Source organism: Physella acuta, unplaced genomic scaffold (assembly GCF_028476545.2).
Source record: "Physella acuta isolate Inbredline_101_S28 unplaced genomic scaffold, ASM2847654v3 ptg001277l, whole genome shotgun sequence".
Lineage (NCBI taxonomy): Eukaryota > Metazoa > Mollusca > Gastropoda > Physidae > Physella > Physella acuta.
In genome coordinates this window covers 9437-81525 of record NW_026732792.1, presented here as the reverse complement: position 1 = coordinate 81525, position 72089 = coordinate 9437, and the positions used below count along the sequence as shown (strand labels likewise).

General features: G+C 33.8%; 1 protein-coding gene across 1 annotated transcript; it reads left to right on the top strand.

Moving 5' to 3' along the window:
• The first annotated feature begins 29205 nt into the window (after positions 1 to 29205).
• On the top strand, positions 29206 to 63994 carry LOC131957899 (CBY1-interacting BAR domain-containing protein 2-like). The gene is made up of 2 exons (XM_059322731.1): positions 29206 to 29569; positions 63714 to 63994. Exons 1-2 carry the CDS (start codon positions 29206 to 29208, stop codon positions 63992 to 63994), a joined length of 645 nt encoding a protein of 214 aa, XP_059178714.1.
• The last annotated feature ends 8095 nt before the right edge of the window (positions 63995 to 72089 follow it).

Genomic DNA, 72089 nt, shown 5'->3' with positions numbered 1-72089 from the left:
GGTAGTTAGGCCTACCCCAGTTACATCCACCCCTGCTTTTTTTGTGTGTTTTCAACCACAAACAACGCCTGGCAGGTGCACTCCTCCAAAGTCAATCGCACAGTCGTAAAAAAAAAAATCTATTGTTCCACTCACTGTCCACGACGTTCCATTCGTATACGATTGACAGTTCTACCTATTTCACATATCAACTGTGTCTACACCATCTTTCTGAGACACAAAACAGTTCTAGAATTCACATCCACCCTTTTCATTTGGTGCCTTCACCAGTTCACTTCTATAGCTCTTTGAACAGTCTGTTTTCATACCAGCGCGACCATGAAAGAATTGATGGTTGCTGACAAAAAATTTCGTATTCCTTCTGTTCCTTAAACTTCTCCGCGGACCACTTATCTGATGGTCTACTGTCTCTCTGCTTCTGGAGGGACCGGGATCCTCATTGTTGCCGGTATCCTCCCCTTGCGTATCGCTGTTGTTCTGTTGATGGTGATATGGTTCCGGAATGGGTATGTGAATTTCCGTTATAACTTCCGGTTCCCTAATTGTCTTGGGTTTCTGTGTGTGTAACTGCTCTTCTTGCCTATTCCAATATTTCTTTAATTGAGCAATATTCGCCCACCGATCCGGTTTGGCGTGATCGATGGGTCTTATCTTAAAGGGGCCACCTGCTGCTTTAGGCATCTCCACGACTTGCCATATCTCCTGTCCCCAGAGATCGTGGATTTTGTTTCTGCCTAACGGGTGGCTACGCAGTAATACCCTGTCATTCAGTTTGAGTGGCGGGTCCTTCGTCTGTATCGGCGGTTCCCTTCGCCGAGATTCATGTTCTAGTCTTTCCTGTAGTACCCTGTACATTTCTCTAATTCTTCTCATATGTTCATTCACATATTCCAGTGCGGTGTATGAGCCAGTAATACTCTCCCTTTTTCCTAAGAACAAATCAAGAGGGAGTCGAGCCTCTCGTCCGAACAGCAACATGTATGGCGTAAAGCCGGTTGTGGCATGGGGTGTGCAGTTGTATAGATATACCAACTCTGGGAGAAAATCAGGCCAACGTTTTTTCTGTTCAGGTTCTAGCGTACGCAGCAAATCATGCATGCTGCGGTTGAACCGTTCACACTGTCCGTTTCCTTTCGGATTAAATGTGGTTGTTCTAGATTTGTTGATCCCGTAGTGGCTGCACAGTTGGTTAATTACTTCTGACTCGAAAGCCCTTCCTTGGTCAGAGTGTAATTGTCTTGGTATGCCATATTTGATGAACCAATGTTGTAATAAGACCTTTGCCACTGTTTTGGCAGTCTGATCTCGTGTGGGCACCGCCACAGTCCATTTGGTGAATACATCAGTCATTACCAACACATGTTCCGTCCCATCCGATGATTGCTCCAACGACGTAAAGTCCATAGCCACAATCTCTAGTGGTTTTGTCGCTAGTAGGTGTCCTGATGGCTGTCTCATTTTGACAACTGGCATTTTCGCATGCTGACACCTCACACAAGCCTCACAATGGCGTTTGACCTCCATTTCCATATTGGGCCAGTAACACCTCCGTCGTAATATTTTGTGGGTTCTGTCCTGACCCTGGTGTCCTGCCCTGTCATGTGCCAACCTTAGCACTTCTCCTCGTAATTGTCCCGGCACCACCACCTGGTGTATTGTGCCATCAATTTGGTCATGAATTCTCCGCATGAGAACACCATCCTTTATACTGAGACGGTTCCACTGACTCAGTATTTTCTTTGTTTCTCGACCAAATTGTTCTCTTTCCCTTCTTCCTGGGAATTTTTGTTCCTGGACGTGTTTCAATAGCGGTTGTAAGCCACTATCCGTTCTCTGGGCATTTCTTATCTCTTTGTGATTAAGGCAACTAAAATCACCAATGTCCATAAGTCCGGGCTCTGTGGATATGTGCTCCACCCCGGTCTGCCCGTTTTGCATCACTTGTACCCCATGAGGGATATCTGTTGACGCTCTGACCTCACATATTCCTGTCAGTGTTTCTTCCTCATCACCCGGTCTCTCGTAAGGATTCCTTGATAAGGCGTCCGCATTGACCTTGGACCGCCCCGGGCGATGTTTTCTCTCTAGGTCAACGAGTGCCAATTCTGCTGCCCATCGCTGTTCGATGGATCCCAGCCTTGCTGTAATTTGAAGTTCTTTTTCAATATCTGATAATTTTTCTTCAAGTCTTGTTTGAGACTCTTTCATTCCTTCTAGTTTGCCAACCCTGTTCTGTTGTCTAATATTTTTATTTACTTCTTCCGATAACAGACACTTTAAAGATGAACATTTCTCCTGTGCTTTTGATTTGCATGAACTTTTCCTATCCAGTTTCCTGGTTAGACTTTGAATTCCTTTATTAAGTCTACCAATTTTCTTCTTATCATCATTTTTCTCTACCAACAAATTGTTCACTTGACACTTTTCAACATTCAAGTTCATTTCACAGTTCATTTTTTCCATTAGTTGTGTTTTACCTTTCTTTTTCTCCTTACTGTGTTTCTTTGTCATTTTGTTTACCAAGTCATTACCTCGCCGCTCTGTAGCCTTGACCTGCCTTACAGAGGGCGATCGTTTCACCGGACAGTACCGTCCCATATGTCCGGGTTGTGAACAAGACAAACAAATTGGTCTACCGTCTGCCGTCCATTGGAGTGATGGCTTGGCAGGACGCGGCCGTCCAACCCGTCCCTGTTTTGTCCCGTTCTTTTCCTGATTCTCAGCTGTTGACCTGCTTTCCAACCACTTCAAGCGTTGGTCAACCTTCTCTAGGTGGGCCAACAGTTGAGCCATCATGGTCTCCATCGTGTCGGCCCCTGTGGGTGGGGATTGTCTCTGTTCAGGCACAGAGACTTTGTCCACCGAACAGTTCGATTGGTCCTCATCCTCGGACCTGCGGATCGCTGAGTTCCTGACCTGAAGGAAGGTCAACTGCTGGTCTCTGTGGACCTCCTCTTTCAACTCTCTCCTTAAGATCGGGGTTGCTAGCCCCTCGATGAAATGGTCCCTCAGTAGGCGTACATCAATGTCCGGTGATTTGCCCTTTACCAAATCAAAGGCCCTGTTCATCCTGTGTGAGTACTCCATCACACTCTCCGCCATTCTCTGCTTTAAGCCCACGAATCCCGATAGCAGTTGCACTCCCGACCGTCTCTCCCCAAAGGTCTCCATAATCAGATCCAGCACCTTATCTGGATCTGATTGGACGGTCATATCGTGGCACTTAACCTCTGCCCTAACCGTTTCACCTATACTGCCCATCAGCAGTCTTAATCTTTCCTCTGGTGACATATGTCTCGAGGCCCAGGCCGCTTTGACCTCTTCACTGAACCTGTTGGTTAAAGTTGGGTCTCCGTCCCCGTAAAATTTGTTAATATGGGACTCTCTGGGTAGGACCACTATATGGGTCTGCTTCTCGTCCAGAGTAGACATTTTCTTCCTTAAGTACTAAAAAAAAGAGTTCTTTCTTACCGTGTGTGTATGAAAAATTTTTCCTCGTTCCTCAATTTTCACAGTTCCTGAATGTCCGAATTCACACACACACTAAACACAGTTATGCACAAGGTTGACTATAGGTGCCTTAAACGGCAAGTCTAGTTGAATTCATCCTGACCGACGACGCCAAATGTGACCTAGGCTACTCGCAGAGCCAAATGTGACCCTGCTCGCAGCGCCAATTGTGACGAGCGAACATTTATCCTGCCGACAACGCCAATTGTAACGAGCCAACAGTTACCATGCTCGCAACGCCACATGTAATGAGACCTAATTGCCTGTAGTGCCACGTGTTAACGAGTTTAACCACTCATTCTAGACAACATTGACCACAGTATAGATACTCAAGATGCAGGTTCGCTATTGATCCTTTATTACATGAATCAAGAAATGCTTCATAATAACACAATAAATCAACAGGAATGCTTCTCAATAATAGTCTGAATCAACTGACCCCTAACAGTCCTTCACTAGGCTTTATATAACTGAATCCACATGTCTATAATCCTCCTTAACACAATACGGCTAACCCGTTCTATAACCGACTTGACATAGTCACACAGACTGACTGATCTAAGCGAGCGATGAAGATGGAAGAGAGCTCGCTGAAACGGGAAGAGAGAGAACGAGTCCTGCCGTGCCCTCCTATTTATGCCTTGTATCCGTACTCGTCTCTGTACTTGTATTCCTCCGTAATCGATACTTGTACTCGATCTCCGACCACCAGTTGCGTAGTTCAAACGTACAGACCGTAAAATAACATCTGCGTCCTATCCATCAAAGTTGACAGGCCGTCTGAATACCGTTTCCCAAAATAGCACGCGCCGGCTTTGAGGTTGTTATCAGCCCGACCCAATAAGCCACCTGTTATCGGTTGCATCAGACCAACACTGTGTCTCGGCTTCTCGTTCGTTATCATTTGTAACTGGTAGTTAGGCCTACCCCAGTTACATATATATATATATATATATATATATATATATATATATATATATATATATACTTCCTATCGGCAAGCGTTACAAGGGAATTATAGGTTTCTATTTTTGTAATGTTATACTTGTTTGAGAAAAATATTTTTTTAAAATAGTTATCGGTCAAAAACAATGTGCTTTACTACACGTTGAACGATATTAATGAAAATGCAAAGAAATAACTAAATAGTAAAATATCCACACACATTTAGTATAACATAGGCTACCAATACCAATCAGAAAAATTAGAAATAGATCTAGAACACTCAAATTAAGAACGAAGAAGAAGAAGAAAATACAAAAATTAATTTAAAGTAATTGGCATTTTATCTTAAATTAATGAAGCAAACGTACAATATCTAATTTACAATAATTGCTTTACTTGTGTCACTCCCCCACCTACCCCACACGCATACCTCTACGCTGGGGGGGGGGGGGGCTGTTGCGTAATGACTCAGCCGAGTTATGACTCAATGTGATGAGAGAACCAACCACCTTTATGGGTGGTGCATTTCGTTCTGATCACTACCATCTTCTGTGAAAGTTGCATTTGATGTCGACCCCCCCCCCCCCTGCAATTTAACAAGTGGCATCAATTTTTGCAAAAAAAAATATATTACTCCTCTTATTATCTAAAATGAAAAAAAAAAAACAGTTTTCATAGTAACTTATTAAATGTGGTGTCACCCCCACACCGGTCGTTTGTTGAGGTATCAGTTATTGAAAATACTCAACAAAACAATTTTAAAATTGTAAAATGTAGCAAAGTTTTCAGTTGGTGTCGTTTGTAGATAAGTTTCCAGCTGGTGTCGTTTGTAGCACAAGCTGTGTCTGAGATGGATGAGGTTGACCGTGCTCTAGACTAGAAAGCTGGTTTGTCATCAGGGTTGTTTAGACGTGTAAGCCTTCCTACTTGCCATTCTTCAATTGTCTTTCCTTTGGCACTGAGGTCAGGGTAACCCCAGCTCTGAGAGTGGCTGTTCATGTCTCCCACAACCAGGCAATCTTCATTGTCTGGCAGAGAGATGCGGTCCAGTTCCATGTCCTTATCAGGAAGATATTTAGATTACCTTCTGTGAGAATGAGCAAGGTACTAATTATCTCAGATGCCATTGAGCTAAGAAAAATGCTATCTGTTGTTGGTATGTCATCTTTTATTATGGTGAGGATACCTTTTGGTTTTCCCCTGTCTTGCTTAGAGGTGTATCCTCTAATAGAGAAGTGAAGATTGTTGTTGAGGTGTGTTTCCTAATTGTTTGAAATACGTTTAGAGCTTCCTTTTTCTTGTGAACATCCACGGCAGTTTATTTCAGGATAACAAGTGTTTTGATGTTTTTCTCACTATTTTGGCCAGTAGATTTAATCTTCTGTTCCTTGCCCCTGGCTTCACAGACAAGAATTGAGGAACCACCAGCTCGCTTGTGTGGGCTCCTTCAAGGCGGAGAGCCCGGGCCCCTACCTGCGAGGCGGAGAGCCCGGCCCACTACCTGCGAGGCGGAGAGCCCGGGCCCCTACCTACCAGGCGGGATACCACAGGCTAGAACGCCACATCTGTTAGTCCCTTTGCTTTCCTCCATCATAAAATTGAGCATTGCGTGCCAACATGCTGTGCGCCATATGAGAAGTGTGATTCAACACGGTTTTACCTGCCAAGTATAACAACACAAAGGTTACATCAACTTTTTACATTTAGATAATTGTGTTCTAGACAAGTTAGTGTAGAATTTTATGGACCAATAACGTGAGGCATCAGTCAAGTTTGATGTTTTCTCATAACCCGAAATCTGATAACATTAAATTACACATCTGCATTTTTCAGGTCTAAAAATATAATTGTCAATAGATGGAATGTATTATGTATAAGAAAACCATCCTAAAAGAATGAAAGAACATGCTAAAAAGAAGTATTACTATTGTAAATCTGTATCAGTCCTCACAAGCTTATGATGAAAACTGTAATACTAAAGCGAACATTCAATGCAAAATGACGCTGTCATGTCTGAGGTAGGGGAAAAAACTCAGCTAGTTAAAAAGCATTAAAGATTAAAGCATCTAGTTCAGAATCTAGCAATTAATTTATTAAATCAGAACCATTTTCAATTTATAAATTTAAATTCTTCAAGAAAGACAAATCAATATCTATAATCCGAAATACCGACAGATAACGTCAAGAAATTCATAAACAATTGAATTAAAAGTAAACTAGTGTTTTATTTTTAGCTAATTAAAAATATTAAAATTTGTGTATAAAATGATTTGTTTTAAAACATCGTTTAACATTCTTAATTTTTAATTGGACAATAAATTTAAATAAAAGGCTAGCTGAATTTAAAAAAAAATTATTTTTTTTATAAAAAAAAATTCAGTGTTATCAATGCTATTTTTTATATTTAGACGTTTCGTATTATATCCACGTACAAGTAAACGTCTTAAATAAATGAAAGTAGGCTTCAAGTATTAAAGAAATATTACAATTGTAAATGTGTATCAGTCCTAACAAGCCGATGATGCAAACTAATACTAAAGCGAACATGCAAGGCAAACTGACGCTGTAAATTACATGTCTGAGGCGGAAAAAAAAGTGTGTTCTCTATAATAAACGTATATGCATTTCAATAAATTATTACATTTGAATAACTAGACGAACCAACCTATTAAAATGATTACTGTTTGTAGAAAAATCACACAACAGATCAGGGGCGGGTAAAGCTTGAACAAGGTTTCAGTTTTTACCTTATCATCTCCCCCCTACACCAAACCGACACTGATGGTAGTATTTTTTACCTTTTAAAAGTGTGAACTAATACAGTACTATAAATACGGCACTTTAAATATGGCACTGTAGATAATGAATTATAATATATATATATATATATATATATATATATATATATATATATATATATATATATAATAACGTGAAATGAAAACAAAAATATTGTTCACAGAAAAGAACAGTGTACTTTGAAATTTTGTAAAATAAAGGCCGGTGTCTATGAAGTTTAAAAAGTTTAATGCATCTAGTTCAGAACATAGCAATTGATTTTTTTAATTCATCAGAATTATTTTCAATTCTTTAATTTAAAATATTCAAGAAAGATATCTAATACCTAACGCACAGTTCTGAAAATGAATGAAAGTATTTCAGTTCTGGTTTAACATTGTATCCGAGGTTAGGTCACAGTTACTCTAATTAAAACATTTATAAATCATTTAAGAAAACAATTTTGTATCCGTCAACTACTTTACTTACTGAATCAAATGTTCGCTACAAGGAATTAAGACTGAGCTGTCGATAAGACAAGGTAGTGTCTGTATTCGAACGTCTCTAAAAACAGCATCAAACTAGCAATGTTATTTTATTCACGAAAGATGAAAAAGCTTGATTTAATAACATAGCCACATATTTGACTAACAATTACAAATTAAGAAACATTTTCCCACTTTAGCCTTTATATCAATAGATACATTTGTATATATAAAATGTAGGCTTATATCTTACTCATTTAAATTTCTTGTGAATTAATTTAATTATGATCCGAACCAAGAACATTTATTTAATGAATTCGCCTACGCTACTTTCCACTTATAAATTTTAATTAACCAATAAGGATAACCTATAACTTTGATCCCAAAAAAAGGCTACATGTAAAAAGAAATTCATAAATAATTTTAAAAAGTACAAAACATTGTTTACAGTGTCAATTAAATTAAAATTATTTTCATTTCTTATAAAAATGATTGTTTTACCTTTGTTTTGTAATTTTCGATTATTATCAGGCTCAAATTTTAATTGCAAACAGCTAGCTGAATTAAAGAATTTACTTGTAGAAATGATGGGAAAGTTCTATTTAATTAGTGTGAATTTCTAGGTGATTGCAACAATACTCTCCGTGTAGCTCTGTTGCTTTAATTTATTTATAAAGAAAATATATGATAATAGTACATTTACTAGGTCCAAGGCAGTGGCATCGCCAGGTCCGGTGTAACCCCCACCCCCATCCGAAAAAAAATTGCACGTGAATTATAGGCCCTTATTTTTGTAATGGTATACTTGTTTGAGAAATATTTTTTATAAAATAGTTCTTGGTCAAAACGCAATGTGCTTTCCTACACGTTCGTTGAGCGATATTAGTGAAAAAGCAAAGAAATAACTAAATAGTATTATATCCACACACATTTAGTATAACATAGGCTACCAATACCAATTAGAAAAAATAATAATAAATCTAGAACTTAGAATAAAGAACGAAGAAGAAGAAGAAAATACAAATGTTAATTTGAGATAATTGGCATTTTATCTTAAATTAATGAAGCAAACTTACACCATCTAATTTACAATTATTTCTTACTGGTGTCACCCTCCAACCCCCCCCCCCCCCCCCCACACACACACACACACCTCTACGCTGGGAGGCTGTTACATGATGACATGTTCGATAAGAAATTTAGCATTGATATTTTAGTTAGCCGCCACGCTCCATCATCAAAGGATTTATTGATTTGCAATTTTTTTCAATGTAGTCTCAGGCCTAACCACTTTGGTGGGTGGTGTATTTCGTTCTGATCACTACATTCTTCTGTGAAAGTTGCATTTGGTGTCACCCCCTACCCCCCTACCCCCTCCAATTTTACAAGTGGCATCAGTTTTTGCAAAAAAAATATATTAATCCTCTTATTATTTCAAGTATAAAAATATTTTTTATAGTAACTTATTAAATGTGGTGTCACCCAAAACCGGTCGTTTGTTCAATAATTTTTTTTTGTTTTGGTAAACAGTGACCTGAATAAACATCTTGGGTGGCAACATCCCATATTCGACTGGAAACTTCTGTGCCTAGCCTTCAAATGATTTGTTTGTTATTGGCATATGGTCATCAACACGTGTGAGCATGTTTCACATATCAAGTGGAAACATAAGTTGTCTCCGACGTAGACGTTGTGGTCTGCCAATATAGTAGTCCTCGGAACATTCTGCAATCGGCATTGCTTCTTGGGGGAAATTTTCCGACAATTTATTAAAAATCCCAATACAGGTAGCATTCTGAGCTTGAGAGCAAATTTGTTATCAGGTTGGGAACGTTTTTGAAGACCAGAGCTGTATTTTTCTGTGTTTATTTTGGTTAAGATCAAAGGCGTTGGGGGTGGGGGGGGGGGGGGGGGGGGGGCTGGAGGTACATATGTCCCCGGGCGCCGACCCTAGGGGGCGCCAAATTGGGTTGGAAAAATTTTAAAAGCTCATTTTAGCTGCAGTTTTGCATTATAAATATAAAAATATATTGGGGGGCGAGTGGGGGGGGGGGGGTTGTTCTCATCATCGTTTTTATTTGCTTATATAAGCCTCAGTCGGGGGGGGGGTATTATCCAGGGGTTTATGTCGCGGGGTGTTTTTGTCCAAGGGGTTTATGTCCAGGGGGTTTTTGACCGGGAGCCTCAGACGTGTAAGCCTTCCTGCTTGCCATTCTTCAATTTTCTTTCCTTTGAGGTCAGGGTAACCCCAGCTCTGAGAGTGGCTGTTCATGTCTCCCACAACCAGGCAATCTTCATTGTCTGGCAGAGAGATGCGGTCCAGTTCCATGTCCTTATCACCGTTAGTCCGAAGATTACCTTCTGTGAGAATGAGCTAGGCAGGGGCGTAGCGAAGGGGGGGGGGGGGTGCGGACCGCACCGGGTGACACCATTTAAGGGGGTGACACCAAGGCAAAAAATAGAAAAATATATAGAGAAAAACTCGAGGGGGGTGCAAATCGAAAGTTTGAGGGGGGGGGGGTGCAAATCGAAAATTTGAAAGTTTGTCCCTGGGAAGGGTCTCTATGCCTATGGGGGGGGGGGTGACACCATTAAGTGCCGCACCGGGTGACACCCGACCTCGCTACGCAACTGGAGCTAGGTACTAATTTTTTAAATTTAAATGTGTATATGAAATTTTCTTTGCTATTTATGCTTTTTAAAATTCTTAATTTTTAATTAGAAACTAAATTTAATTGAAAACAACTATCTAAATCAAATAACATACACGTAGACCAGTAAAGGTTCAACACTTACCTATCATTAACCTTTAGATCTAGTGATTCTTAGAGGAGAACATTTTTTTTTCTTTCTTTAATAAACGCAATTTTAACATAACATTAAATTACACATTTGAATTTTCAGGTCTAAAAAATAATTGTAAATAGATGCAATGTATTATGTAGAAGAAAACTATCCTAAAATAATGAAGGAACATGTCAGAAAGAAGTATTACTATTGTAAATCTGTATCAGTCCTCGCAAGCCGATGATGAAAATTGTAATACTAAAGCTAACATGACAAAGCAAACTGACACTGTAAATTACATGTCTGAGAGGTGGGGGGGGGGGGGGATTAAGATAAAAAAAACAACATAAAACATAACAAACGCCTACGCATTTTAAAAAAGTGTAATATTTGGATAACTAGACGACCCAACGTATTAAAATGATTACTGTTTGTTGAAAACCACACAGCAGATCTGGGGCGGGTAAAGCTTGAGCAAGGTTTCGGTTTTTACCTTGTCATTTCCACCCCCCCCCCCCCCTCCCTCGCCCCCATCACAAAAAGGTGTTACCTAACATAGTACTATAAAAACCGTATTCTAAATAAGGCACTATGTATACGGTGTGATAAATACAGTAATATAGAAATATATAAAATAACGTGAAATGAAAAACAAAACATTGTTTAGAGAAAAGCACAGTGTACTTTGAAATTTTGTAAAATAAAGGCCTGTGGCTAGGACGATTTAAAAGTAAAATTCATAAATAATTAAATAATTAAATAAAACGCAAACTAGTGTTTATTATTTTATTATCTAAATATATTAGAATTCGTGTATACATTTTTTTAGAGTTAAAACCTTTTTTTATTTTTTTTTACTTCATTTTTAAATGAGGCAGCCAGCTGAATTGAAAAATTGATTTTTATAAATATATACGAGAAATTTATTTTATCAATGTTTGATCGCTGCTTAAATTTTTGTCTTCATCACTTTTTTCTTTTTAGTAAGCGCTTATGCATTTTAATAAACTATAAAATTTGGATAACTAGACGAACCAATGTATTAAAATGATTACTGTTTGTAGAAAACCACACAACAGATCAGGGGAGGGTAAAGCTTGAGCAAGGTTTCGGTTTTTACCTTGTCATCCCCCCCCCCCCCCCCCCCCCGCCTATCACCAAACCGACACTTGTAGTGGCATGTTTTTACCTTTTAAAAGTGATACCTAATACAATACTATAAATTCGGTACTTTACATATTGCACTATATATAATATAATGGTGATAAATACAGTTATATATACAGTTATATATATATATATATATATATATATATATATATATATATATATATATATATATACATATATACATATATACATATATATATATATATATATATATATATATATATATATATAATAACGTGAAATGAAATAAAAAATATTGTATAGAGAAAAGAATAGTGTACTTTGAGATTTTGTAAAATAAAGGCCGGTGTCTATGACGTTTAAAAAGTTTAATGCATCTAGTTCAGAACCTAGCAATTGATTTATTACTTCATCAGAATTATTTTAATTCTTTAATTAAAAATATTCAAGAAAGACAACTCATAACTACAATCCAAAATATCGTTAAGTAAGCTAATACATTCATAAATAATTAAATAAAAAGCAAACTAGTGTTTGTTTGTTTTTTGTTTTGTTAAAAAATATTAAAATTTATTTATACAGCGATGACAGTGTTAAATTTTTAATTTAAACTTTTATTTGGACAATAAAAAAAAAATTATCGTATATACGAAGTAAAAAGAAAGTCTTGTAATCGTGCCAAAAAAAATCGAAATTTTCACAGATATCGACGTTTACACCTACCTGAGTCGGAGAAACAATTTTGCAAATTTGTCCGTACGTCTGTGTGTGTGTGTCTGTAAACACGATAACTTGAGTACCGTTACAGCTAGGTTGATGAAATTTATATTTAATATTTACTTTTTGTAGAAAAGCACACCACAAATCAGGGGAGGGTAAAGCTTGAGCAAGGTTTCGGTTTTTGCCTTGTCATCCCCCCCCCCTATCATCAAACAGACACTGGTATTGGCATGTTTTACCTTTAAAAATGTTTCCTAATACAGTACTATAAATACAGTAATTTAAATATGGCGCTATATATAATATAATGAAGTGTCGTAAATAAAGTATTATAGATACTTTAGCCCTTATATTCATAAATATATTTGTATATGGAAAATGCAGGCTTTCATATTGCTCATTTAAACTTCATGTGAATAAGTTAAATTAAATCCGAACCAAGAACGTTTTTTTTTAAAAATTAATTCGTTACGCTTATTTCCACTTATCAATTTAAATTAACCAAGAAGAATAACCTACAAGTTTGCTTCCAAAAATGGCTAAATGTACAAAGAAATTCATAAATAATTTTAAAAGATACAAAACATTATTTACATTGTAAATTAAAACAAAATTATTTTTTATTCTTATAAAATTGATTGGTTAACCTTTGATTTGTAATTTTAGATTATTATTAGGCTCAAATTTTAATTGAGAACAGCTAGCTGAATTAAATAATTGAATTATAGAGATGATGAGAAAGTTCATTGTGCTTTGTTATGTCGGTTTGATACTCTTCGTGTAGCTTTGTTGTTTTAATTTACTTACTTAAAAAGAACATAATTAAAAAGAAAATAATTGAAAATAGTACGTACTCTATATCCTAGGCCAGGGGTCGGCAACCTGCGGCTCGCGAGCCGCATGCGGCTCTTTTGATATCAAGATGCGGCTTTCCAGCTCCTTGAACAAATACTAATAATCTTAATAAAAATATAAAATATTTAAAATAAAAAAAATGTTAGTGGCTCTTTAAAACCAGGGAAATTTCGAACATTGTAACTTTTGGCTCTTCCGCTTCAAAAGGTTGCCGACCCCTGTCCTAGGCTTTAGAGTCGCCAGGTCGGGTGTACCCCACCTCCGAAATAAAAAAAAAAAAAAAAAAAAAAAAAAATATATATATATATATATATATATATATATATATATATATATATATATATATATATATATATATATATATATATATATATATATATATATATATATATATATATATATATATTGTAACGGACGCCTTCTGTCAGACGCAGAATCGGCGAACGTCCCCAGGTTCGTTTAAAGTAGTCAGACAGAAACCTTTCTGGACAGTATGAGCACAACTACATCTACGTGGGCTTGTATCAAAAGTCTAGGGGTATTGACACGTAGGATAGATGAAACTCAACTTAGGTTAAACTGACACTGACAACTACTATTTTAATTTATGCACAAGAATGTACAACAGTCAATAAGTCAACACCAAAGTAAACTTCATTAAGAGCAATAAATAAACCATAAAAATATCACTCACAGATAACTCAATGATACTGTAATATCTCTAACAATTAGATATTAAAGTCACAGGTAAAGCCGTGGTGTAATACCACACCTAAATACAATATCATAAACCTGGAATGACCATACCACTAGGTGAAATAACACACCTAAGCAACATCTCATAATCATTTGAATAATCACACAACTTGGTGTAATATCACACTTAAACAATATCATAAGTCCTGGAAAGACCATATACTTGGTGAAATAACACACCTAAGCAATAACTCATTAACACTGGAAAAATCACACAACTTTGTGAAATATCACACCTAAACAATGTACCTTAAACACTGGAGTGATAAACAACTCATATGGTGAGGAACTAATATATATCACCACGAACTGAACAATTCAAGTAAAAACCACACACACACACACCGCACTGTTGCCTCCCGGAGTCTAGGTCAAAGTCCTCCTCTAGGAGTCCTGTCTCGACCTTTTATCAGAGATCAAACCCAAGGGAGGCTACTATAATGTAGCATCGCCATTGGTTGAGGATCGGTTAAGGATCCTCAATACTAAACAACCATTGGCCGAGGTTCTGACAAGGATTAAAATCCAAGTCACATGCCGTGACTGAGTTCAGTTGACCGCTGCGTACCAATGAACTGATAATTCTCCCAAGGTCAATAATAAAACTCAGGAGACTAAATAATAAAAAGAAATAAAGAGACCTAAGCAGGTCACAATATATATATATGGGTCTACGACAAATTCCCGAAAGACACTTGCCCGAATGCCGTTTGCTCGATGGCCGATTTCCCGAATGGACACTTGCCCGAATGCAACAAATGCCCGAATGGACACTTGCCCGAATGCAACAAATGCCCGAATGGACACTTGCCCGAATGCGACAAATGCCCGAATGGACACTTGCCCGAATGCGACAAATGCCCGAATGCCACTTGCCCGAAGTCCGTTTGCCCGAAAAATGTTAACATTATATATAACCAAATAATCATTTGTAATCAATTTAAATTTGAAATTTTAGTAAACAATACATATCTAAACAAAAAGAGAAGAAAAAAATAATGTTATATATTACCACGCAGACATTCTTATTTTAATGTGTATTTGCTATATGAAAAGTGTAAAACAATATTTTATTTCCCTATCTATGAAACAACACGAAACAAAAATACCATTTTCGTATATCTCAGGAATTTAAAATGAATTTTGCTTTCTTTTTTCAGTAACCGCTTCAACATTAATGTCTAAACCAAGTGCATTAAATGGAGATAAAGCATAATTGACTACCTTTAGATTTTAAACTCGCAACCTAGGCCGCGCCTCATTCTATTGTGAAACGATCACCACACCAGTGAAACAAAACCAAATAAATCAAACAAACGCGCCTCTGTTCAATGCTGCGAGACGCCGCGCCGACAACACCGTGTCATATGCGCCATGTAACCACCGCAACTCGTTGGCTAAACAAGGTGTTCAAAACGTTTATCAAAAGAATATAAAGAGGTTTTAAAACTATTTAAGATAAATAAAAACATAATAGGGGAGAAAACAAAGACAATCTATAATACTTTAGGAGAGCGACAACTACAGCCCCTACAAAATAGAATTAAATGGGCAAAAGATTTTAATACAGTAGACATTAGCTACACATTCTAAAGCTTACACAACAGAAACAACACACACAAAGAAAAAGAAATCGAATACAGGCTCATCTACAACACTACACCCATCTCCAGAAACACCAAAGCAAACACGAATACTAAAATAACTTGTCAAATATGTAAACAACATATACAAGAAACAGAAAAACATATCTATCTAGAAAACAAAACACTACTAAAAGCAAGACAAACCTTAGGAACAATATTAGAAGCCTCCAACACAGACACTTTAAACAAAGCAATTGCCCTAAACTATATAAAGAAATCCAAAAACAAAACAGACAATGACAACAAAATTACTGCTACAGCTATTTTTAGGCAGACAGTATGGACTACGAGAAACAAATGTAAATTTGAATCAAAGACGTACAGCGACATGGACATAGATGCCATATTCAGAGCAGTAGTTACCAAAAGACTGGGTAACATAGTTATGATCTAAGTCTCTGCCCCCTTTTACACTAATCTTATTCCTTCAATGTTTAGGTTTGAGTCGGGGAGACTGGATAAAGAAATGTCTAAAACCTTTCAATGAATGTGTTTATAGTTTTTTAAAATTTTATTTTAACTCTGTTTTTTTTTCTCGCCTCTTGTCTGTATGCATATTTGGTGTTTTCTCTGAAACAGCGAAACCCACATTAGATATACATGTTTTTTAATTTTTTTTCTCCACTTGTAGTGGAAGTAATCAAGTTTATAGTAAGGTATTTAAGTTGGTTGCTGTTGTTTACCTTTATTTCCATCTTACCCCCAACTAACAACACTATTGTTAACCTTAATCAATATTTTTGCAGCAATTACGGTCTTGTATCATTGACAATAAACTGCAATGTTTCTTCTTTCCATACTAAACTTATTTTCTATGTTTAACATATTTTTTATATTTTCATTAACTATCTCATTTATTTCATGTGATATCATATAAAACGTTATTAAGCATAGTCGCGGGTTTTTTGTAAATGGAAATAACCAAATAAAAACTACAGCTGTTAGGGAAACTAAGTTATATACCTTTTTCTTCTTCAATTGCACTAAAATACCAAAATTACTTTAATTCAATACCTATCCAATTTATAATACTGCGGATTATGATCTTTTATTACAATTTCTAGGGTCTTCTTTTCTCTTCTAAATTTTACTTTGGGTTTTTGTCATTAATTCTATAATAATTAACTATTATTCCTTTCATCTAGATGAATACATAAATAAAACAAGTAGGGGAGGTAACCAAATTATTACTACAGCCGTTGGGGAGATAGAGTTATATACCTTTTAATTTACCTTGATATCACATATCTACTACTAAAACTGTAAAATATGTTCAATTTAATTAATTTCATGACTCGTACTTTAAATACAAGCTGACTTAACTTTTATTTTGTTTTGAATTTATACATTTTGAAATTTGAATTCTGTTAACAACCAAAATAAATAAAACAATAAACAAAAAAAATAATAAAATAAAAAGAAGACTGTTTGCAGATGATAGGCACAAATGGAAAGTGTGAATGCTTATAATTACCTAATGTATATAATATATTGTGTTTTATGTAATGTCATGTATATACTTTATATAAATAACAGTATCTTCTACCACTTCAGGAAACCTATGCCAACTTCTGAAGCCAAATTTTGTCGTTATGAAATATATTATAACCTACTACTTTTATTATTAAATTCAAATATCATTCAATATATAACTTTTTTGCCTTTCAGAACCAGCAAGATTCCATGTTCCTGGAAATTAACTCCCCCCCCCCCCTTCAAAAGTCGAATGATGAAAGTAGAAAAATCAGCCAGTGCCACCTCACATTGGCTGGGCAAGCTGAAAATACAAATCTACAAATCTGAGGCTAAAAAAAAAAAGAAAAAAAATTGTATCATTTTAATTCTCTATGATTGCAAATTTATTTCAGCTCTACTTAAAAACCCTATTCCCCCCCCCTCCCCACCTCTCAGCCCACCACGTCGATTGAAAAAAAATCCCTTGAATCGTTTAATTACACATTTTCATGTTTTTTAGTTTGTTTTTTTTATATTTAGACGTTTTGAATTTGATCTATGTATAAGTAAACCATCTTAAATGAATAAAAGTAGGTTAAAAGTAAGAAAGAAATATTACTATTGTAAATCTGTATCAGTCCTCACAAGCCGGTGATGAAAACTGTAATACTAAAGCGAACATGCAAGGAAAACTGACGCTGTAAATTACATGTCTGAGGCGGAAAAAAGATAAAACAAAAAACAAAACAAAAGCAAATAAATTTACTTTCTCGTATACGAAGCATAGAGGAAGTATCGTAATCGTGCGAAAAAAACATCGATATTTTCACAGATATAGAAGTTTAACACATCCCTGAGTCGGAAAAACATAGTTTTGCAAGTTTGTCCGTACGTGTGTGTGTCAGGGGCGGAACTACCATATCGCCAGACCCCGCAATGCGGGGGGGGCCCAGGCCGTTTAGCGGCCCAAAATCCGACCAAAAAGCAATGACTTTGTATCCCAAAATTACGTTTTCGTGCACCTTAATTATGGTTTTGTAAAAAAAAACTACTACTGTAGTGATGTTCTACAGTAGCTAACACACGCTGTTGCGTAAAAGAAAAAAAAAAATCTACATAAGCTTTAGTGTGCAAGATAAACATTCAAACCACTTCAATGACTTATTTCCCTTTTTTAAATAGTCAAATAGAAGTGCCCATAAACCCCTTTTAATAGTTTTGTACTACACACATTAAAAAGCAATTACTTCTCTTAACTATAATTTTTTATAAAATACATACTAAAGAATGGCTTAGTATAAAAAGGAATTTTAAAAAAATAATTTAAATTAAAAAAAAAAACCATAAAAATAAACATAACACGAGAAACCATTACACTTACAAAGCTTTCATGTTTCATATACTTTTGACCGGCTTGCACATGGGAAGCTATACGGCCGACATCAAAAGTATTTGCAAAACAGACTAATGCACTTAAACACATGACATGTTGTTGTAATTTGTTAGAATTGAAAATAAAAGTATTATGTATTTTTTTACCTTTAAAAATGTTTCCTAATACAGTACTATAAATATAGTAATTAGAATATGGCGCTATATATAATATAATAAAGTGTCGTAAATAAAGTATTATAGATACTTTAGCCCTTATATTCATAGATACGTTTGTATATGGAAAATGTAGGCTTTTATCTTGCTCATTTAAATTTCATGTGAATTAATTAAATTAAATCCGAACCAAGAACTTTTTTTAATTAATTCGCTTACACTAATTTCCACTTATAAATTTAAAATAACCAAGAAGGATAACCTACAAGTGTGCTCCCAAAAATGTCTAAATGTACAAAGAAATTCATAAATAATTTTGAAAAATACAAAACATTGTTGACAGTGCAAATCAAAACTAAATATTTTTTAAAATCTTATAAAAAGGATCGATTAGCCTTTGTTTTGTAATTTTAAATTATTATCAGGCTCAAGTTTTAATTGCAAACAGCTAGCTGAGTTAAAGAATTGACTTGTTGATATGATAAGAAAGATCAGTTTGTACAATGATCTTTTGGTTTGGACGGTTGACACAACACTCCGTGTTGCTCTGTTGTTTTAATTTATTTTCAAATAATAAATCTGTATCAGTCCTCACAAGCCGATGATGAAAACTGTAATACTAAAGCGAACACACAACTGACGCTATACATTACGTGTCTGAGGCGGAAAAAAAAGAGAGAGAAAAAAAAAAAAAAAAAAAAAGAAAAGAGAGAAGGAAAAAAAAAAAAAGTTTTAATTTATTTATAAAAGAATGTAATTGAAAATAGTACATACTCTTGGTCTAGTCCAGGGGTCGGCAAACTTTTCAGGTGTAATAGCCAAAAGTTACGCTTTTCTTTCTAGTTATTTAAATAGTAGTCTATAATTTATTTTCTACTTTTTAGTGCATTATTACATAAAAGCTTGTTATTAAAACGTTTTTTATGAATTTTTTTCAGTACTTTACATGTTTTATTTACAATAGAGTTACATGACTAAAAACCATTGCGCGCCTACTGAACATCACGTTCAGTAGGCGCGCAATGGTTTTTTTGAACGCAGCCATTGAACGTGATGGCGCAGCTATTGAACGTGATGACGCGTGTGGTGTGGTTGGACAGACATGCCTATTAATTCGGTCCAAATTTTAATTAATTCATAAAAAATTAATTAGGCATCCAATTAAGTCAAATTTAATTTCAGATTGCATTGTCTTCATGTCTTGACCCACGTGTCAAATGTGAATCGTATCGGTCAAGTAGAAGTGTCCGAATTTTCACTTCGGCGTTTTGGTCTAGACAGACAGACTGACGACTGACGAGGAAGTGAGTTAAATAAAAGCTTGTAAAAAAAAATTCATAAAAAACGTTTTAATAACAAGCTTTTATGTAATAATGCACTAAAAAGTAGAAAATAAATTATAGACTACTATTTAAATAACTAGAAAGAAAAGCGTGGGTCACTTTAGTATCTATTGGATACCTTTACTAATGTTAAGGAAGATTACATCACAATAATGCAAGCGATCACTCTACTATAAGCGATGAAAAACGTGGGGCGCCGTGATTTTGTTACAGTTTCTAATACTGTTGACTCTCTACGAGCTCCCTAATAAAACTCAATAATATTATCTAATCAATAGTAATATAACTTTTACATCTTATATTAACAATGACTGATAAAAAACTTTTACTTTGGCGCCCCTCATTTTTCATCGCTTATAGCAGAGTGATCGCTTGCATTATTGTGATGTATAGCATTTATTTTCTACTTTTTAGTTCAATCAGAAAACGTGGGTTTTTTAAAACTTTTTTAATGATTATTATTTACCTTTAAAAATGTTTCCTAATACAGTACTATAAATACAGTAATTTAAATATGACACTGTATATAATATAATAAAGTGTCGTAAATACAGGATAATATATACTTTACCCTTTATAGTCATAGATACGGTTGTATATGGAAAATGTATTCTTTTATCTTGCTCTTTTAAATTTCATGTGAATTAGTTAAATTAAATCCGAACCAGGACTTTTTTAAAAATTAATTCGCTAACGTATATTCCATTTATAAATTTAAATTAACCAAGAAAAATAACCTACAAGTTTGCTTTCAAAACTGGCTAAATGTACAAAGAAATTCATAAATAATTTTTAAAAATACAAAACATTGTTTGCAGTGTAAATCAAAACTAAAATATGTTTTAAAAAATCTTATAAAAGGGATCGTTTAGCCTTTGTTTTGTAATTTTAAATTATTATCAGGCTCAAGTTTTAATAGCAAACAGCTAGCTGAATTAAAGAATTGACTTGTATATATAATGAGAAAGTTCAGTTTAAACAATATCCTGTCGTTTTATGGCGGACACAACACTCCGTGTAACTCTGTTGTTTTAATTTATTTATAAAAGAACATAATTGAAAATAGTAAACACTCTAGGTCTAGGCCACGGGTTGGCAATCCTTTTAGTTGTAAGAGCCAAAAGTTACAATTTACAAAATTTCCCAGTTTCTAAATATCCATTAAAAATTGTTCTTCATTATTAAGGTATTTGATTAGGATTAGCTAAATAATTTTTTTTTTATGAGTTTACGTATGAAAACATAAAGTATTTCAACTAGTTCTTTTAGGATAATAAAATCCAATTATAAAACTACCCCTACCAATTTAGAAGCTAATAACTATAAGAATATGCCACTCAAGTCAAATTAATGCACGGTAAAACATACAAAAATGCCCTCTGATTAAAATAACCTTTACTATTGAAAATATATTTTTTTTAAAAGTGCACTTCGGTAGTTGAAAGCATGGAACCACTGCCACGGGGCTGGCCACATCACAGTTGTGGGGCTGGGCCTTGTGTCCATGCAGCTGTCAGCTTTTTGTATACGCTCTACTCCATCTCTTCTTAGTGTTTTTGTTTTGTTTAAAGTTGTTTTCCAGTATGATATTTTTATGAGTTATGAAAATAAAATAATATCATTATTATGGAACTGGCGAGCCGCATCCTGACATCAAAAGAGACGCATGCGGCTCGCGACCCCTGGTCTATCATATAACATAATAAAAGTGTATGGTCGATCCTATAACTTAATAGTAGTGTAGGGCCTATTACATAATAGAAGAGTATGGTCAAACATATAACTTAATAGTAATGTATGGCTGATCATATAACTTATTAGTAGTGTGTGGCCCATTACATAATAGAAGAGTATGGCCGAACATATAACTTAATAGTAGTGTAGGACCCATTAGAAGAGTGTGGCCGAATATATAACTTAATAGTAATGTACGGCTAATCATGTAACTTAATATAAGGGTGGTGTTAGTAATGGTGTTTGAAATGACTTTGGTAATAAAGTTTGTTATGGTGTTGATAACGGCATTGGAAAATCAAATGGCCCAACAAATTCAAATAATTCTCCATCAAACAAAGCAGTTGTTTTATTTTGGAGTTTTCTCTCATAGATGAGTTGCTATCCCTAGATTTACCTAGGTTCTGTTTTTGTTCTTTTAAAAAGGAGATTTTAATATTAATTTTTTTTTTGACAGGTGACAAGATCATTAGTCACGCTGAGAGCCGTGTTTCATTGTTTTAGTAATTACATATAGGGCTGGGGGGGGGGGGGGGAGGGGGGTGGTGTAGATAAACTTAATTTATAAGGTAAAATTACTGCACTATAACTAACAGTGGTCTAATTTTAATTACATATCGTTACACGTATTAAAGTATTCTCACTTCTCGTATCCCTCAATATATCATACAGTCTTATTTGTTTTATTTCTCCCTACATATACACTAGCGGTCTCACTTTAATTACATATCTCTACATGTATCATAGCAGTCTCACTTATGAAATTGTATACATATAACAATCTTACTTTACATATGTCTACATATATCTTAGCAGCCTCACTTTAGTTACATATCCTTACACGTATCAAAGTAGTCTCACTTTATTTACATATCCCTACATATATCATACAGTCTCACTTTATTTATTTCTCCCTACATATACAATAGCGGTCTAACTTTATTTACATATTCCTACATATACAAAAACGGTCTCACGTTATTTACATATTCCTACATATATCATAGCAGTCTCACTTTAGTTATATATCCTTACATAAATCATAGCAGTCTCACTTTATTTACATATCTCCACACGTATCACCATCAACTACTCACCATGTACTCACCATTGTTGTGTTGTACACATGTACATATATGTTGTACATATATATTTATTTCGCCGTCAACGCAAAAGTCGAAGTCTTACAGTAACTGGTGTGTTTTCTGCTCATAGACGTGCAGGTGACGTGTCCAACGTGAGCTGTGTGCTGGTGGACGTGCCTAAAGTCCCCATGGAGGAGCGGAGGGTTGTCCAGAAGCTTCGATGGGTCATGTAGTGACGTCACTTCAAAACAAAATGTTTATATTATTTATAAGCTGTCATGAAGAATGTATAAATGTTGTCACGTATGGACCACAATATCAACATAAATAAATGTAGCCACTCACCAAAAACAAAGTCCACGAATCACTAATTTATTCTTTAATTTAAATGAAATCCAAATTCTGCAATGTTTTTTCCTATTATTATTATTTTTTTGGGTCGTCCTTTAAAAAGCGTCACACTTTTTTTTGGAGGATTTTAAAATCCACACCTCCCCACCGCCACACCTAGTCACAACAACCCAAACCCCTCCTAAAATTACGTCACACCACAGCATACCACCACCCCCACCCCCCCCCCCCCCCCCCGATCCCTCAAAATTGCTGTTTAATATTTTTTTTAAACATTGATTTCTTTCAAAAATATTCAGTGACCTCGATCAACATAGAGTATTTTGATAAATTTCTATTACAATTTACGAAAACAGTTTTCTAATGCAATATATAAATACAAAAGTGTGACGTCACTCTATCTCAACCCCCCTTCCCCCTGCACCATAACACACCATAACACAAAATTACAAATCCCTTTCCCCGTAAAAGAAGATTTTCCTTTAGACTTGTATTCTCGGTGTTGGGGGGGGGGGGGGGGGCACAAAGAAACAGTGCCTAGAAGTGTGACGTATTTTATGGATGAATCCAAAACTTTGTAGTCTATGAGTGGCTGCTGTTGATGTAAAAAATTTAATGAAAGTTATGGTCAAGCAAAGGGGTCGGAGTGGTCTAGCGGTAGAGACTGCTAACCCGTAAGTCTCGAGTTTCAAAATCGGGTTCAAGTCAGTAGACCATCCCTAATTCCACTAAACTCTGATGGGTACCTAACTCACGTTAGGAAAAGTAAAGGCGGCTGGGCATAGTGCTGACTACAACATCTCTTCATATGCCGAGGTTACGGAAACAAGTGAACTCTACTTCACTTGCCCTATTGACCGTCAGGTTTGAAAAGGGAACTTACTTACGGTCAAGCTAAGATGAAAGAATATTCATTTATCTGCATAAAAAATTTGAACATTTCCTAATTTGATTGTTAGAAACCTGAAGGTCTCTGCAGAGGCGTAGCGACCCTTCCCGGCGCCCAGGGACAAACTTTCATTTTGGCGCCCCCCTCGGGAGCAAATTTTCGATTTGCACCATTCCCCTCCCCTTCCGTCAAACTTTCGATTTGCATTCCCCCCCCCCCCCCTCAAACTATTTATAATGCAAAAATGCAGCTAAAATGGCATTTTAATTTGATTTTACAACCCATTTTGGCGCCCCCTAAGGTCGGCGCCGGGGGACATATGTACCCCCCTGTCCCCCCCCCCCCCATCGCTACGCCTCTGGGTCTCTGTTACAATGAATCAACCTACAGTAGTTTATTGGCCAGTCGGGGGATTAAGTTTGAACGGGACCCTTAATCTGACCCCGGCATTGGCATGTTTTTATATTTTACGACACTTTTGTCTGTGCCTAAAAGCCTGATGTACGTATACACAGTTACCCTATACTGCACTATGAATACGGTACTTTAATGAAGAAAAATGCGTTAGCTAAAAATACGGTATTATACATAAATATGGTACTTTAAATTGGTAATATTAATATGTAATACATACAATAAGTATTTAGGCTATATAGTAATTGAAAATATTGAATCACACAAATCTAATAAACACATGATAAGCAACGAATCTAACATGTCGGATATCGAATAGAACTACAAGATCGATACTACTGTAACGGCGTTAAATTAATCATTGCAAAGATTGCATACCTTGATAGCGAACTTGTTTTTTTTTTTTTTTTTTAATATTGACAGTTTTGTTGATATAAACTCGGTTCAGGTTTATCTCTTTGTTAATGTTAAATTACTTTGAAAAGCTAATATAAGCGTTAAGCAATAAAATATTATCATCAGAATTATTTTCAATTCTTTAATTTAAAATATTCAAGAAAGACAACGCATAACTACAATCCAAAATATTGTTAAGTAAGTTACTAAATTCACAAATAATTAAATAAAAGGAAAACTAGTGTTTGTATTTTTGTTTATTATAAATATTAAAACGTGTTTGTACAACAATCTCAGTGTTAAAGTGTTGTTTTTTTTTTATTTATTTTTATTTGGACAATAACTTTAAATCAAAACAGCTAGCTGATTTTAAACATTGATTTATATAAATTTAAAGGTTCATATTTTTTTAATGTCACTGAGTCATAATGATATTGATTCATCATGTTTTCTTTATCGTATATATGAAGTATAGGAATATATTATTCAGCTATAACCTGTGACAGAGCACAAATAATTATTTGTTGTAATGTAAATATTTGTAAATAAAGTTTCTGATTAGGTATTTAATCTCAAAAAAAAAAAAAAAAAAAAAAAAAAAAAATATGAAGTATAGCGAAAGTATTGTAATCGTTAAAAAAAATAGAGATATTTACACCTACCTGAGTTGGAGAAACATAGTTTTGCAAACCTCTCCGTACGTCTGTGTGTGTATGTGTGTCTGTAAACACGATAACTTGAGTACCGTTACAGCTAGGTTGATGATATTTATATTTAATATTTACTGTTTGTAGAAAAGTACACCACAAATCAGGGGAGGGTAAAGCTTGAGCAAGGTTTCGGTTTGTGCCTTGTCATCTCCCCCCCCCCCCATCACTTTTCATTTACATATACATATCAATTTTATCATAGCTGTCTCACTTTATTTACATATCCCTACACATATCAATTTTATCATAGCAGTCTCACTTTAGTTACACATCCCTACATACATTATAGTAGTCTCACTTTATTTACATATCTCCACACGTATCACCATCAACTATTTACTATTTACTCAGCATTGTTGTGTTGTACACATCTAGATGTTGTACATATATATTTATTTCGTCTTCAACGCAAAAGTCGAAGTCTTACAGTAACTGGTGTGTTTTCTACTCATGCACGTGCAGGTGACGTGTCCAACGTGAGCTGTGTGCTGGTGGACGTGCCTAAAGTCCCCATGGAGGAGCGGAGGGTTGTCCAGAAGCTTCGATGGGTCATGTGGTGACGTCACGTCAAAACAAATGTTTATATTATTTATGAGCTGTACCGAAGAATATATAAATGTTGTCACATATGGACTACAATATCAACATAAATAAATGTAGCCGGTCCCCAAAAACAAAGTCCACGAATCACTAATTTATTCATTAATTTAAATAAAATCCAAATTCTGCAATGTTTTTTCCTATTTGGGTCGTCCTTAAAAAACGTCACACTTTTTTTGGAGTATTTTAAAATCCATTCCTCCCCACCGCCACACCTCGTCACAAAAACCCAAACCTCTCCTAAAATTACATCACACCCCAGCATACCACCCCCGCTCCCTCAAAATTGCTGTTTAATATTTATTTTTAAACATCGGTTTCTTTCAAAAATATTCAGTGACCTCGATCAACATAGAGTATTTTGATCAATTTCTATCTCTATTTACGAAAACAGTTTTCTAATGCAATATATAAATACAAAAGTATGACGCCACTATCTCAGCCCCTTCCCCCCCCCCCCCCCCCTGCCCCTTAGCACACCGTTACAAAATTACAAATACCCTACCCCGTAGAAGAAGATTTTCCTTTAGACTTTTATTCTCGGTGTTGGGGGTGGGGGGGGGGGTGGGTGACACAAAGAAACAGTGCGTAGAAGTGTGACGTATTTTATGGATGACTCCAAAACTTTGTAGTCTATGAGTGGCTGCTGTTGATGTAAAGAATTTAATGAAAGTTATGGTCAAGCAAAGTGGCCTAGCGGTAGAGACTGCTAACCCGTAAGTATCGAGTTCCAAACCGGGTTCAAGTCAGTAGACCGTCCCTGATTCCACTAAACTCTGATGGGTAACTAACTCACGTTAGGAAAAGTAAAGGCGGCTGGGCATGGTGCTCACCACACTATCTCTTCATATGCCGAGGTCACGGAAACAAGTGAACTCTACTTCACTTACCCCATAGACCGTCAAGTTTGAAAAGGGAACTTACTTACGGTCAAGCAAAAGATGAAAGAATATTTATCTGAATAAAAAACATTTGAACATTTCCGAATTTGATTATTAGAAACCTGAAGGTCTCTGTTACAGATAAATCAACTATAGTTGTTTATTGGCCATTCGGGGGATTAAGTTTGAACGTGACCCTTAATCTAACCTCGGCATTGGCATGTTTTTATATTTTACGACACTTTTTTCTATGCCTGAAAGCCTGATGTACGTATACATAGTTACCATATACTGCACTATAAATACGGTACTTTAAATGAAGAAAAATGCGGTAACTAAAAATACGGTATAATAAATAAACGATCACACCCGCGACGGATATCGAATCTAACTACTAGATCGATACCACTGTGCCGGCGTTAAATTAATCACTGTAAATATTACATACATTGATAGCGAACTTGTTTTTTTTTAAATATTGACAGTTTTGTTGATAGAATCTCGGTTCAGGTTTAACTCTTTATGTTAATGTTAAAGTTCTTTGAAAAGCTAATAAAAGCGTTAAGCAATAAAATATTATTATTTATTCAGCAATATGTTTATTTTCAGCATTAAATGTTCTCTACAAAGAGCTATTACGGTACTGTAGAGAAGACAAGAAAGTGCCTGTATTCGAACGCCTCTAAAAACAGCATCAAACTAGCAATGTTATTTTATTCACAAAAGATGTCAAAGTTTGATTTAACACAGGTGTCGGCAACCTGCGGCTCGCGAACCGCATGCGGCTCTTTTGATGTCAAGGTGCGGCTCTCCAGTTTCTTGTACAGATATTAATAACACCTCAGCCCCACAGTCGTGCTTTATTTAGCCAGAATCGTGGCAACAATTCCATGCTTGCCACTGCCCAAATGCCGACTTTTTCAAATATCGTTAAATGGGGAATGTTGTTTTATTCAGAATGCATTCCTCTACCTGTCAGTATGCATTAATTTGACCTGAGTGACGTAATATTTTTGTTATTAGCTTCCCACGGTTGGGCCAGGTACTGGACTGTGGGGTACGAGTAGGGTGGAAGATAAGCCCTGTGAGAACCAAGGACAGAAGCGACCGATAAAGTAATCAAACCGATACCCAGTTAGTCGGAGTTGACCGTGTTGAGGCCTGCCCGGCTATGGGAGACGCCTCCAGAGCCAGTGGTGTCCGTAAAGAAAGAAAAAAGTTATTGGCTTCTAAAGTGGAATGGGTTAGCCAAACATTTATATTATTTGATTACTACTTTTATCATATCAGAGCTAGCTGAAACACTTTTTGTGCGAAACATTTGTATGTTTTTTAAATGAATCAATATTAGTTCATATTTAACGCTATTTATTTTAAATCATAAACCAAATTTATTTACCAAATCCTTATCAAATATCAAAATATTGAAAAAAAAATAATGTTAGTGGCTCTTTAAAAACTTGTTAATTTTGTAAATTTTAACTTTTGGCTCTTCCTTCTCAAAAGGTTGCCTACTCCTGATTAAACACTATAGCCACATATTTGACAAACAAAATACAAACTAAGAAACATTTTCCCCACTTTAGCCTTTATATTCATAGATACATGCGTATCTGGAAAATATAGGCCTATATCTTGCTTATTTAAGTTTCAGATGAATTAATGTAATTATATCCGAATCAAGAAAATTTATTTAATTAATTCGCCTACGCTAATTTCTATTTATAAATTTACATTAACCAAGAAGGATAACCTACAACTTTGATCACAAAAATAGCTACATGTACAAAGAAATTCATAAATAATTTTGAAAAATATAAAACCTTGTAAATTAAAATGAAAATATTTTTAAGTCTTATAAAAATTATTGCTTAATATTGGTTTTGTAATTTTAAATTATTATCAGGCTCAATTTCTAATTGCAAACAGCTAGTTGATTTAAAGAATTGTCTTGTAGACATGAGGAAAAAGTTCAGTTTTAATAATTGTTGTTGTTCTTTACTTTTGTCGCATATTCCGTTAAGCTCTGTTTTTCGTCTAAAAAAAAAAAGCTCTGTTTTTCGTAAACAAAACCAACATGAGTCGATCTGGAGCAGAAATTCATCGAAAACCAGTCAAAAGTAGTAAACGATCGTTTTACACAGTTCTCTGAGTTTGAAAAATGGAATCCCACCCTGAGCATTGGCATGTCCAAATTTGCAGAAAGTCTATCAACTGTGCAAGACTATCGAGAGGCAGAAGTGAAAAGGCTAGAAGGGAAGATAATCACACCACTAATGAATTATGGTTTGCTTTGTAAACAAACAAAGAATGATATAAAATCATCATTTGCTGCCATTGATTTAGAGATCAGCCAAAAGAAAAAGCTTGACATGACCAGGAGTAAACACCCATCAGACAGACAAAAGATAAGCCAGCTTGAGAACTCTCTACAAAAAGCCAGCCTTGAGGCCACAAGGAGTAGCAAGAATTTGGAACAACAAATAGAGCTTATATTTTGCTCATTTAAATTTCGGATGAATTATATCCGAATCAAGAAAAAGTATTTAAGTAATTCGCCTACGGTTATTTAGATTTATAAATGTTCATTAACCAAGAAGGATAACCTATAAATTTGCTCCCAAAAATGGCTTAAGGTTTCAGTTTTTACCTTATCATCAACCACCTACACCAAACCGACACTGATAGTAGTATTTTTTACCTTTTAAAGGTGTGACATAATACAGTACTATAAATACGGCACCTTAAATATGGCACAGTATATAATATAATATCATGTCATAAATACAGTATTATATATATATATATATATATATATATATATATATATATATATATAATATATATATATATAGATGTGATGAGAGGTGTAGTAATGCATAAAGGACAAACAAACAGACATACATTGCTGTTTATATACATATATATATATATATATATATATATATATATATATATATATATATATATATATATATATATATATAATAACGTGAAATGAAAACTAAAACATTGTTTAGAGAAAATAACATTGTACTTTGAAATTTTGTAAAATAAAGGCCGGTGTCTAGAACGTTTACAAAGTTTAACGCATCTAGTTCAGAACCTAGCAATTGATTTATTAATTCATCAAAACTTGTTTCAATTCATTACTTTTAAATACTCAAGAAAGATATCTAATACCTAACGCACAGTTCTGAAAATGAATGAAAGTATTTCAGTTCTCGTTTAACATTTTATCCGAGGTTAGGGCACAGTTACTCTAATTGAAACGTTTTTAAAAAATATTTAAGAAAACATTTTTGTATCCGTCAACTACTTTACTTTCTGCATCAAATGTTCGCTCCAAGGAATTAAGACTGAGCTGTAGTTAAAACAAGGTAGTGTCTGTATTTGAACGCCTCTAAAAACAGCATCAAACTAGCAATGTTAATCAATGTTATTCTATTTATGAAAGATGTCAGTTTGCTTTAATCACATAGACACATATTTGACTATCAAATACAAACTAAGAAACATTTTTCCCACTTTAGCCTTTATATTCATAGATACATTTGTATATGGAAAATGTAGGCGTATCTCTTGCTCATTTAAATTTCAGATTAATTATGTCCGATTCAAGAACATGTATTTTATTAATTCATCTTTGGTAATTTCCATTCATAATTTTAAATTAACCAAGAAGGGTAACCTATAAAATTGCTCCCAAAATTGGCTAAATGTACAAAGAAATTCATAAATAATTGTAAAAGATACAAAACAATGTTTACAGTCTAAATTAAAACAAAATTATTTTTAATTCTTATAAAAACGATTGTTTAACCTTTGTTTCGTAATTATAGATTATTGTAAAGTTTAAATTTTAATTGCAAACAGCTAGCTAAATTAAATAATTGAGTTGTAGATATAATGAGAAAGTCAAGTTAGAATACTACTATATAATCCTCAGTTTGCGACACAACACTCCGTGTAGCTCTGTTGTTTTAATTTACTTAAAAAGAAAATAAAATTGAAAATAGTACTTACTCTATGTCATGTTATCTGAAATTACTGAAGCAAACTTACACCATCTAATTTACAATTATTGTTTTACTGGTGTCACCTTCCTCCCTCCCCCCCCCCCACACACACCTCTTCGCTGGGAGGCTGTTACATGATGACATGTTCGATAAGAAATTTAGCATTGATATTTTAGTTAGCCGCCATGCTCCATCATCAAAGGATTTATTGATTTGCAATTTTTTTCAATGTGGTGTCAGGCCCATCCACTTTGGTGCGTGGCGTATTTTGTTCTGATCACTACATTGTTCTGTAATCAAACAGACACTGGTATTGGCATGTTTTTACTTTTAAAAATGTTTCCTAATACAATATATATATATATATATATATATATATATATATATATATATATATATATATATATATATATATATATATATATATATATATATATATATATATATATATATATATATATAATACAATATAATATTATATATATATATATATATATATATATATATATATATATATATATATATTTATATATATATATAATACTGTATTTATGACACTATGATAATATATATAGTGCCATATTTAAAGTACCGTGTTTATAGTATTGTATTAGATAACACTTTTAAAAGGTAATAACATGCCACTACCAGTGTGGGTTTGGTGAAGGGAGGGGGGGGGGAGGTGTGAAATGACAAGGTAAAAACCGAAACCTTGCTCAAGCTTTACCCGCCCCTGATCTGTTGTGTGGTTTTCTACAAACGGTAAATATTATATATATATATATATATATATATATATATATATATATATATATATATATATATATATATATTTCATCAACCTAGCTGTCACGATACTTAAGTTATCGTGTTTACACACACACATAAACACACAAACACATACAGACACAGACATACGGACAAAATTGCAAAACTATGTTTCTCCCTTTCAAAGGGGTGTAAAACGTCGAGAACGGTTAAAATCCAGATTTTTGTTTTGCACGATTACAATACTTCCTCTATACTTCGTATACGAAAAAGTAAATATGATGTACCCAGGCAAAGTAAAAGTAGGCCCGGGGTCGGCAACCTTTTCAGGTGTAAGAGCCTAAAGTTTCAATTTACAAAATTTCCCAGTTTTTAAAGAGCCAATATTATTTGTTCTTCCATATTAAGGTATTTGATTAGAATTAGCTATATAATTATTTGTTTATGGGTTTAAGTATGAAAATATATGTATTCATATAAAAACATACACATGTTTCGCACAAAACATAATCAAGTATTTCAACTAGTTCTTTTAGGATAATAAAATCCAATTATAAAACTATCCCTAACCAATTTAGAAGCTAATAACTATAAGAATATGCCACTCAAGTCAAATAAATGCACGGTAAAACATACAAAAATGCCTTCTGATTAAAATAAACTTTACTATTGAAAATATTTTTTTTTAAAAGGGCACTTCGGTAGTTGAAAGCATGGAACCACTGCCACGGGGCTGGCCACATCACAGTTTTGGGGCTGGGCCTTGTGTTCATGCCGTTGTCAGCTGTTTTTATACGCTCTACTCCACCTATTTTCAGTGTTTTTATTTTGTTTAAAGTTGTTTTCCAGTATGTCTATATTCAGAGTTATATAAGAATATTCGAGAAAGTTTAGGGGAGATCACTCCCGGTTTATTTTAAATATTATCAGTTTTGTTGTTAGAATCTCGGCTCAGGTTTAACTCTTTATATCAGGTAAGGGCAATGTTAAATTACTTTGAAAAGCTAGTATAAGAGATAAGCAATAAAATATTATTAATTATTCAGCAATATGTTTATTTTCAGCATCAAATGTTCTCTATAAAGGGTTATAACGGTACTGTAGTTAAGACAAGGAAGTGTCTGTATTCGAACGCCTCTAAAAACAGCATCAAACTAGCAATGTTATTTTATTCATGAATGATGTCAAAGTTTGATTAACATCATAGCCACATATTTGACAAACAAAATACCAGAGAAAGTTTGAGGGGGGTGCAAATGAAAAGTTCGAGGGGGGGTGCAAATCGAAAGTTTAAGGGGGGGTGCAAATGAAAAGTTCGAGGGGGGGGGGGGGGTTGCAAATCGAAAGTTTGTCCCCGGGCGCCGGGAAGGGTCGCTACGCCTCTGCAAAATACAAACTAAGAAACATTTGTCCACTTTAGCCTTTATATTCATAGATACATGTGTTACGGAAAATGTAGGCCTGTATCTTGCTCATTTAAATTTCAGATGAATTAATGTAATTATATCCGAATCAAGAAAATTTATTGAATTAATTCGCCTACGCTAATTTCCATTTATAAATTTACATTAACCAAGAAGGATAACCTATAACTTTGATCTAAAAAATGGCTACATGTACAGAGAAATTCATTAATAATTATGAAAATAATAGACATTGTAAATTAAAACAAGAATATTTTTACGTCTTAAATAAATGATTGTTTAACCTTGTATTTGTAATTTTAAATTATTTTCAGGCACAAGTTTTAATTGCAAACAGCTAGCTGAATTAAAGAATTATCTTGTAGAATTCAGGAAAAAATTCACTTTAAACAATAGCCTCCTCTTTACCATCGTTTACGCATATTCCTTGTAGCTCTGTTGTTTTAATTAAAAAATAATTGATTTAAACTAGTGTTTTCAAATAAGGATATTATAAAAATTAAAATTTGTGTATAAACATTTTTGTTATAAAACTTTGTTTAACATTCTTAATTTTTAATTGGACGATAAATTTAAATAAATGGCTAGCTGAATTAAAAATATTAATTTTCATATATTTAAAAGTTTAGTTTTATCAATGTTGTGTCTATTCTGAATGTTTGGGTTCATCATTTGTTTGGTCTCTATAATAAATACATAAGCATTTTAATAAAGTATTACATTTGGATAACTAGACGAACCAACGTATTAAAATGATTACTGTTTGTAGACAATCACACAACAGATCAGGGGCGGGTAAAGCTTGAACAAGGTTTCAGTTTTTTGCCTGATCATCAACCCCCTACACCAAACCGACACTGATATTAGTATTTTTTACCTTTTAAAAGTGTGAACTAATACAGTACTATAAATACGGCACCTTAAATATGGCACAGTATATAATATAATATGATGTCATAAATACAGTAATATGTATATATATATATATATATATATATATATATATATATATATATATATATATATATATATATATATATATGTGTGATGATAGGTGTAGTAATGCATAAAGGACAAACAAACAGACATACTTTGCTGTTTATACATATATAGATAGATAGATAGATAGATATATACATATACATATATATATATATATATATATATATATATATATATATATATATATATATATATATATATATATATATGTATGTATGTATGTATGTATATATATATATATATATATATATATATATATATATATATATATATATATTATAATAATAACGTGAAATGAAAACTAAAACATTGTTTACAGAAAAGAACAGTGTATTTTGAAATTTTGTAAAATAAAGGCCGGTGTCTAGGACGTTTAAAAAGTTTAATGCATTTAGTTCTGAATCCAGCAATTCATCAGAATCATTTTCAATTGTTTAATTTAAAAATACTCAAGAAAGATATCTAATACCTAACGCACAGTTCTGAAAATGAATGAAAGTATTTCAGTTCTGGTTTAACATTTTATCCTAGGTTAGGGCACAGTTACTCTAATTAAAACATTTATAAAAAAATATTTAAGAAAACAGTTTTGTTTCCGTCAACTACTTTACATCTGCCTTAAAAAACTTAAACTAGCAATTTTATTTTATTCACGAAAGATGTAAAAGTTTGATTTAAACGCATAGCCATATATTTGACTATCAAATACAAACTAAGAAAAAACTTTTCCCGCTCTAGCCTTTATATTCATAGATACATTTGTCAATGGAAAATGTAGGCTTATATCTTAGTCATTTAAATTTCGGATGAATTATATCCGAATCAAGAATTGTATTTAATTAATTCGTCTACGCTAATTTCCATTTAAAAATTAAATTAACCAAGAAGGATAACCTACAACTTTGATTTTTTAAAAATGGCAAAACTAATCAGTGGCGTAACTAGAAAAAATGGGCCACCCCGCAAAAAATTGTTTTGGGCCCCCCATATATGTATGTATATATATATATATATATATATATATATATATATATATATATATATATATATATATATATATATATATATATATATATATATAGCCTATATATATATATAGCCTATATATATATATATATATATATATATATATATATATATATATATTGGTCTGTTTTGAAAATATTTGTTTTCATTTATGTTTGCCTTAATACTTCAAATCATTAAGTCGGTCAAAATTATATAAACATGAAGCTTTGTATAAGTAATGGTGTCTCGTGTTATGTTTATTTTTATGTTTTTTTTTGTATTTATATTATTAGTTTTAACTGCATTTCATTATTATATTATATCATTCTTTAGTACTTATTTTAAAAAAAAAATTATTAAGATAAGTAATTGCTGTTTAATTTAATTATTACAAATCTATTAAAAGGAATTTATGAGCACCCATGTTTGGCTATATGAAAAAGGGAAATACTTTATGGAAGTGGTTTGAACGTTTGCCTATCTTTCACACTACAGCTCATGAGTGTATTTTTTTTTTAATTTTTTACGCAACAGCATGTCTTAGCTACTGTATAATATCACTACTGTATTATATCTGTTATCTGTTTGTTATTTACAAAACCACTATCAAGGCGCCAGTGTCGAAACTAATATATATATATATATATATATATATATATATATATATATATATATATATATAAACACGCTATCATTCGTGTATTTATTTGAGACGTTTGCCTTGTTTTCTAGAACAGTGGTTATTAAATGTCGGCACTTGATTTCTTGGATATTAGTTGTTGGAGCGCTAGTTTGTCTACACTAACACCATTTCGAGCCAGCTTTGTTGTTGGAGCGCTAGTTTTTCTACACTACCACCGATACGAGCCAGTTTAGTTGTTGAGGCACTATCTATTCGCTTCTTGTAAGGCTAAGAGCGGGAGGGGAGGTCTGAGAAAGGAACTTAAAAGGGACAACAAAGCACCGATGTGAATTTATCCATCAGTACCAAATTTGGGATGGTCTCAAAAAGCCGTCTTAATATCTAGCGGCCTCTTGCGCAATTGATGTTTTTTTCAAAAGAATTTGCCGACAACAGCGTGTGTTTGATTGTAGGAAAAATAATATACAATAGCGTGGGATAGTGTCTATAGAATAAAGCTACTCCAACCGCAGCTACATATTTCTTTTTTCAAAACAACCATCAGGTCAAAAATGCAAGAAAATTAATTTTAACTTAAAAAATAATTATGGGCGGCTGTGGGCCCCCTAAACGGCGTGCCCCCCTTCCCCCCCCCCCCCCCCGCATTGCGGGGTCTGGTGGCACTGTAGTTCCGCCCCTGTTACTATTGTAAATCTGTATCAGTCCTCGCAAGCCGATGATAAAAACTGTAATACTAAAGCGAACACGACAAGGCAAACTGACGCTGTAAATTACTTGTCTGAGAGGTGGGGGGGGGGGGGGGGGAGGGATTAAAATAAAAAAAAATACATAAAATATAACAAACGCCTACGCATTTTAATAAAGTGTAATATTTGGATAAGTAGACAAACCAATGTATTAAAATAATTACTGTTTGTAAAAACCACACAGCAGATCTGGGGCGGGTCATCCCGCCCCCCTCCAACCCTCCCCCCCCCCCATCACCAAACCGACACTGATAGTGGCATGTGTTACCTTTTAAAAGTGTTACCTAATACAGTACTGTCAATACGGTACGTTAAATATGGTACTTTATATGGTGTAATAAATACAGTATTATATATATATATATATATATATATATATATATATATATATATATATATTTATATATTTATATATATATATATATACAACGTAAAATGAAAACAAAAACATCGTTTAAGGAAAAGCACAGTGTACTTTGAAATGTTGTAAAATAAAGGCCGATGTCTAGGACGTTTAAAAAGTTTAATGCATCTAGTTCAAAACATAGCAATTGATTTATTAATTCATCAGAATTATTTTAAATTTATAAATTTAAAATACTCAGGAAAGATGACTCATAACTACAAACCCAAATATCGTGAGATAAATTAAGAAATTAAGAAATAATTAATTTAAAGGAAAACTAGTGTCGTATTTTTTGTTTATTAAAAATACTAAATCTTTTGTATTAAATGTTTTTATCTTTTAAACTTTGTTTCTAATATAAAGTGTTTAACTAGTCAATAATCTAAAAATAAAACTGTTAGCTGAATTAAAAAAAGATAATTTTAAAAAATGTAAAACTTCAGAGATAATACTTTTGACTTATTGTACTGTTGTATTAGATCTATGTATAAGTAAACCATCTTAAAAAAAATGTATAAGTAAACCATCTTATATGAATGAAAGCAGGCTACAAGTAAGAAAGAAATATTACTATTGTAAATCTGTATCGGTCCTTACAAGCCGATGATGAAAACTGTAATACTAAAGCAAACACACAACTGACGCTGTAAATTAAGGCGGAAAAATAGAAAAAAAAAGAAAAAAAAGGTCTGTTGTTTTAATATATTTATAAAAGAATGTAATTGAAAATAGTACATACTCTTGGTCTACGCCAGGGGTCGGCAACCTATTGAGGTGTAAGAGCCAAAAGTTACAATTTACCAAATTTCCCAGTTTTTAAAGAGCCATTAATAATTGTTCTTCCATATTAAGGTATTTGATTAGAATTAGCAAAATAATTATTTGTTTATGGGTTTAAGTTTGAAAAAATATTTATTCATATAAAAACATATTCATATTTCGCACAAAACAAAATAAGGTATTTCAACTATTTCTTTTAGGATAATAAAATCCAATTATAAAACTATCCCTACCCAATTTAGAGGCTAATAACTATAAGAATATGCCACTCAAGTCAAATAAATGCACGGTAAAACATACAAAATGCCTTCTGATTAAAATAACCTGATTAAAATAACCTTTACTATTGAAAATATTTGGAAAAAAAGTGCACTTCGGTAGTTGAAAGCATGGAATCACTGCCACAGGGCTGGCCACAGCACAGTTGTGGGGCTGGGCCTTGTGTCCATGCAGTTGTCAGCTTTTTGTATACGCTCTACTCCACCTATTCTTAGTGTTTTTATTTTGTTTAAAGTTGTTTTCTAGTATAATATGTTTATGAGTTATGAAAATAAAATAATATCATTATTATGGAACTGGCGAGCCGCATCCTGACATCAAAAGAGCCGCATGCGGCTCGCGTGCCGCAGGTTGCCGACCCCTGGCCTATCATATAACTTAATAAAAGTGTATGGTCGATCCTATAAATTAATGGACCTTTATTTGAGTGGCTGCCGGTCACGTGATCGGGATATTTACTATCAGTTTCCCTGCACTGCCGATTAAGACTTACAGTGAATGGATCAGTTCTATGCTGCTTTTTTGAGTACACAAACGACTCAGTATTGATTCATTAGTCCCCAATTTAAAACCCATAGTTATTTCTTCCAGGCATAGAAGCTATAAGCAAAAAAAATGTGTTGCCACAATTAAATTATAGATCTATATCTAGAATCTAGATCTAGTATAGAATCTAGATCTAGATCTAACGCCGTTGTCCGCTCGGAACATATTTTGTGAGTTTTTTAAATGGATTTTATAATTCAACTAGCATCTAGATTATTTAGTTTATATTCAACTATTAAAACATTTAGCTGCCACAAAATAGAATCTAGATCTAGGTTCTAACACCAGTCTAGACTCTAGACAAGATCTAGATCTAGATTTAACGACGTCGTTGTCCGATCAGAACAACTTTGTGAATGGGTTTTGTTTTGTATTTCATCTAATCTAAAATCTAGATTATTTACATCTAGATCACATTTAGCGCTTAAATGTAGTAATTTTGTTCAAGTTAAATAGTACCAAACAGTAGAAAATGGGTTAGATCAATATTATTTATTTTAGTCCTGAGTGTTAGATCTAGATCTAGTTAGTTGCAAGTTCCTGTGACAAAACAATGTAGAAACCAAATCAATTAACAAAGTTTGTTCAGTTGTCTTTGTTATTTCTCTGTATACTTAGAATAAAGTAGACTGTTTGGTTATTTACTTGGTATGCAGTGGATAGTATGTCTATGTATTTACTGACATAAACAAAAGGAATTCATATTTTGTTGGTAATCTGCAGCCAAGTTTTCTTTGCTTGGATATGAATGTGGATTATGGTGCATACAATTATTGAACTTTCTTTTATAATTATATACAGTTCAGACAAGCACTTTAGCAATTCAAATAAAGTGATTATGATGAAAATTACTTCAACTTCAAGAAATTGTGTCTTCTTATAAATGTTAAAGCTATTGGGGATTGCGCATATACTATAACAAAGTAAGACAATATCCTACATATAAAAATCTGACAATTAAATAATATTTACACAGATCCCCTATTTGCAATGAACACAGGTTTGTTAATGATATTGTAGCAAACAGTTGGTAAGGTTATAAGAAAACAACTGAAATTGAACATATGTGGGTTTTATTTTTTAATGAGATTAGAACAGTTAAAGTTAAATACTCCAAGCAATAATTTTTTCGGTTGAAGTCATGCAAAGTTGGCAAAAGCTGCAAAATGTCTTTAAGCTGGTGGGTGGTGTGATAGTCCTTCTTGACACTTGTAAGAACCATCTAAAACCTGTTCAAAAGAGCAATAAAAATTGCTGCATGAGCATCTTAACAATAAAACAAAACCAGACTAAACTATACAATTTAACATACTACTACTACATAAAGTGATATTAATTAAAGTTAAGATTTATCTAGATCTTTCTTTTATAAAACAGGCTGCAGTTAATATACTATTATAGACATACATGGATTGTGCTGTATTATTACCACAGTACTAGAATCTAGTAGAAATCTAAATCTATAGATTCTATTTAAAAATTTACTATATTTATTTTTTATTTAGGCCTACAATGTCAATATCTTCAAACTTATGTTAGTCTAGAATTATATAATACTAGCTTTTTATCAAAGGTTTCAATAAATTATTAGATTAAATTTTAAATAATAATTTAATCTAGAATCTAGATTCTCTAGATCTAGAATCTAGCTGTGAAGTGGAAGATCTAGATTCTAGTCTAGATTCTAGATCTAAAATTTAAAGTATAGATCTAGATCTAGACTCAGTCTAGAATCTGAATAGATTCTACATCTAATAATTAATAATTATAGAATCTAGATTTCTAGATCGATTTATGACATTTATATAAATGTAAGCCCCTCCCTCAAAATTGCTGTTTAATATTTTTTTAAACATCAATTACCTTCAAAAATATTCAGTGACCTCGATCAACATAGAGTATTTTGATCAATTTCCATTACAATTTACGAAAACAGTTTTCTAAAATCCGATATATAAATACAAAAGTGTGACGTCACTCTATCTCAGCCCCTTCCCCGCTGCCCCTTAACACACCGTCACAAAATTACAAATCCCCTTCCCCGTAGAAGAAGATTTTTCTTTAGACTTTTTTCCTCGGCTTGTGGGGGGGGGGGGGGGGTGACCAGAGTTTCTTCCAGGCCACTCTTCTACCGCCCCCCCTCCCGAACAATGAAATGTATATAATTTAAATAGAAAATATATACTTTTAACAGTGTCCGCCCCACCCCCCCCCCGTAGAAAGTCTACCGCCCCCCCCCCCCCCCGAGAAAAAAGTCTAGAAGAAACACTGGGGGTGACACAAAGAAACAGTGCCTAGAAGTGTGACGTATTTTATGGATGACTCCAAAACTTTGTAGTCTATGAGTGGCTACTGTTGATGTCAAGAATTTAATGAAAGTTATGGTCAAGCAAAGGGGACGGAGTGGTCTAGCGGTAGAGACTGCTAACCCGTAAGTCTCGAGTTCCAAACCTGGTTCAAGTCAGTAGACCGTCCCTGAGTCCACTAAACTCTGATGGGTACCTAACTCACGTTAGAGAAAGTAGAGGCGGCTGGGCATTGTGCTGACCACACCATCTCTTCATATGCCGAGGTCACAGAAACAAGTAAACTCTACTTTACTTGCCCTATAGACCGTCAGGTTTGAAAAGGGAACTTACTTACGGTCAAGCAAAAGCTGAAAGAATAATCATTTATCTGAATAAAAAACATTCGAACATTTCCTAATTTGATTGTTAGAAACCCGAAGGTCTCTGTTACAGATGAATCAACCTACAGTTGTTGATTGGCCAGTCGGGGGATTAAGTTTGAACGGGACCCTTAATCTGACCCCGGCATCGGCATGTTTTTATATTTTACGGCACTTTTTTCTGTGCCTAAAATCCTAATGTACGTATACACAGTTACCCTATACTGCACTATGAATACGGTACTTTAAATGAGGAAAAATGCGTTAGTTAAAAATACGGTATTATAAATAAATACCGTACTCTAAATGTGTAATAAATACAATAAGTATTTAGGCTATATAGTAATTGAATATATTGAATCCCACAAATCATCGAATCTAATAAACACCTGATAAGCAACGAATCTAACATGTCGGATGTCGATTCTATCTACTAGACCGATACCACAGTACCGGCGTTAAATTAATCACTGTAAAGATTACATACCTTCATAGCGAACTTGTTTTTTTTAAAATATTGGCAGTTTTGTTGATAGAATCTCGGCTCAGGTTTAACTCTTTTTATCAGGTAAGGGCAATGTTAAATTAATTTGAAAAGCTAATATAAGAGATAAGCAATAAAATATTATTAGTTATTCAGCAATATGTTTATTTTCTGCAATAAATGTTCTCTACAAAGAGCTATAACGGTACTGTAGAGAAGACAAGGAAGTGCCTGTATTCGAACGCCTCTAAAAACAGCATCAATTTAGCAATGTTATTTTATTCATGAAAGATGTCAGTTTGCTTTAAACACATAGCCACATATTTGACTATCAAATACAAACTAAGAAACATTTTCCCACTTTAGCCTTTATATTCATAGATACATTTGTATATGGAAAATGTAGTCGTATATCTTGCTCATTAAAATTTCAGATGAATTATATTCTAATCAAGAAAATGTATTTAATTAATTCGCCTATTGTAATTTCCATTTATGAATTTAAATTACCAAGAAGGATAACCTATAAATTTGCTCCCAAAAATGGCTAAATGTACAAAGAAATTCATAAATAATTTTAAAAGCTACAAATCATTATTTACAGTGTAAATTAAAACAGAATTATTTTTATTTCTTTTAAAAATGATTGATTAACTTTTGTTTTGTAATTATAGATTATTATCAGGTTCAAATTTTAATTGCAAACAGCTAGCTAAATTAAAGAATTGAATTGTAGACATGATGAAAAAGTTCAGTTTAAACAATGAACGTTCGCTTTACAATGGAGTCGTACTCTCCGTGTAGCTCTGTTGTTTTAATTTACTTAAAAAGAAAATAATGTAAGGTAGTACATACTCTAAGTCCTTGGCCAGGGGTCGGCAATCTTTTGAGACGAAAGAGCCAAAAGTTACAAGTTACAAAATTTCCCATTTTTCAAAGAGCCACTATCATTATTTTTCCAATATTTTGGTATTTGATTAAAATTAGGTAAATAAATTTAATTGTTTATTTGAAATAAATACCGTTAAATATGAACTAATATTGATTCATAGAAAAACATGTTTTGCACAAAAAGTGTTTTAGATAGTTCTGCTATGATTAAATTAGATATCAAATAAAATAACTCTAGGACAATCCCAATCCACCTTGGAAGCCAATAACTTTGTTTTTTCTTTCTTTATGGTCACAAATGGCTCAAGAGGTGTCTCCCATAGCCAAGCAGCCCTCAACTCTGACTAATTGGCTTAGATATAGGTTTGATAACCGAATCGGTCGCTTCTCTCCTTCGGTTCTCACGGTGCTTATCTTCCACACTACTTGTTCCCCACAGTCCAGTACCTGGCTCCACCGTAGAAAGCTAATTACTAAAATACCTCGGTAGAGTGATGCATTTTGAATAAAATAAAAATCCCGTTTAAAGTTGTTTTTCTTTACAGTTTAATATTTTTATGAGTTTTGAAAATGAAATAATATAACCTATTAATATTTGTGCATGGAAATCGAGAGCCGCACCTTGACATCAAAAGAGCCGCATGCGGCTCGCGAGCCGCAGGTTGCCGACCCCTGTCCTAGGCCATGGTTCGGCAAACTGCGGCTCGCGAGCCGCATGCGGCTCTTTTGATGTCAAGATGCGGCTCTTCAACTCATGCACAAATATTAATAATTATATTATTTCATTTTTAGAACTCATAAAAGTTAAAGTCTGCAACACTCGGTAATGAACGATATAATAATAAATATAAACAATAAACACTCGCTATTTTATTAGAATATTTATTTACTCCCAATGTACTTCCATTTTTTTATAAAACTGAGTTACTTAAATGTAAACAAAACTGTGTTTGGGTCATATTTAACGCGGCACTGGTTACCTACACTACCGCCCACCACCATGGCCTATATGAAAGCCTTGAGTGTAACTTAGTGTAAGTTAATCATTCACCGTAATATCACCGTTAATCACTCACAACCTAAGTGTCGAGGACGGAAAGTAGCGCTCTTGTGAACCTGATTACACTACCGCTTGGTTTAATCATCGAATGTCGTATTGTAGAATGCTCCTTAAAATAAGGTAGGCGCTTAGTACTCGCAAGATAGCCCTGGTCGCCAAATCGCAACCTGCAGAGACGTCGAAAGACGCGCCTGATTCATTTAGTGAGCGATTGTAGCAACCCATTGTATCTATAGCCTATCGTGCCATGGTGCTCAAGACTAAGCCCGGGGCGCCAAATCGCCCCCTGCCAAAAAGCCGGAGTGAATGATTTGATTACGTCAACGATTGTTGTTTCCCATCATGTCTTTAGTGTATAGCCTTTTTTATAAAACGAAAGTAGGCTCCATATTGCTCGCATGTGAGCCCAGGGCGCTTTGGGTCGCGCAATCGACGAGGCTCCGGCGGTTGCGTTTGTTGCTGTTTCGGATCTGAATATACTAGTACTCCTTACCCGCTTTGCAGCACGCCCGATTAAAGGATGCCAAGTGCTAACATAGCCGATATGGAACTCTTGTCGCCAAAACGTGAATTGACATAAAATGCACTCTCCCTGGCGCCGCAAATAGTAATTTTTTTTTTTATTTCGCAGAAATCTTCTCGTGAGTATTCTCACCCACACTCCACAAGTTTCATGGCACTCGGATGAACGGTGTCGAACCGCATCCGACTTTTATTTTTTATATACAGTATATATATATATATATATATATATAACAATAGAATAGCGCCCTGCCGGTGTGCCACACATGCGAATTTAACATTTTCTTTTCTCAGATACCTCCCCAAGAGTAATCTGAACAACTTCCCAAAGTTTCATGGCGATTAGATGAAAGGTGTACTAATATGTAAAAGAAAAAGAGACACACACACGCACATACATACATTGCTTTATATATATATATATATATATATATATATATATATATGTATATATATATATATATATATATATATATATATATATATATATATATATATATATATATATATATATATATATTTATTTATATATATACACCATATATACACCAAATCCACATTAAAGATCATAATATTGCAATAAAAATGCGAGTGGCTTTTTAAAAGGTGGGATGTACCCCACTCCGAAAAAAAATTAATTTAAGATGTTATGTTATCTAAAATTACTGAAGCACACTTACACCATCTAATTTACAATTATTGTTTTACTGGTGTCACCCTCCAAACCCCTCCCCCGCCCCCCCCCCCCCCCCCCACACACACACACACCTCTACGCTGGGAGGCTGTTACATGATGACATGTTCGATAAGAAATTTAGCATTGATATTTTAGTTAGCCGCCACGCTCCATCATTAAAGGATTTATTGATTTGCAATTTTTTTCAATGTGGTGTCAGGCCCATCCACTTTGGTGGGTGGTGTATTTCGTTATGATCGCTACATTGTTCTGTGAAAATTGCATTTGGTCCCCCCCCCTTCTAATTAAACAAGTGGCATCGGTTTTTGCAAAAATTATATTAACAAGCTGACCCGCGACGTAGTATACGCCGCCATCTAGTTGTTTTATTTTCTGGTTATTAGCAATTCAAAATTTGTAAATTCAACACTACCCCCTACCGCCCTCCCCCCCCCCCCCCCTCCCGCCCAGTGAAAGCAGCTGTTTACAGACAAAGAAAAGATCAATCAGAAATTGTTACCACCCCTTCGTTTCAAATCGTTTAATACTAAATTATCTGCCCCTAATAGCTTCACTAACCCAGCTCTACGATTGTAATCATCGGGGTGAACCACAGCTCACCTGACAGGTGGGGATGAGGGTGGTGGCTAAGCTGCGTGGTGCTTTCTATAGTCTCCATGAAGAGAATTAAATATATATGCAGATCCTCTTATTAAATCAAGTAGCAGTTTTCATAGTAACTTATCAAATGTCGTGTCACCCCCACGTTGTTGAAGTATTGTTTATTGAAAATACTCAACAAAACAATTGTAAAATTGTAAAATGTAGCAAAGTTTTCAGTTGGTGTCGTTTGTAGCACAAGCTGTGTCTGAGATGGATGAGGTTGGCCGTTGACTAGAAAGCTGGTTTGTCATCAGGGTTGTTTAGACGTGTAAGCCTTCCTGCTTGCCATTCTTCAATTTTCTTTCCTTTGAGGTCAGGGTAACCCCAGCTCTGAGAGTGGCTGTTCATGTCTCCCACAACCAGGCAATCTTCATTGTCTGCCAGAGAGATGCGGTCCAGTTCCAAGTCCTTATCACCGTTTGTCCGAAGATTACCTTCTGTTAGAATGAGCTATGTTCTATTTTTTTTTTATTTAAATGTGTATATGTAATTTTCTTTGCTATTTAAACTTTTTAAAATTCTTAATTTTTCATTAGAAACTAAATTTAATTGAAAACAACTAGCTAAATCAAATAACTGACACGTAGACTAGTAAAGGTTCAACAATTTCATTTCATTAACCTTTAGATCTATTGATTCATAGGAGAGAACACGTTTTTTTCTTTCTTTAATAAACGCAATTTTAACATAACATTAAATTACACATTTGCATTTTCTGCTAAAATATTTAATTGTAAATAGATGCAATGTATTATGTATAAGAAAACTATCCAAAAATAATAAAAGAATATGTCAGAAAGAAATATTACTATTATAAATCTGTATCAGTCCTCACAAGCCAATGATGAAAACGGTAATACTAATGCGAACACGACAAGGCAAACTGACGCTGTACATTACATGTCTGAGGGGTGGGGGGGATTTAGATAAAATAATTACACAAAATATAACAAACGCCTACGCATTTTAATAAAGTGTAATATTTGGATAAGTAGACAAACCAATGTATTAAAATAATTCATGTTTGTGGAAAACCAAACAGCAGATCTGGGGCGGGTAAAACTTGATCAAGGTTTCGTTTTTACTTTATCATCCCGCCCCCCCCCCCCCTTTCACCAAACTGACACTGGCAGTGGCATGCTTTTACCTTTTAAAAGTGTAATCTAACACATTGCCATAAAATGGTATTTTAACTATGGCATTATATATACGGTGTCATAAATACAGTATTATAGATATAATAACGTGAAATTAAAACTAAAGCATTGTTTATAGAAAAGAATAAGTTTAATGCATCTAGTTCAGAACCTAGTAATTGATTTATTAATTCATCAGAATTATTTTCAATTCTTTAATTTTAAATATTCAAGAAAGACAACTCATAATTACAATCTGAAATCGTTAGATAAATTAAGAAATTCTTAAATAATTAAATAGAAGGCAAACTAATGTTTATTATTTTGTTTATTAATAATATTAAAATTTGTTTATAAAATACCTAGTTTTTAAATCCTTTTGTTTTTTATATTACATTTTTATTTGGACGTTAACCTTAAACAAAACCGCTAGCTGATTTTAAAAACTAGTTTATATAAATTAAAAGGTTCATTTTTTTACATCATTATTTAAAGGTCTTAGTCGTCTTAGTGGCTTGTTAATCATTCAGTTTTTTCTTTGCCTCAAGTGCCTCAAATTGTCAATTATACAATATATTATGTAAAAAAAAAAATTACGTTGTTTCCAAAATTTTTAAAAGTGCACAACCTGAATAGTAGAAAGAGATACACACCTCACCCCCCCCCCCCCCCACACACACACACATCCTTCCCCCCCCCCCCCCCACTCTACCGGACTGGCGGATCTTTCAAGGTAGCGTGCCCTCATTGCCAAGGGTCAATTTTATGTCATGGAAAGTTTTGGAATGATAGATCAGTTTGAGTATTACAGAGACACTTCTCCCACGGTTGATTCTATTCCTGTCCATGGGTGGCTACAATGTGAACTTTTGACTCCGCAGCTAAGGACAAAGCACAGTAAACTAAGCAGTCAAGAGAAACTTGGTTTGCACACCTTATTTTAGTCTAGTTCTTATGCCATTTTATTTTCTCCCTTTGATTATTATATATGCAATTGATGTTCATGTCTTTGATGCTGTGTAAAATCTATCAAATAAATTATTATTACTAATTTAAATGTTTAAAACAGTTGAATTAATTTTTAAAAAATGTTTGAGGACTGTATTTTAATTGCGAACAGCTAGCTAAATTAAAGAATTAAATTGTAGACATGATGAGAAAGTTCAGTTTAAACAATCTTTTCGATCGTCTAAAAAAAAAAAAGATACACTATAAATACGGTACTTTAAATAAAGAAAAATACGGTAGCCAAAAATACGGTATTATAAAAATATGGCACTTTAAATTTGTACTATAAATATGTAATAAATACAATAAGTATTTAGGCTATATAGTAATTGAACATAGTGAATCCCACAAATCATCGAATCTAATAAACACATGATAAGCAACGAATCTAACATGTTGGATATCGAATCTAACTGCTAGATCGATACTACTGTACCTGCATTAAATGAATCACTGCAAAGATTGCATACCTTGATAGCGAGCTTGTTCTTTTTTAACTATTGAAAGTTTTTTTGATAGAATCTCGGTTCAGGTTTAACTCTTTATGTTAATGTTGAATTACTTTGAAAAGATAATATAAGCGTTAAGCAATAAAATATTAGTTATTCAGCAATATGTTAATTTTCAGGATCAAATGTGTTCTACAAAGGGTTATAACGGTACTGTAGAGAAGACAAGGAAGTGCCTGTATTTGAACGCCTCTAAAAACTAGCAGTGTTATTTTATTCATGAAAGATGTCAAAATTTGATTTAACGACATAGCTACATATTTGACAAATACAAACTAGGAAAAATGTTTCCCACTTTAGCCTTTATATTCATAGATACATTTGTATATGGAAAATGTAGGCGTATATCTTGCTCATTTAAATTTCAGATGAATTATAAACGAATCAAGAAAATGTATTTTATTAATTCGCCTTTGGTAATTTCCATTTATAAATTTAAATTAACCAAGAAGGATAACCTATAAATGTGCTCTCAAAAATGGCTAAATGTACAAAGAAATTCATGAATAATTGCAAAAGTTACGGAACATTGTTTACAGTGTAAAGTAAAACAAAATTATTTATAATTCTTATAAAAATGTTGTTTAACCTTTGTAATTTTAATTTTTATTACTATCAGGCTCAAATTTTAATTGCAAACAGCTAGCTGAATTAAATAATTGAATTGTAGAGATGATGAGAAAGTTCAGTTTAAACAATTCACCTTCTTCTTTGTCTTCTGTTGCTTTAATTGAGGCCTACTTAAAAAGAAAATAATTGAAAATAGTACATACTCTAAGTCCTTGGCTTTAGCGTCACCAGGTCGGGTGTACCCCCACTCCGACTAGAAAAATTAATTGAAGATGTCATGTTATCTGAAACTACTGAAGCACACTTACACCATCTAATTTACAATTATTGTTTTACTGAGGTCACCCTCCCACCCCCCCCCCCCCCCCCACACACACACACGCACACGCACCTCTACGCACAGAAATACAAAATAATGGGAGTGGGCAAATGGGCGGGAAAATACAACTACAACATGCCTGTTAAAGTAACAGACAAACTAAAGTTATATGGCATAACATATACAGACAGCCCGACGACAGAAAACAAAGACACACGGACAAATCTGACGGACAAAATTAATCACACAATAACCAAATACAAAAACTGTAATACAACAATAAACACTAGGGCAGCTCTAGTCAATAGATACGTCATTCCCAAAATAATCTACATCGCAACAAACAGCACAATACCCAACAGATTTATCAAGGAAACAAACAAAAGCATTAGGGATTTTATTTTCAAAGGTACAATTAGGAACATTAACCACCAAACACAAATACAGAATAAATTAAACGGAGGCATAGGTTTGCACGACATCAACACAAAAATGCGCGCTTTAGAATCAAACTTCTAGATCGAATAAGAATAGAACCGCACTATCACCCTTTAGCACAATATTACATAGGTCACAGAATAAACAAGATTCTAAAGACAAACAATATGACATCACACTATGGGCAGTTTTTATAAAGAGGTTTTAAAACTATTTAAGATAAATAAAACATAATATGGGAGAAAACAAAGAAAATCTATAATACTTTAGTCGAGCGACAACTACAACCCCTACAAAATAGAATTAAATGGGCAAAAGAATTTAATACAGCAGACATTAGCTACACATTTAAAAACTTACACAACAGAAACAACACACACAAAGAAAAAGAATTAGGATACAGGCTCATTTACAACACTACACCCATTTCCAGAAACACCAAGGAAACACGAATACTAAAAAAAATGTCAAATATGTAAACAACAGATACAAGAAACAGAAAAACATATCTATCTAGAATGTACAACACTACTAAAAGCAAGACAAACCTTAGTAACAATATTAGAAGCCTCAAACACAGACGCTTTAAACAAAGCAATTACCCTAAACTATATAAAGAAATATAAAAACAAAACAGACAATGACAACAAAATTACAGCTACAGCTATTTTTAGGCAGACAGTATGGACTACGAGAAACAAATGTAAATTTGAATCAAAGACGTACAGCGACATGGACATAGATGCCATATTCAGAGCAGTAGTTACCAAAAGACTGGGTAACATAGCTATGATCTAAGTCTCTGCCCCCTTTTACACTAATCTCATTCCTTCAATGTTTAGGTTTGAGTCGGGGAGACTGGAAAAGGAATGTCTAGAACCTTTCATTGAATGTGTTTATAGTTTCTATTTTCTTTTTAACTCTAGATTTTCTTGCCTCTTGTTTGTATGCATATTCGGTATTTTCTCTGACACAAGGAAACCCACATGAGCCATAAATGTTTTTCATTCTTTCTCCATTTGTAGGGGAAGTAATCAAGTTTATAGTAAGGTATTTAAGTTGGATGCAGTTATTTACCTTTATTCTCATTTTACCCCCAACTAACAATACTAATTTCTACCCTAATCACTATATTTTCAGCAATTAAGGTCTCTTATCATTGACAATTGATTGCAACGGTTCTTCTTTCCATTCTAAACTTATTTTCTATGATTAACATGTTTCTGATATTTTAATTAAGTTTTATCTCATTTATTTTATGTAATATCCCGGTAAATGTTATTAAAGCATAGTAGCGGGTTTTCGGAAAGGGAAATAACCAAATAAATACTGTAGCTTTTAGGGAAACTGAGTTATATACCTTTTTTTTCAATTGCACCAAAATATCTAAATTACTTTAATTAAAAACCATCATATTTATAATATTGCGGATTATGATCATTTCTGACGATTTTCAGGGTCTTCTTTCCCTTCTAAGTTTATTTTGGTTTTTGTCATAAATGCTGTAATAATTAACTATTACTCCTTTTATCTATTATCTGGATGAATACATAAATAAAACGAGTAGGGGAGGTAACCAAATTATTACTACAGCCGTTAGGGAGATAGAGTTATATACCTTTTAATTTACCTTGATATCACATATTTACTACTAATACTGTAAAATACGTTCAATTTTATTAATTTCATTACTCGTACTTTAAATACAAGTTTAATTAACTTTTCAATTTATTTAAATTTATACATTTTCAAAATTTTGAATCCTGTTAACAACCAAAATAAATAAAACAATAAATAAAGCAAAAAAAAATAATAAAAGAAAAAGAAGACTGTTTGCAGATGATAGGCACAAATGGAAAGTGTGAATGCTTATAATTACTTAATGTATATAATATATTGTGTTTCATATACTTTCATGTACATATTCTGTATAAATAACAGTATCTTTTCCCACTTCAGGAAACCCACACCAACGTCTGAAGCCAAATTTTAGTGTTTATGAAAAATACTATAACCTACCACTTCTATTATTGAATTCAAATCTCATTTAATGTATAACTATTACCTTTCAGAACCAGCAAAGATTTCATGTTCCTGGAAACTAACCCCCCCCCCCCCCCCCCCTGTCCTTCCAAAATTTCTACGATTTTATTTCTGTATATAATATTTAAATATCAGAATGAATGATTAAGGATGAAAATGTCAGAATAGTTAAAATTGTAAATCTGCGACAGTCTTCAAAAGTCGAATGATGAAAGTAGAACAAAAATCAGCCAGTGCCACCACATATTGGCTGGGCAAGCTGAAAATAATCTACAAAACTGAGACTTAAAAAAAAAAAATCATATTTACTTTCTCGTATACTTAAAATTTATATCATTTTAATTCTCTGTAATTCCAAATTCCAAATTTATTTCAGCTCTATTTAAAAACCCTATTCCAACCACCCCCCCCCCCCCCACACACACACACACCTCTCAGCCCACCACGCCGATGGAAAAAATTCCCCTAATACAGTAATTTAAATATGACACTATACATAATATAATAAAGTGTCGTAAATATACTGTTATTGATACTTTACCCCTTATATTCATAGATACGTTAGTATAAGGAAAATATAGGCTTTTATCTTGCTCTTTTAAATTTCATGTGAATTAGTTAAATTAAATCCGAACCAAGAACTTTTTTTTTAATTAATTCGATAACGCTAATTTCCATTTATAAATTTAAATTAACCAAGAAGAATAACCTACGAGTTTGCTCCCAAAAATGGCTAAATGTATAAAGAAATTCATAAATAATTTTGAGAAATACAAACCATTGTTCACAATGTAAATCAAAACTAGAATATTTTTTAAAATCTTATAAAAAGGATAGTTTAGCCTTTGTTTTGTAATTTTAAATTATTATCAGGCTCAAGTTTTAATTGCAAACAGCTAGCTGAATTTAAGAATTGACTTGTAGATATGATGAGAAAGTTCAGTGTAAAAAATGTCTGCTCGTAGTTAACGAATAACACAACACTCCGTGTACCTCTGTTGTTAAGATGAGAAAGTTAAGTTTAACTATTATTGCCGTGTTTCTATAGCGGATACAACACTCCGTGTAACTCTGTTGTATTAATTTATTTATAAAAGAATATAATCGAAAACAGTAAACACTCTAGGTCTAGGCCACGGGTTGGCAATCTTTTGAGTTGTAAGTGCCAAAAGTTTCAATTTACAAAATTTCGCAGTTTTTAAAGAGCTATTAATAATTGTTCTTCAATATTAAGGTATTTGATTAGGATTAGCTAAATAATTTTTTTCATGAGTTTAAGTATGAAAACATAAAGTATTTCAACTAGTTCTTTTAGGATAATAAAAAACAATTATAAAACTATCCCTACCCAATTTAGAGGCTAATAACTATAAGAATATGCCACTCAAGTCAAATAAAAAAAAAGTGCACTTCGGTAGTTGAAAGCATGGAACCACTGCCACGGGGCACCTATTCTTAGTGTTTTTATTTTGTTTAAAGTTGTTTTCCAGTATAATATTTTCATGAGTTATGAAAATAAAATAATATCATTATTATGAACTGGCGAGCCGCATCCAGAAATCAAAAGAGCCGCATGCAGCTTGCGAGCCGCAGGTTGCCGACCCCTGGTCTAGGCAGTCCACGGCTCTTTTGATGTCAAGATGCTCACATACTAATAAATCTATTATCTTATTACAAAACTCACAAAAAATATAATTCTGCAAGACTCGGTAATAAACGATATAACAATAAACATTAACAATAAACACAGTGGCGTAGCGAGGTCGGGTGTCACCCGGTGCGGCACTTAATGGTGTCACCCCCCCCCCCCAGAGGCATAGAGACCCTTCCCAGGGACAAACATTCAAATTTTCGATTTGCACCCCCCCCCTCAAGTTTTCGATTTGCACCCCACTCCCCCCCTCAAACTTTCGATTTGCACTCCCCCCCTCGAGTTTTTCTCTATATATTTTGCTACTTTTTGCCTTGGTGTCACCCCCCTAAATGGTGTCACCCGGTGCGGTCCGCACCCCCCGCCCCCCCCCCCCCCCCCTCGCTACGCCCCTGAATAAACACATGCTATTCTATTAGAATATTTTGTTACTCCCTATTTCAATGTACTTCCTATTATTTCGTGACACAGGTACAATGTTTCTTACAGACTTTTTTCTCCGGAGGGGGGGGGGGACATTTTCCGGGGGAGGGACACTGGTAAAAGTATATGTTTTCTCAATAAATTAAATTTCGTTCGGGGGGGGGGGGGGGTTGGAGGGGGGAGGCGGTAGACTTTCTTGGGGGGGGGGGGGGTGTAGAGCGCCCAAGAGCAAGTAAAAATAGTTGAAGGTTAAGTAAAACATGCACGTTTCGCTGCACAAGTGGACAACTCAAAAAGAAATACCGCGAGTTGAGGCACTCATACGTGACGCATGGAATAGTCTCCCAGGATGCTAGAGTAAAATGTAGAAGTTGACATCTGGAGTGATGACAATCGTTAGGTCAACATATTCGTGCTAACAAGAGTTCTCGTACATGACTATAATAAAAACTAAAGTAAGAAGGCAACCCACAAACACAAATCTTGAGGCACGCTTGAAACTGAAAACAAGTATGAGCCAGATTTAAACAAAATTTCAAACGGCATTTAAGGACAATGCTCACATTGATGAAACTAATGTTAATATTTATTTGTTTATTTAAATTATATATATATATATATATATATATATATATATATATATATATATATATATATATATATATATATAAAATAACGTGAAATGAAAACAAAAACATTGTGAGAAAAGAACATTGTACTTTGAAATTTCGTAAAATAAAGGCCGGTGTCTAGGACGTTTAAAAAGTTTGATGCATCCAGTTCAGAACCTAGCAATTGATTTATTAATTCATCAGAACTGTTTAAAGTTTATAAATTTAAAATACTCAGGAAAGACAACTCATACCTACAGATCCAAATACCGTGATATAAATTAAGAAATTAAGAAATAATTAAATTAATGGAAAACTAGTGTCGTCTTTTTGTTTACTAGAAATACTAAACCTTTTGTAATAACATTTTTTATCTTCTAAACTTTGTTTTTAATATTACATTTTTAATTAGACAATAATCTTAAATAAAAACTGTTAGCTGAATAAAAAAAATTAATTTAAAAACGTAAAAGATCAGAATTTACATTTTATTTGTGTTGTCTTAAAATTTAACTAGGGTCATCATATTTACTTTCTAGTAGACTTAAAATTTGTATCATTTTAATTCTCTGAAATTCCAAATTTATTTCAGCTCCACTTAAAAACACAATTCCCACCCCCCCTCCTTCCCCCCATACCTCTCAGCCCACCACGCGGATGTAAAAAAAATTCCTTGAATCATCATTTAATAACACATTTGCATTTTCATGTTATTTGTTTTTTTGTTCCTTTTTAATTTTTAGACGTTTTGAAATGGATGGATCTATGTATAAATAAACCATCTTAAATGAATAAAAGTATGCTAAAAGTACGAAATACATATTACTATTGTAAATCTATATCAGTTCTCACAACCCGATGATGAAAACTGTAATACTAAAGCGAACATGCAAGGCAAACTGACGCTGTAAATTACATGTCTGAGGCGGAAAAAAAGAGAAAACAAAAACACATAAATTTACATTCTCGAATACGAAGCATAAAGGAAGTATTGTGATCGTGCAAAAAAAATAATCGAGATTTTCACAGATATCGACGTTTTTTACCTACCTGAGTCGGAGAAACATAGTTTTGCAAATTGGTCCGTATGTCTGTGTGTGTATGTGTGTCTGTAAACACAATAACTTGAGTACCGTTACAGCTAGGTTGATGATATTTATATTTAATATTTACTGTTTGTAGAAAACCACAAAACAGATCAGGGGAGGGTAAAGCTTGAGCAAGGTTTCGGTTTGTGCCTTGTCATTCCTCCCCCCCCCCATCACCAAACCGACACTGGTATTGGCATGTTTTTTACCTTTAAAAATGTTTCCTAATACAGTACTATAAATACAGTAATTTAAATATGGCGCTATATATAATATAATAAAGTGTCGTAAATAAAGTATTATAGATACTTTAGCCCTTATATTCATAAATATATTTGTATATGGAAAATGTAGGCTTTTATCTTGCTCATTTAAATTTCATGTGAATTAGTTAAATTAAATCCGAACCAAGAACTTTTTTGAATTAATTCGCTTACGCTGATTTCCACTTATAAATTTAAATTAACCAAGAAGAATAACCTACAAGTTTGCTCCCAAAAGTGGCTAAATGTACAAAGAAATTCATAAATAATTTTGAAAAATACAAAACATTGTCGACAGTGTAAATCAAAACTAGAATATATTTTATAATGTTATAAAAAGGATCGCTTAGCCTTTGTTTTGTCATTTTAAATTATTATCAGGCTCAAGTTTTAATTGCAAACTGCTAGCTGAGTTAAAGAATCGACTTGTTGATATGATAAGAAAGTTCAGTTAAATCACGTACATGCTTATAAAAACACTTGACACAACATTTTTATATATTAGATAAAGAACACCCTTTCAACTATTCAACTTAAGTTGTTTCCCTACATAGAAAATGCTTCACTGTCCCATTGACCCTCTCTGAAAAATTTCCTTTCCGTCTCCCCAACCAGACTTCTGACACTTTCATTTGACCTTCACCCCTTTTACTGTCATCCTTTGCATTTTTTTTATAATCAAATACATGACATCATGTAAATATTCATTATGTACATTTGCAAAACCTGTCGTTTTCATTTGGTGTTCAAAATTATGTTAAAAAATTTGATGTTGATGTACTTGTTTTAATTGCAAATAAAAGTATTAAAAAAAAAAAAAAAAAAAAAAAAAAAAAGAAAAGATAAAGAGAGAGAGAAAAAAAAAAGAGTAGCTCTGATGTTTTAATTTATTTATAAAAGAATGTAATTGATAATAGTACATACTCTTGGTCTATGCCAGCGGTCGGCAACCTTTTCAGGTGTAAGAGCCTAAAGTTTCAATTTACAAAATTTCCCCTTTTTTTAAAGAGCCATTAATAATTGTTCTTCCATATTAAGGTATTTGATTAGAATTAGCAAAATAATTATTTGTTTATGGGTTTAAGTATGAAAATATATGTATTCATATAAAAACATACACATGTTTCGCACAAAATATAATAAAATATTTCAACTAGTTCTTTTAGGATAATAAAATCCCATTTTAAAACTACCCCTACCCAATTTAGAGGCTAATAACTATAAGAATATGCCACTCAAGTCAAATTAATGCACGGTAAAACATACATAAATGCCTTCTGATAAAAATATACTTTATAATTGAAAATATTTGGAAAAAAGTGCACTTCGGTAGTTGAAAGCATGGAACCACTGCCACGGGGCTGGCCACAGCACAGTTGTGGGGCTGAGTCTTGTGTCCATGCAACTGTAAGCTTTTTGTATACGCTCTACTCCACCTATTCTTAGTGTTTTTATTTTGTTTAAAGTTGTTTTCCAGTATAATATTTTTTTTTAGTTATGAAAATAAAATAATATCATTATTATGGAACTGGCGAGCCGCATCCTGACATCAAAAGAGCCGCAGGTTGCCGACCCCTGGCCTATCACATCTATATATATAATTCTTTTCTGGGAGACTGTAGAAAACAAGCTGTAAGCGCTCCCTCCCACCCACCCCCCCCCCCTACATTGTCTGGTGAGCTGTGGCTTACGCTAAATGTTTACAAGCACAGCCGGGTTTAATGACGACTATTAGGGGCAGATAATTTAGTTTGAAACTTTTTTAAACGTAGGGGGAGGGGGGGTATCGTACTTTAACGAGCTACTTATAGTGTTTTAAAGAAATATTTTCAGTGGCATCGTTGGTACTGTCGAATTCAGAAACTATGAATTACTGAAAAGTAGAAAAAACAACAACTAAGTAGCGGCGTATGATATGCCGCTGGTCGGCTCGTAACTTTATAAAAGTGTAGGGCCCATCCTATAACTTAATAGTAGTGTAGAGTCCATTAGGGCCACATAACTTAATAGATAAGTATGGCCGAACATATAACTTAATAGTAATGTATGGCTGATCATATAACTTAATAAAAGTGTATGGTCGATCATATAACTTAATAGTAGTGTAGGGCCCATTAGAAGAGTGTGGCCGAACATATAACTTAATAGTAATGTCGGCTGATCATGTAACTTAATATAAGGGTGGTGTTAGTAATGGTGTTTGAAATGACTTTGGTAATAAAGTTGGTTATGGTGTTGATAACGGCATTGGAAAAGGAAATGCTGCGACTGAAAATATTTTGCTGTAAAACACTATCAATAGCTATTGAAGGACGAGTATCCTCACCCTCACTTTCCACTCCTCTCCCCCCTTTCCCCCCTTCCCCCCCCCCCCCAACTCTGCCTCCGTGAAAGCAGCCGTCTGTGACGACAGTTTACAGGCGACAATGAAACGAGCAAGAAGAACATGTTATTATGTCCCCTTAGTTTTAAATCGTTTAAAAGCTAAATATCTGCCCCTAATAACCGTCACTACGATTGTAAACAGTGATATGCCTAGAAAGCAGGTAGGAACGGTTAAGCTGCGTGGTGTCTTGTATGGTCCCCATGAAGAAAATTATTTATATAGATAGATACGGTACTTTAAATTGGTACTATGAAAATGTAATAAATACAATAAGTATTATGGCTTTATAGTAATTGAAAATATTGAATCCCACATATCATCGAATCTAATAAACACACGATAAGCAACAAATCTAACATGTTGGATATCGAATCTAATAACAAGATCGATACTACTGTAACGGCGTTAAATTAATCACTGCAAAGATTGCATACCTTGATAGCGAACTTGTTTTTTTTTGTTTTGAATATTGACAGTTTTGTTGATATAAACTCGGTTCAGGTTTATCTCTGTGTTAATGTTAAATTACTTTGAAAAGCTAATATAAGCGTTAATCAAGAAAATGTATTTTATTAATTCGCTTTGGTAATTTCCATTCATAAATTTAAATTAACCAAGAAGGATAACCTATAAATTTGATCCCAAAAATGGCTAAATGTACAAAGAAATTCATAAATAATTGAAAAATATACAAAACATTGTTTACAGTATAAACACAGAAACAAAATTATTTTTACTTCTTATAGAAATGATTGTTTATTCTTTGTATTTTTAATTTCGATTATTACCAGGCTCAAATTTTAATTGCAAACAGCTAGCAGAATTAAAGACTTGAATAGTAGACATGATGAGAAAGTTCAGTTTTTTACAATGCGACAGTCTGGACGATTTGCAACACAACTTTCCATGTAGCTCTGTTGTTTTAATTTACTTAAAAAGAAAATAATTGAAAATAGTATATACTCTAAGTCCTAGACCAGAGGTCAGCAACCTTTTGGGACGGAAGAGCCAAAAGTTACAATTTACAAATGTCCCAGCTTATAAAGAGCCACATTATTATTTCAATATTATGGTATTTGATTAGGATTTGGTAAATAAATTTGATTTGTTAGTTAAAATCACGGAATTGTTGCCATGGTGCTGTCCACACCACGGCTGTGGGGCTGGCACTGGTGCCCAAGCGGCTGTCAGCTGTCTACTCTCTACTCCACCTATTCTCACTGTTCTCTGCTGAGTGTTTTATCCTGTTTAAAGTTGTTTTTCTTTACAGTATAATATTTGTTATGAGTTTTGAAAATGAAATAATATAACTTAATATTCGTGCAAGGAGCTGGAGAGCCGCATCTCGACATCAAAAGAGCCGCATGCGGCTCGCGAGCCGCAGGTTGCCGACCCCTGTCCTAGGCTGTAGCGTCGCCAGGTCGGGTGTACACCCACTCCGAAAAAAAAATTTAAAAAATAAAAATATATTCATATATGTATATATATATTATATATATATATATATATATATATATATATATATATATATATATATATATATATATATATATATATATATATATATATATATATATATATATATATATATATATATATTAGCGATCGGTACCCGTTACACATGAATTATAGGCATATATTTTTGTAACGCTATACTTGTTTGAGAAAAATATTTTATGAAATAGTTATTGGTCAAAGCGCAATGTGCTTTACTACACATTGAACAATATTAGTGGAAAAGCAAAAAAAAAACTAAATAGTAAAATATCCACACACATTTAGTATAACATGGGCTACCAATACCAATTTGAAATATTAGAAATAAATCTAAAATTTTTTAAGATGTCATGTTTTCTGAAATTACTGAAGCAAACTTACACCATCTAATTTACAATTATTGTTTTACTGGTGTCACCCCCCCCCCCCCACACACACCTCAACGCTGGGAGGCTGTTACATGATGACATGTTCGTTAAGAAATTTAGTATTGATATTTTAGTTAGCCGTCACGATCCATCATCAAAGGATTTTTTGCTTTGCAATTTTTTTCAATGTGGTGTCAGGGCCATCCACTTTGGTGGGTGGTGTATTTTGTTCTGATCACTACATTGTTCTGTGAAAGTTGCATTTGGTGTCCCCCCCCCTCCTCCAATTAAACAAGTGGCATCAGTTTTGAAAAAATTATATTAATGAGCTGAATCGCGACGTAGTAAAGACAAAGAAAAGACCAATCAGACATTGTTACCTCCCCTTCGTTTCAAATCGTTTAATACTAAATTATCTGCCCCTAATAGCCGTCACTAACCCAGCTCTACGATTGTAAACATTCAGGGTGAACCACAGCTCACCTGACAGGTGGGTATGAGTGTGGTGGCTAAGCTGTGTGGAGTTTTCTATGGTCTCTATGAAGAGAATTATATATATGTAAATCCTCCTATTACTTTAAGTGGAAAAAAGCAGTTTTCATATTAACTTATCAAATTTGGTGTCACCCACACCGGTCGTTTGTTGAGGTATCAGTTATTGAAAATACTCAACAAAACAATTGTAAAATTGTAAAATGTAGCAAAGTTTTCAGCTGGTGACGTTTGTAGCAAAGTTTTCAGTTGATGTCGTTTGTAGCAAAGTTTTCAGTTGGTGTCGTTTGTAGCAAAGTTTTCAGCTGGTGTCGTTTGTAGCAAAGTTTTCAGTTGGTGTCGTTTGTAGCACAAGCTGTGTCTGAGATGGATGAGGTTGACCGTGCTCTAGACTAGAAAGCTGGTTTGTCATCAGGGTTGTTTAGACGTGTAAGCCTTCCTGCTTGCCATTCTTCAATTTTGTTTCCTTTAGCACTGAGGTCAGGGTAACCCCAGCTCTGAGAGTGGATGTTCATGTCTCCCACAACCAGGCAATCTTCATTGTCTGGCAGAGAGATGCGGTCCAGTTCCAGGTCCTTATCAGGAAGATATTTAGATTACCTTCTGTGAGAATGAGCTAGGTGCTAATGATCTCAGATTCCATTGAGATAAGTATAATGCTATCTATGGGACGGAGTGGTCTAGCGGTAGAGTTCTGGACTGCTTACCCGTAAGTCTCGAGTTCCAAACCTGGTTCAAGTCAGTAGACCGTCCCTGAGTCCACTAAACTCTGATGGGTACCTAACTCACGTTAGGGAAAGTAAAGGCGGCTGGGCATAGTGCTGACCACACTATCTCTTCATATGCCGAGGTCACAGAAACTAGTGAACTCTACTTCACTTGCCCTACAGACCGTCAGGTTTCAAAAGAGAACTTACTTACGGTCAAGCAAAAGATGAAAGAATGTTCATTTATCTGAATAAAATCATTTGAACATTTCCTAATTTCATTGTTAGAAACCTGAAGGTCTCTGTTAAAGATGAATCAACCTACAGTAGTTGATTGGCCAGTCGGGGGATTAAGTTTGAACGTGACCCTTAATCTGACCCCGGCATTGGCATGTTTTTATATTTTACGACACTTTTTTTCTATGCCTGAAAGCCTGATATACGTATACACAGTTACCCTATACTACACTATAAATACGATACTTTAAAAGAAGAAAAATGCGGTAACTAAAAATACGGGATTATAAATAAATACGGTACTCAAAATTGGTACTATAAATATGTGATAAATACAATAAGTATTTAGGCTATATAGTAATTGAAAATATTGAATCCCACAAATCATCAAATCTAATAAACACATGATAAGCAACGAATCTAACATGTGGGATATCGAATCTAACAACAAGATCAATACTACTGTAACGGCGTTAAATTAATCACTGGAAAGATTGCATACCTTGATAGCGAACATGTTTTTTTTTTAATATTGACAGTTTTGTTGATAGAATCTCGGTTCAGGTTTAACTCTTTATGTTAATGTTAAATTACTTTGAAATAAAAGAGATAAGCAATAAAAAATTATTAGTTATTCAGCAATATGTTAATTTTCAGCATCAAATGTTTCTATAAAGAGTTATAACGGTACTGTAGAGAAGACAAGGAAGTGCCTGTATTCGAAGGCCTCTAGAAACAGCATCAAACTAGCAATGTTATTTTATTCACGAAAGATGTCAAAGTTTGATTTAACAACATAGCTACATATTTGACAAACAAAATACAAACTAAGAAACATTTTTCCCACTTTAGCCTTTATATTCACAGATACATGTGTGTATGGAAAATGTAGGCCTATATCTTGCTCATTTAAATTTCAGATGAATTAATGTAATTATATCCGAATAAAAAAAAATATTTAATTAATTCGCCTACGTAAATTTTCATTTATACATTTACATAAACCAAGAAGGATAACCTATAAATTTGACCTAAAAAAAGGCTAGATGTACAAAGAAATTCATAAATAGTTTTTAAAAATATAAAACATTGTTTACAGTGTAAATTAAAATTAAAATATTTCTACTTGTCTTAGAAAAAGGAGTGCATAGGCTTTGTTTTGTAATTTTAAATTATTGTCAGGCTTAAATTTTAATTGCAAACCGCTAGCTGAATTAAAAAAATGTCTTGTAGACATGATGAGAAAGTTCAGTTTATATAATGCGCTCTGCTATTGCACTTGAGACAACACTCAATGCAGCCCTGTTGTTAAATTTATTGTCTACTACTATTAATTATTAATAAGTATTTAGATCTAGATCTAGATCTATATTACCTATACCAGGGGTCGGCAATCTGCGGCTCGCGAGCCGCATGCGGCTCTTTTGGTGACCAGTTGCGGCTCTTCAGCTCCATGCATAAATATTTATAATTATTTATTTTCAAAACTCATAAAAATATTAGTCTGCAACATTCGGCAATAAACTATATAACATAAGATATAAACAATAAAAATTCGCTATTATATTAGAATATTTAGTTACACCCTATCTCAATGTACTTCCTATTACATTGTCCATTCCGAATTAAAACATTCAACTTCATAGTGGATATCACAAAGAAACTAAACCAGCTACGTGTAAAACTGAAAGGAAAACCCAGCCTATGTCTTGCTTGAAGAAGTGGTTTGTTTCGAAAAAAAATACTTTTTTGTTGAATACATGGTGAGCGGTAAATTACTTAATTACGAAAAAATCTAAAAAAAAAATATCGTTATAAACCCAATGCCACTAAGCAATCACTTCAGCATTAATATAAACAAAATGAAGGATATTTTCACTGAGAGAGATTGAGCTATTCAAAACAAATGCAATACTCTGACTTACATAGTAGAACCTCCAAACACCAATTCAAATGAGACTATTTCATATATTCAAAGCTATTTATTTTAAATTATATATATAGTATGATATTTGTTTAGGATTTTTATATATATATATATATATATATATATATATATATATATATATATATATATATATATATATATATATATATATATATAAACTCCTAAACAAATATACTATTGACATAAAAATGTTAATGGGTCTTTAAAAACCGGGTAATGTTGTAAATTGTAACTGTTGGCTCTTTCGGCTCAAAAGGTTGCCGACCCCTGACCTATACATCAAAGAACCTGAATCTAGATTTATATATACACTAATTCTAAACCCAGTCTAATTTTTATGCTCAAGAGAGAAAAAATATAAGATTAACAGTTACAGTTTTAAGTTATTTAAAAAAATATGTACAACGAGAAATAGCCCAGGCATCTGGGGTTTCAATCTACAAACCAATCCAAGGATGGAGACATGAAAGAAAAAGGCAGTGGATATTTGTTGAGAATCGTCCATGGACAGATGCAGCAAAAGAGGCTAACAAGCCAGGGAAACGTCTGACTGAGCTGATTGAATCAATACCAAAATCAGAGTGGAAAATTTTCTTAGGTGATCGTGTACAAATTCTTAAAGGCATTGATGAAGACAAGCAGGGGCTTGTATGCAGCATATCAGAGAAAGGAATTGGTGCTATGTGGAAGGGCTGAACTGTGTATATAAATGGGTAGAAAGAAATGCAAATGATTTCTAAATAAACCGGGAGTAATCTCCCCTAAACATTCTCGAATATTCTTTTATAACTTGGAATATAGACATGATTTTTACAAGCTTTTATTTAACTCACTTCCTCGTCAGTCTGTCGTCAGTCGGCAGTCTGTCTAGATCGATACGCCGGAGTGAAAATTCGGACACTTCTACTTGACCGATATGATTCACAGTTGGCACGTGGGTCAAGACATGAAGACAATGCAATCTGAAATTAAATTTGACTTAATTGGATGCCTAATTAATTTTTTATGAATTAATTAAAATTTGGACCAAATTAGTAGGCATGTCTATCCAACCACACCACACGCGTCATCACGTTCAATAGCTGCGCCATCACGTTCAGTAGTCGCTCAAAGGTTTTTAGTCATGTAACTCTATTGTAAATAAAACATGTAAAGTAGGCCTACTAAAAAAAAATTCATAAAAAACGTTTTAATAACAAGCTTTTATGTACTAATGCACTAAAAAGTAGATTATAGATTATAGACTACTATTTAAATAACTATAAAAAAAAGCGTGGGTGTCTTCCTTAACATTAGTAAAGGTATCCAATAGATACTAAAGTGACCCACGCTTTTCTTTATAGTTATTTAATAGTAGTGTCTAATGTTTAGGGGGGGGGGGGGATGGTGATCTGCTCTCTTTAGTAAAAGTTTATTTTTATTTAGTTTACTTTTGTTTTATCTTAACACACATACCATCTAATAGGCAGTGATCTGTTCTCTTTTCTGTTTTTTATGTTGATCTTACTTCAGTTTGATGAGCATCTGTGGCTGATATTGTTTTGTTTGTTGATCTTACTTTGATGAGCATCTGTTGCTGATATTGTTTTGTTTGTTGATCTGACTGTGATGAGCATCTGTTGCTGATATTGTTTTGTTTGTTGATCTGACTGTGATGAGCATCTGTTGCTGATGTTGTTTTGTTTGTTGAGCACTTCAGTTTGATGAGCATCTGTTGCTGATATTGTTTTGTTTGTTGAGCATACTTCAGTATGATGAGCATCTGTTGCTGATGTTGTTTTGTTTGTTGAGCTTACTTCAGTATGATGAGCATCTGTTGCTGATATTGTTTTGTTTGTTGAGCTTACTTCAGTATGATGAGCATCTGTTGCTGATGTTGTTTTGTTTGTTGAGCATACTTCAGTATGATAAGCATCTGTTGCTGATGTTGTTTTGTTTGTTGAGCTTACTTCAGTATGATGAGTATCTGTTGCTGATGTTGTTTTGTTTGTTGAGCTTACTTCAGTATGATGAGCATCTGTTGCTGATATTGTTTTGTTTGTTGATCTGACTTTGATGAGCATCTGTTGCTGATGTTGTTTTGTTTGTTGAGCATACTTTGATGAGCATCTGTTGCTGATGTTGTTTTGTTTGTTGAGCATACTTCAGTATGGTGAGCATCTGTTGCTGATGTTGTTTTGTTTGTTGATCATACTTCAGTATGATGAGCATCTGTTGCTGATGTTGTTTTGTTTGTTGAGCTTACTTCAGTATGATGAGTATCTGTTGCTGATATTGTTTTGTTTGTTGATCTGACTGCAGTTTGATGAGCATCTGTTGCTGATATTGTTTTGTTTTTGTTTCCATCAGGGCCAGATCGACATCCCCAAAGAAAAAGAAAGGCTAGAAGCTAAGAAAGACAGTTTGGCCAAAAGTCTGGCCAAACTAAGGGAAGCGGCCAAGGTTCCAGATTATGAGAGCAAGGTGCCTGAAGATGTCAGAGTTAAAAATGAGGAAAAGGTAAGGACACACTCTACACTCTATATGATGTGCACACTCTGCACACTTTACATGATGCACACTCTCTACACAGTCTACATGTTGTACATACTTCACATGCTCTACAGACTCTACATGGTGTGCTTACTCTACTTACCCTACACACACTACACACTCTATATGATGTACATAGATCACATGCTCTACACAGTTTACATGGTCTGAACACTACACACTCTACACAGTCTACATGATGTAAACGCTCTCCATGCTATACATGGTCTGAACACTACACTCAAACACACACACTACACGCACTACACACCATACATACTCTATATACGCTACACCCTAAACACACATTAAAATTTAAAGATTTCTCAATAATTGTACATTAAAATGTTTCAAAACATTAGAAGATACTAGATAGATACTTAAACTTGTTATTAGAAGCAACAAATTAATGATATTGTGCAACAATCTAACTTTGAACATTCTCTCTCTTCTCATCTTCCCCCTCCCCCTGCGTCACTTACCTTTAGCAACTACCCTTCAACTTAAAAAAAAAAATTAATATAGACTAGTTAGCTCCCACCTTTAGAATGATAATGTAAATTCCAATACTATTTAAATTTCTAACATATACATGAGTTCAAGAACCATTGATTTAGAACTATTATTTTATTTTATAATAAATTATATAATAATTTTATAGTTAATAAGTGATTTAATTCAGTGTTTTTCATTGTTTGTGTGTGTTTCAGATGAATGAATTATCAGCTCAGTTAGAGACCATCACCAACTCAATAGAGACACTACTAAAGTTACAGTAAATAAAGTAGTTTAATTTATCCAGTACTGACCACTGTCCAGCAGTATCATGCCTTGTAATGATGTGAACTTTGTTTATCTTACTGTAAACCTTATTTTGTTTGTTGATGCTTATTCATTATTTAAGCTGATTAATAAAATTCTAATCTTATAAAAAATGTTTCATTCTAAAGTTTGTGTTCACTTGAAATTTTGTTACATTCTCATAAAAAATTGCAATGCTCAATTTTAATTAGTTTATCCATTAAGCTTAGATTTAGGGTTTACATTAACAATGTCAGCACTAAATATCTGTTTAATGTCAGCTTTTCACTGAATTCCATTACTTAAACTATTCACAGTTTGTTTTTATGTAAAAAATTCTATAATGCAAATCACTGACTGTATTTTAATTTATTTATTACTTTAGAAGTGAAGAAAGCGTATCTGTATTTAATGTACTCAGTCTGTATGTTATATTAAACAGTTGAATTGGTGAAAACAAAGTCTTGATGCTAAAATAAACAACTTCAATTATAAAAACTGGTGACCTTGTGAATGGGTTACAAGAGAGAAAAAAAGAAATTGTTCCTGTGTAGTAAAAAAAATATTTCTAAAACAAAAATCTTGTTTTTAGACTCTTTACAATACAGTCATTTTAATTAGTGGAGTTTAGAATTTAATTTTCCCTAATTTTTAAAAGTAAATTTAAGCATAATAATTACAACAGAGGAATTATACCAGTCAGGGGGTGGGGTGACTAAAATATCCTGGGAGATGGGTGACAGAGACTGGTAAAAGTATATTTTCTATATGAATTCCATAAGGGGGGGGTGTGTTGATACCCCCCCCCCCCCACCCTCAAAGAGATGCCTGGAAGAAACTATCCGGTGGCTGCCCATGAAATACGCAAAAATATTTATCAAGGGAGATAACAATAATAATTATTTTTTTAAAATTCCGTCACTCCCCTTGTATGATATATTTAGAACAATGGTTCCCAACCTTTTTAGAGTGGCGACCCCCTTTTATAAAAAGTAAGTGACCCGCGACCCCCATAGAATTAAAAAGCCGAAATTAGTATGGAAATTAATAAGCACGAAAATAAGATTTTCTAGTAGACTTTCAATATGAACTACTCTTGATAACTGTTTTAATAGCATGAGTAAAATTGCATACTATTCACTAAACCTTCGTGGTTAACTTTTTAATTATAAAAATTTTTTTGTTAACGCAAACCTATGTCATTATAATTATCTTAATTTTGTTTTTAATCGACGAATAATGTTGAAAATATATTCTCGAAAAGTCAATCAATTTTACGCTTGGGGATGAATGGTGAATACTACACTAAAATGGCGCCTGCAGTTTTTCATCTTACTCGGAATCATTCTACAAATCAAATAATTCATCTTGTAATTCATCGTGAATGTTGACAACATCAAGGGAAGAAGAGAATGGGCAATGCGTCAATGCAGATTCTTCTTCTTTCAGCTCAGAAAATAGCGTCGCAGTTCGTTTTCAATAGATTCAAGATGCCTAGAAATTTCTTCTTTCAAAATTTTAATTATCTCACAATTAGATTCATCTACCACACTGCATAGTTTCTCAAATTTACAATATTTCCTAGATTTATTTTCTTCGCCGATTTTGCAGCTTTGATAAAAATGCCCCGAGTTTATCATGGAAAGTGATAATATTCGTTCATTTTCCCTGAAGTTTCAGGTTAAGCTTATCTTGATGTTCGAACACATCTGCTAGGTATGATACTCTCTCCAACCACTCTATGTCGTTTTAAGTATACCAAAAGGTCTTGTTTCCTTTGCATTTCCAAGATCAATTTGATTTCAAATTTCAATTAAAAAACACGATTCACAACAATTTGTTTGACAACCAGCGCAATGTAGTGTAGAAGTGCAGAACCTCGTGATCTTTATTCATGTCTTTGCTCAGTTCTTTGAAGGCTCCAGATTTTATATAATTTACGACTTATACTAGCAATGGAGTCGTGATGGCGATTGGTGAGGGCAGTGGTTAGGGAGCTAAATCTTTTCTGCTTTCTGAAAGCCCGATTTCGACCTAAACATAGATAGTGCACCATCCGTACAAACCCTCATAGCCGTTTTAAACCCATTTTAATCATCCAATTTAAAAAAAAAAACGTATTTATTTTCTCCATGCTATCTTCACAAAAGAGCAACTCTTCTTTGCTATCATCTGAATTAATATAGAGAAAGACCAGCAACTGCGAACACGAACTCACGTCTGTTGATTTATCAACTTGAAAAGCAAACAATGGTGAAAGATTGATTTCAATAAAAATTTGTTATTTTACATCTACGGACATGTCTGCTATAAGCTGCTGAATAATATTATTAGGCAGAGATATTTGTTGCATTTTTATTGCACTGGAATCCCCAATAATTAACTTCATCTTCAACATGCAGGGTTTGGTGAGATTTTCTCCTGTTGTGTTTTTTTTTTTTTGCTTGGCATTTTCTGTCGCCACTTCATATGATGCTTGCACTAATGCTGTGTTTCCTTGGTGAAAAATTCCTGTTCGATCAAGTCTCTGACGTTTGCAACTAGCTTCATACCGACGAAAGAACTCCATATCTTTTTTAGTGTGTTTCGAATGACTCGTCTCCAATGACGTTTTAGTTTTAAAGATTTCATAAACTCGTGACTGAGAACAACTTTGTACAGTACGCTTTGCTTCTTCTCTATTCCCTTTCCAGTTATGTTAGTAAAGCCGAATTCAAAAATTCTTCTAGATATTTATGTTTTGTTTCAAATTACTAAGGTTTAGTATACCAGTTGGCGACCCCCCAGAAAGCCCTTCGCGACCCCCAGGGGGGTCGCGACCCCCAGGTTGGGAACCCGTGATTTAGAAGATTCGTACTGCTCTGTTTGTGTGACTGCAAGTATTGCACCACACTCGTGCCGTAGACATAAAATTATCAAACACAAGCCAGCTATCGGACTGAGCTGTGGTGGTGTGGGTAAAACCACGACTTTATCAACAGAGCCTAAAGCTGATGATTTGTGCTCCAGTTCTCGGGCTGGGGTACAACCACACCACTAACCCGATACTCAGTTCTTTTTCTGGGTTTGTTGGGTTTTTTATTCTTTTATTTTAAAGTATTATTTGTATCTAAAGCTTTTATTGCATATTTAATTGTATCATATATTTTTCTTTAAAAAAAAGTTACATCTAATAAAAGTTTAAATAATTTATTTCCTATGAATAAAACACAGCCTTTATTCCAACCTAATTCCACCATCATTCATAGGCTTATAATTCGATTAAAATAAATATCAGAGACGACTGCCTTGGGGGTCATCCATAAATGACGTCACCAGAGTTTCTTCCAGGCATCTCTTCGAACGAAATGAAATTTATATAATTTATATAGAAAATATATACTTTTAACAGTGCCCCCCCCCCGAAGAAAGTCTACCGCCCCCCCCCCCCCCCCCGAAAATTTCAAGTGCCCCCTCCCCGGAGAAAAAAGTCTGCAAGAAACACTAGACGTCACGCTTGTTTTGACGAGTTTTACCTTCCCCTCCCCTCCAGTCACACATCGTCACAAAAAGCCAGACCCTCCCCTAAAATACGTCACACCTCAGCCTACAACCCCCCCCCCCCTCCAAATTGCAGTTGAATTTTTTTTTTAAAACATCGATAATTTTCCAAAATGAAAATGGAAATTTTGCAAGGATAAGATCAGTTTGAGTATTACAGAGACCCTTTTCCTAACAGTCGTTGTTTTTGTTTCTGTCCATGGGTGGCTACAATGTCAACCTTTAACTTCGCAAATGAGGATGGAACACAGTAAACAAAGCAGTCAAAAGAAAACGAGTTACACACCTTATATTAGTCTAGTTCTTATGTCATTTTACTTTCTCCATTTAATTACTATATATATACAATTGATGTTCATGTCTTTGAAGCTGTGTAAAACTACAAATAAAATATTATTATTATATTAAATGTTTAAAATAAATAATAAAAAAAACTGTTTGAGGACTGCTATAGATATAGATGTTTGAAAGGGAAAAATGTTTGATTTGATGTGTCTCATTGTACTCAACATAACATTCCGGTTTTTTAACATTTTTATAATTTTTTTTTTAAATCCCAAATTTTTTATTTTAAAGACATCTGTTAAACTCAAACTTATCTATATAAGACTTACATTTCCAAATCTAAGACTTATCAATTCAACGCTAACCCTCGTCTATTCAATTCTAAGACTTATCTATTCAAGACCTATCTATTCAACTCTAAGATATCTATTCAACTTTCTCTTTCTTTCTTCTATTCATGGCCCGAAATGTTTTTGCTCTGTATAGCGTAGTTAATTTGAACAAATGATCCTATTGACAGGGCCGATAATCTATTGCTGGAAACGTGACATGTCGTGGTTCTCTCCCCTTGCGGTATCGTGTTTTCCAACGAAGGGTTTGTGTATAGGAGTTTCCTTTTCAATCGTGTGTTCAATACTTTGAGGCCTTCGATAAATTGACAAGTTGTTTTTTTTTAAGGAATGTGTTGAGACAGTAAAAAGAACTTATATGTTCAGATAGATCTAGTAGGCTCTTGTGTAAAGTTGTTTTCTAATTATGTTTGGAGAATTATTTTGTAACTGAAAATTGTAAGTAGTTTTAATTTTTTTTTAAACTACTCAGAGAATATTGCTTAGATAAACAGTAGACCTATATATGAAACAAGTCAATAAATTTTAAGTATCAGTCTTCAGGATTTCTGTATTTTTCGCGCGCGCGCATACACACACACACACACATACACACACATACACACACATACACACACACATACACACACACATACACACACATACACACACATACACACACACACACATATATATATATATATATATATATATATATATATATATATATATATATATGTGTGTGTGTGTGTGTGTGCGAAAAAAATGTTTTTAAAATATGGATTCATATTCAGCATCGGACAAAAAAGTCTACCGCCCCCCTCACCCGAGCGAAATGGAATTTATTTAGAAAATATATACTTTGAGCAATGCCCTCCACCCCCCCCCCCCCCCCCCCCCCCCGAAAATTTTAAGTGCCCCCCCCCCCCCCATCCCCCGGAGAAAAAAGTCTGGAAGAAACACTGATCCTGTCCTACATGGCAAGTTGTAAAACTCAAGTGGATAGAAGGAAAATTCACAATGAAAATTTTAATCCGGATTTGGGGGAATGGGATGGAAGGGGGGGGGGCTTTCTAAATTTCCAGGGTAAATCAGAGAAAGCCAGTCCACCCCTGGCTAAAGCTATATCTAAACTTAATCAGCTGTTGCATAAGCCTATCAAGTAAGTTTTTTTTTAATCGCACGAGATTTTTTTTAAGGTGTATTAACAGTCAAGCCAGACTCGAAGACTTCTGTTGACTGTGTTTAATTAAAACGATCTGATATCGAGTGCAGTGGCAACAGCTAATCCGGGTGGATTAACG

What these genes read in the sequence shown, in the direction of transcription:
- LOC131957899 (XM_059322731.1), top strand. Translation starts at nt 29,206, where the DNA reads ATGTCCAAATTTGCAGAAAGTCTATCAACTGTGCAAGACTATCGAGAG. An exon ending in AATCAAGAAAAAGTATTTAA is followed by an intron (nt 29,570 to 63,713) that starts GTAATTCGCCTA and finishes AACGAGAAATAG; the next exon opens with CCCAGGCATCTGGGGTTTCA.